Genomic DNA, 64563 nt, shown 5'->3' with positions numbered 1-64563 from the left:
TCCATTTAAAGGTGTGATATCAGAGTCCTGGTACTGTGCAGGTTACAGCTGCAGGGAACAATTGAGTCTCCACAATATAAGGCTTCATTATCAATTTATATCTCTAAAAGACAACGTTAACCTGCTTTTTATATGTACATATATTTATATATATATATATATATATATATATATAAATACGTACACACATATATATATATATATATATACATACTTCTGTATTGCTGCTTTTTATGCCTTGTTTTTCTATTATGTCTGTTTATCTTTACTGCTTTATGTTCCTTATATCTGCTACTTACTGTTCATTTTTCCTATTAATTATATTTTTCTTTAATGGATCCACAAACTTTTCAGACGTATGTACAAGTATAACCGGAGTGACAATAAACATCTTGAATCTTGAAATTGAAACCATCAGCTCATTAGGAAAGTGTTTACTGAGGTCATAAATGTGAGAAGTAGCGTCACTTTTTTTGTAACCAGTCGAGTCGCCCCCTCCTGACCAGTAGGGAAAAAAAATGCAGATTAAAAGCCCGTCCGCGTTGCCTTCCCTTTTCAGTCTCGGAGGTTGCTGCTTGGTTACAGGGCATTTGGTGACCTCACGTAAATCTCAGCCTGACTCCGCCCAACTTCAAACTGAGTGATGTCTACTCGGGCAAAATAAAAGGAAACACCTGTGAGGCTGTGCCAGTGGAGTGTAGCTTTACCCCCCACAGAACAAAATACAAAATCCCCACGAACTAACAAAAAAATAGGCATGCATCAAATGGGACACTTTACTTTGAAGCAAAGGGAAATGAGGCCACTATGCTTTGGCTCGTCATGCAGAAGTTAGAAGTCTGCATTTGGCAGTAAGTTTAGCTGTTCAATGACTCCAACACATATTTACAAAGCCCTCTTCATAGTCCAGCTCTGATGCTTTGAAACAGCAATGAATATGGGTACAATAACTAATCCGCTATAAATGTTGTGTCCACACTGCAGTGCCTCATTAAGATAGAAAATCTATGTACGCTTGCCTGAAGCAAGAACTGAGAGCTGTCCATCTCCCATGTTTAAACAGCATTTACCCTCCATATTGAAAGAGTGTTAGAGAAGTAAGAGATCCTGGATCTATTGACAGTCATATCCCGAGGACAAAATAACAATGTTTTACGAGCAGGAGCTTTGGTTCTTTGGAGATATCTCTGCTGGAGAAATCACAGCTGGGTTGATTCAGATCACGTTATGTTGGTGTTTGTTAATTTGAGGGTAAGAAAGACAAAACCCTCTGTACCCACAATCCACTGGGAGGGAGCCAAAGACTTTTAATGGTTCAGAAGAAAATAAACATTTTCTCTCTAATTCTCCTTTAACCGTTGACTGGGCTTTTTCATTCTTGCAAAATGTAATGGTTGATTTGAATTACAAATGCACATGCACATTGCAAATATGTACTTTACTCAAAGCTCCCCATGGCATCGCTTCTTACAGATTCAGAAAGCATTTTCAAAGCCCATCTTCCCCACGTTTAAGCACTGTAACTCCCAATAGAGATGGTAATTTATTGTTCCAAATATTCTCATCGCAAGCTTGTTAGGGAGTTAAAATTACAATCGTTGAGGCATAAAGGCATTTTACATTTAGTCTTTTCAATCTGAGGCCTCTGCGAAAAAATAAAAAATAAAATCGCAAACAACTAAGGCTCTGAAAATTCTGAATGTTGCCAGCTCATGTAAGTCCAGTGAAGCACAAGAGCAGCCATGAATTGCAGTAAAGATAAAGCCAGCATGCTGAAAGGCTCTTCAGAGGTCTTCATTTTGTCTTTGGTACACAGCTGGATCATCCTTTTGGACCCCCGTTGTTGCTTTACAGACACTGATCCACATGTACACACACATGCAGTTAAGAGTATGGCTGATCCAACATGGTGACCCTTTGTTATCTGCTTCTCCACAGCTTTGTTTGCATTGATAATCTGGAAACTCCATTTGTTGTTGCTGTTTTGGAGACGCACTAAAGGGGCGAGTCAACAAACTTCAAATACACAGCCTGACCTGCTGATGCTCACCAAACCAAAAGAGATTCCAAACCATAAAATGAACAGATGGTGCGAAAGTTGAATTCTTAACACCGAAGAATCAATAACTGTCTGTTTCACAACAGTGAACAGCTCTGAAAATGGAGCTGTGCAGCTCTGGCAGTCAGTAGTGACCAAGAAGTGGATCCACCTCTCTGCAGGGGGCAAGCATTGCTGCTTTTGTAGGCAGCAAAATAAAAAGCATTTTACAGATGAGGATGCAAGAATCTACTTTTTATAGAAAATGTATTTGGAAACATTTGCCTACACCAGAGCATGCTCATCCTGTGTTGAACAAAGGCTTGCATTGAAGACCTATCTTCACAGTACTATATAAAAGTATGGCTGCTGAGTTAGCCTTCTGGGATATAAAAAAAAGACCTTCTTGCTTGTTTGTGTTTGTTTAACCAATCACAATAGTCCTGTGCAACGCTTAACACCAGATGCAGCAAAGGTGCCCATGCAAAATAGAAAAGCGGAGATAGTGGAAGGAGAAAAGAATGCCGGCTGATATAGGCAGTCAATTGCAGGCTTTATCCCAACAGTCTACATCCAGGGAGGTGTGCTGCAGTATTAGTTATGATGGCATTGTAGCCCCGGACGAAGTGTAGCGCCGTACACAGAAGTCCTTCTTGGTAGTACTGGCCTCTGCTGAGAGTAATCAGGTGGCTCACCACCTAAAGGTATCTGATTTGGGAAGGAATCTACGTACATGAAAGGTCTGCCTGTCTGTTTGTATTTCATTGTATAACCAATTAGAGGTAAGCTGTCAACATGAATTCGGACTATGAGTTCTCAAATTTTGTGCACATGGAAACCAAAAATGAAAGACATTTCTGGTTGAGAGTGCCTTTTACTGATATAAATCTTTTGTTTGATTTTCTGGGAGAACTGAAAGACCTCTATGAGCAAAAAGTCACCACTTTTAGAGAAGATATAGGCTAAGCATCGGCCATGTCCTCAGTCAAAATATTGACGTTTCACAACAAAGGCATACAGAATAATTACATAAATTATACCAGATTGGACCAGAAAGTGCACTCTACAAAATAAACATGCATCCTAACTTCAGTTCAAACTGCCAACTCACTTTCCTTTATAAGCTCTTCCTGCCTTTTTATGAACTCTCCACCACAAATACTCATACTTTATATTATATAAGCAAACTGAACTGAATGAACTGACCCGATTGAACAAAGGCAGACCAGTACAAAACCTTAATTTAAAACAGTATAGAAGTAAGGTATAAAGTAAAAGCCATCTAAATAGCACACTGAGTAATATGTATGTATATATATATATATATATATATATATATATATATATATATATATATATATATATATATATATATATATATATATATATATATATATATATATTAGATAACAATACATAATCAATTTATAATTTTACATCATAAAAAATACCAAAAAGCAGGGAAAGAACACGAAACACTCCCACAGCCACAGTATGAGTCCCTGTTGTAACATTAAAACGTTTCTTTTGTTGCTGAATTAACCTTATGTCATACTTTATTGACGCCACAGAGGCTCTGACCGTGTAACCAGGACCTTTCCTGCACACACACGGTTCTCTCTCTCTCCCTCCCTCTCGGCAGTGGTTCTTCCCGGGAGCAGTCAGCATCTCTCCAGCAGCGGACTCAAGGACTTGTGCGACCACCTCGACGCGCAACAGAAGGCTCTCTCTCTCACACACACAATACCGGACCATACAGCGCACAGGACAACTTTCCCTAGCATTATTACGCATGGCTCTGGCTTTGCGCAAAGCGCGACTGCAACACCGTCTTTGGAGAAACTGATGGGATTCTAGGAAACAGAGCAACAAGAAGCTTAAAATACGATTCAAGGATTGTTCAAGCGATTAATCCGTTTGTGCCAATAATGATCTTCACACGCACACCAGGATACCCTCTTCTTGCCGTGTGATCATTCAACTGAACGAGTAGATTCGACGCGTTTTCTGAAATTCTCATTTCATATAAAGATGGATCTGTGGGGAGTTTATCTGTTTCATCTCATAACTTTGGGTAAGTAAAGACGTGTCTTTTAAATAAAAAAGAAAGAAATAGATGCAGCAAATGTTGGAATTGTTTGTTTTCAGCAGGGGGAGAAATTAATCCAACCTGCAGCAAATGAATATGATCAAATGAATCAAATAGAAGGAGTTTTTCGGTCTTTCCGTTCTTTTATCTTTTGGGCACCAATAATAATATAAAAAACGTGCATTTTGTATAATTTAATTACTTAATAACAATCTAAAAACATGATTTTCCAATCTTAGATCAGCAGTTGCACAGCATCATATGTGTTGGACAAAAAAGAGAGTTACGTATACGTGCACGTACAGCGCCGTGTGTGTGTGTGTGTGTGTGTGTGTGTGTGTGTGTGTGTGTGTGTGTGTGTGTGTGTGTGTGTGTGTGTGTGTGTGTGTGTGCGTGCGTGTGCGTGTGTGTTGCGCGAATATAAAACCTGCACAAGAACGCTCCATTTTTCCATTGGTCGGTGTGTGGACCATATTTTTGTTTCCCTGGTTTCCTGTTACTCTGCAGAATCCAAGTGTTAAACCCAGCTCCACATTTAAGTTATATTATCAATGTATCACACAATATTTATCATACTAATATTGAACAGCTTTTCACCTTCACACCAAATAATATCTGTCACATTTAACTACTACATGCATACAACGTTTGATCTAAAACCTATTGTGTAACCCTTATTAAAGTGACCATCCTCAGCAGTTCATCAGTCATTGTAATGTCACCTACTTGCTCTTCATCTAATTGAGCAAAGCTGAAATATTGATTTTTGTGGCAACAATCCACAGTATTGAGAGAGGAGAGCTGTGACGATACATAAATCTGTCAGTCTCAACTGTGGTGCCACAGTTAAAACTGTAACTATATAATTATACCCACTCATGGCCATGCCACCAGACATAATCACTCTGCTTTTAATTGGCCCCAGTGTTCCTACTTAACAAAGGCAGGAATATGCATTATGCCTCATGTCTTTATTCATTCATTATTAATATCCGTTGGAGGTCTTTATTAAAGAACTTAATGGGGATGCCAGTAAGAAAGGCTGAATTGAAATGAATAGAGTTTGCTTTTTGAATCAGTGTTTCTGTCTGGAATGAAATTTGACAGTCATATTATTATATTATTATAATTATTATTTATTATTAGCTGGTAATGTCTGATAAGAAACAGCTGTGTACCAGACATATGCATGAAAACAACCCAAGCACTTTTCGCTGCATATTTAAATGTATGTAATAAATAGAGTGGCAGAGCTGTAGTCAAAACCAACTTAATCAAGGTCATGTCAAGTCCAAGTCCAGGTCCAGTCGAGTCTAAGTCAAGTGCAGATCCAAAGTCAGTAGGGACCACATCCTGTTCAGTAATGTATTTCCAATGCTAGTGATTAAGGAGTTGTGATGGATCTGTAAGCAAGATTGACCTATCTTCTAACATCAAACTAATCAATGCAGATAATTTCGGCAAAGTTCTGTACAACTGATCCCGAATCAGCGACCAGTAACAACTCGACCAGTTCTCAATATCTGTGTCCAACAAGGCACAAAACAAGTACAAGCCTTCAAAAGTGGACGAGTAGTACAGCCCTGTACAGCAACGTTGGTTTTGAGGCAACTCAAGATGAAATGTTACAAAAAACAGTGTGTGTCCAGCACACACAAACATATAAACTCTTGCTGCTCACAAATGCTTTTTTCTCTTGGATCCTTCTGTCAGAATATGGACCAGGTACCTGATGTGTGCTTTTTATCTGTAAATTAACGTTACACAAACGGCAAATGTCCTTTACCAATGTTTACTTTGCCTCGACGCTCTATTAGTACGTCATATGCTTCATCGATCTGATTAGTGGATTTGGCCCGTCTATCACAAACATAGGTGGTGATAGACAGATGATTTATCCAGTCATCAACCGGTACAGTATTTCCGCCTCTTTCCGAAAGACCTCCATCCGCGTGTTCCCAGATGCATATGCAGAGCAAATGCAAATTATGCAAATCAATATGGTCGAGTCCAGTTAGCTGATTCCAGCCAGTTTAGCCAACTGCTCAAATCAATTGGCCAACACCAAACTTCAAAAGATCAGACACTGTTTGAATGAATCGTGCTATTTATGTGGCATTCTGGGCAGCTTCTGTGACTTCCAAGGCTGAATATGGACTTTAAACCAAGCTCACATCGTATCCAGCTCCCCTAACTGCTCCAGAGGGAACAGAGGGATCTCAAAATCACCGCAATCTTCTAGATCACAAGACTCCTAATAACTTATACCGAAACGATTACTTGATTAATTGATTGGCAGAAAAAATGTTGTAGTAATTTTTTATGAAAAAATGGAGAAAATTCACAATTTCAAGTTTTCAAAATGCTGTTTGCTGCTTGACTAATGATCAGACAAGCGGGACGACTTCATCTCTGAATCCTGGAAATTGTAAATGTAAACGATTAATTGATTGCTTGCAAAAACAAGTGACAGATTAATCAATGATGAAAACAATCTTTAGTTGCAGCTCTAGAATACTTATGAAGTTATTATCATGTTCCATCAGGGTAAATCAACCGATATATCTACACCAAGCTTGGTTTATTAAGGCTTGCTCATATCTGATTGATGATGGTCTGAGCTGAGGCGTGAACCTTGAGCAGTGATGATGTTCAGATCCTGAGGAAGACATTAATCCATAGTAGCAGAGGGTCAGTTTGTGCATTCAAACTGAAGCACTGTTGCCTCCACTGTTATGAGAAATAAAAGAGAATCCCAGGCAAGTAGTTGACTGTCCACACTTTGATCTTATCTGCATGATAAATGCACACCAGGTCTCACTTGGACACATCCACACGGAGGCATGACATACTATAGAATTAAGCACAATTGTGCAGTGTAAGTCTTTTTTTGTAGGTTAGATAGACATTTTTTTAACCTGAGATGGTAAAGGGGGCACCACAATCAAAATAGGATTGTAGAACAAGGTGATTGCATTTAATATTAACGGGTGAAAGTGGGGATGTCTAATGGCAATAGAGTGGCTGCAGTGAAAAACCAGTAGCAGCTGACAAGAATATGCAAATTGTTCACAACTCTTCTAATAATTTAAAATGTTGATTAAGGTTGGTCACAGCTTCTTCAGATTTTTTTTGTACTTTAACCTCCGTCCTTAATCAGAGCTGCTTTTTCACCTCACCAGCAACCAGCTTCCGCCTACCGTCACGCCAGATTTTTTTATTTAATGGTTTTGACATTGTGGGATATGACCTGCGTCTTTAATGGAGACAGATAAGTACTGCCAAGCATGCTATTACCTGGCGTACTGGCTGGCCTCTTGTCGAGGATTTGTCATGAATCTCATTTGAAGCAGGCAGTACACACGGCAGACATACAGCCACATCACATGCGGTCTTCTTGTCATTCCCAGTAAAATGTGGCATTATAGGTGAGAGGAGATAGAGTAGCCTTGATTATAGGAGATTCACCAAGATGTTAATGCCAATTTAACCCCATGTATGAAACATTATTAGTATTTGAACATCCATACACTCACTGTCAGGGTTAAATACTTGGTCATCACTGTTCAGTTCCTTTCACACCACAACTACACCAGATGAAGATACAGCTCCTCATATAAATGTGTGTGCTTAAGAGTGGCAATCACTGCAATGTTTCCACTGGAAGTTCAATATACTTGGTGCTGTCATTTCTAGGTATCTTTGTGATTGATGAGAGCTAATGCTTATGTCTGTGAGGGCTATAAATCATGGTTTCAGAGCACTTTTGTCTTATGGGTCCTTTAGTTTCCAGATAAGTCCCAAGAGAGAAACTGATACAGTATTTAACTTAATTTATTTCTACAAAACCTGGGACATACATCATTTGGTATTGATTGTAGGGAAAATGTATTATGGTTTAAGACCTCATCACTACCCACATTATTGCTGTGCTCAGGGATTAAACCAACAAACTAGGACAAAATGGCAACACAGTCTGATTATCATTCTTAGTAAAATGCAGTTCTCACTTGGTACTCTCTGCACATTCTCCAATGTATTCCGAGCATATCGTCGAGTGTTTTGCAGTACTCTGTGGTAAATTGCAGTGTATAAATTAATATATACTAGGAATTTTATTTGTTCAGTAATGCAAGTATGAAATGATTAGGAAACTGGTGAAGTCATAAAAAATAATAGTTAGAGGACAGAAATGAAACCTAAAAGTTGACATTTGAGGCCAATCAAGACATTTTTACAGTCTTTTTTTTCTACAAACACAATATTATTTTTGATTAGGGCATCTTTGACAGTTCTCTACTGATATTTCTTGTAACACCTCGACTGTAACATATATGCAGATACCGAACTAAATCTTTACTATTCTTAACTTACATACTGTAGTAAAGACCCAAATGGAAAATGCATCTGTCCTTTACTGAACGTTTGAAATAACTGAGTATAAGTCAGTGTTGCATCTCATGAGTCTCAAGGTCTAGAGGAAATAAAACTCTATGAAGGGTATGAGTTTTCCATCCAAACATTATCAATATACCCAAGGAACATTTATTTGCTGGCAGAGCTCGGGGTTAAAAGCTTTAGAGACTGAATGGCTGTTACATTTTTCCTGTGGGCTTCTTCTGTTCTCCAGCCATTGTCAGAACCCTTAAAAATGTCTTTGTGTTTAATTAGTGAGGTTTTAAAAATCTGCTGTCGAGCTGGCACATTACAATTCATATCATGTCAGTCAGTCTGATGGTGCTGGCCTTTAATGGTAACACTATTCAATTCCTCATATAATCATCTGCCGATAATATAAAACTATGATATAATAACTTTAAACTGAATGTACAGTTTGGTCACAGTCTAGACTGAGGAAACAAAGACATGGTCGGGGCCTGCTGGGCGAGGGTTGAAGCCAAAGACGTACCATTGATTAGGCTTGATGAATGTGGTTGAAAAATAAATGAGTTTGAGTTTAAAGCCCTCATCCATTATTGTAGTTGAGTGCCTCCAGTTATATCACTGTTAACTCATTACTGAATGTGTTTACATTTTGAGATTTATGTGATTGAAGGCGCTCTGTTTGGACAAAATGACCAACAACAAGTAATGGGGAGACACAGAACACAACTCCTGTCTATCTTACATTTATATCTCATGTAGTAAGAGGCTTAGTGGCTTAGCTTGCCAATAAAAATAGGACAGACACTAATTTGGAGTTACAGTAGATTCTAGAAGCTGTAAAAAACGTATTGTCTATCCATTCATAGTATTACATTTACATCCTCATGTCGAACTGTCTTCATGTTGGCAAATATTTAAAAAAATATAACAAAATCTGGCCCTAAGATTCTACAGTTTAAGCTATTTTGTTCTCATATTTTCTGTTATGTATCATATTTTTCAGATTCAGTTTCAGATTTTATTACAAGAACATTTTTCCCAACTATACTGATGTTTATCAGGTACCTAAACCTGCTGCAAACAATGACTTTTATCAACAGTGGATCAAATTACTACTGGCATGTGAAAGGTCTTGATTGTAGTGATAGACCCAAAGACACCACTGCAGTTCCCCTCAGCTGTACAGAGCATTTTGGTGTAATTCAGCTTTTCAGATAGATAATTTAATATCTTGATAATGAAAAAATCACATCACATCTTTTCTGGTAATTCAAAAAATAAAGAGTCTATGTGAAACAACTACATTGTAAAGCCTATTTTTGTAAAACTGTATGTGAATTAAATACTTGACAAATAAAAAAAGTTAAGAACTTAAGTGCCAAATTAACATACATATTGTGTATAACAGAATTTTTAAATCATTTTGACATTACTTTCAGCTCATTGAATTTCTTTTCTTTTCTTTTTTTACAACAGGCAGCGTTGATGTTTTGGTTCACTCTAACCACCCATATCAGCGTTGTTTCTAGACACATCAGGCAGCCCTTTTCTGATGAAAAACCTTTAAAAACGTACACAACCTGGTCAACCCCAAACCGCAGGCTGACAAAGTTAGCCACGGGATGGTTATCCTAAACTATGGCTATATCCTGAGCTATCAAGCTGCCAAATATCAACAGCACTAAATTGACTATAAAAAAGTACTGCAACTATTTAGCAGAGATATATATTTTTTCATTCTGTGCAGTCTTCTTCCTTGTTGAATCTCACTGCCTACATTACCCACAACGCAACTCGACTGCCAATAGTTAAGACCAATATTTAGGTGTGTTAAGCTAATGGCACCATACACTTTGCTATAGTACTTCCAAATACCTGTAAGCAGTAGCTGGTGTGTAAGGTGGGTGCTAATGGGTGTGTAAGAAAATCTAAGCCCCTGTGGATATATTTAATTGCAATTCAGGTTTTACAAAAACATGTACACGGTGTACTAAAATATAAATATTATTACGTATAAGCAACACCCTACAGTGCCCCAAAGGGCAATCTTCCTTTATCTTTCCCTTTCCTTTAAATGTGTTTAAAACATGAGTGAACACACAGACTGTGGCTGGATTAAAGCAAAACGCTTCTTGTAACTTTGTTAGATTAAGTCTGGGCCATGCAACAGCAACCGCTGACAAAGGTCTTGGCAAGAAAAATCCCACTGTGGTTAAAACTGGAGGAACAATCAAGCTCCTGGTGAGATGTTTTCAGAGAAAAACCTTTTCAGAGAAAGGCATTTTGCGGTTGTAAATCAATCTTCCCAACAGTACATTTTGTTTTATTTGATTTAATTTTTTTTCTGTGAAATGCTGAGCAAGCAGTTAGTTTCCCTTGGTGTACTAGTTGCATTATTGGATAAAAAGTTGTGGGTTAAGTGAAATAAAACACACTGAAAACGGTTATACTGTAGAAAGATGATGCTGTTCAGTTACTTGGAGATGCCTCAGCATTAAGTCAATTCAACATCTGGGATCGACATGCTGTACTTTATAATCTCAATTACATGCAGCATCCGTTTTCACCCAAACACCCCCCGGTCCTTTGGCTCAGTTATCATGTTTCTGGTCAGATCTCAGGTCTGATTCTCTGCTAAATATATGATAATGCGTTCTATTATACTAGTCGGTTATATTCAGTGAGACAGGGCTGAACTACAAACTAGGGATTGGATTTTTTATTGCTTTGTAACTGTCAATACCTTAGTATGATTGTTTTGGATTGCCATTGCACTGTCCCACAATTGAACTTTCCACAGCTGTATGGGTAAAACAACTCATCTAACTGTAGGTTGGCAAGTAAACATCACTTTCGGCCATTTCATTAGAATGAAATGACAAAATGTAAACGTGTGAATAAACGTAAAGTGAAAATTTGAGTACATGAACTCGTCCATGAACATTATTTCTGCCGGATGAATTAGTTTCTTACCTTATACTTTTTAAGAATAATAATTCAATGCAAGTACTCAAATCGGAAAATTAATTAAAATGCCCTTCCCAATTTCAAACCGACTGTATAGCTGTCACTGTCACAAAGACAAATGCACCAGCGGTCATTATCTTAACTCAAACGACAGTGATATATTCACTGGATGAGTTTCCTTTAATCTGCATAACACACTGGTTTCAAAACTGCCACTGATCACCAAGTTCAGAGCTAGAAGGTGAAAATGACACAGTACTTGCATAAATAGACTAAAAGCAGCCTCTCCCTCTCCATTAGACCTGTTAGGAAATTCAGAAAATGGTTCTGAGGTTATAGATGTACAGTGGCCTCTAAGGGCCAAACAGAGGCTCATTAACTCAGAGTCTGTCAGTGGTTATCCAGAGAGCAAGACTGTTCCAGACAAGCAGGCACAGCCCCATTGTGACACAATTTCAAATGGACGGCTTAAGCTCTACTTCTTGTTGCATTTCTGGGACACAACTAAATCTATTTGTGGTGAGTGAAGTCTCATGAAGATGGATGGAAGCGAATGTCGGAAGAGTACACGCAACAAAGGTCCAAGGACGTATTTTCTGGTCTCTCTCCTCTAGTTAGTTGAGTGTGAAATTAGTATTTTCATTGCACACAAGGCCTATAATATGGCCACCGACGAGGCTCAACTTATTTTACTAAGTTTTTATTTATTCGAGGGACAAACAACGGTGTGACACAAGCAATAAGCTGGAAACATCACTGCAGCTTTCTAGATGTAATCCTCTTAAAAATGATAAGAAGAGCAGATGTGGAGTTTTTTTTTTTTTATATGTAAATAACAGCACTCTCTCTTATTCCAAAGTAATAACCTTGGTCAATGTTGAACTTCTTTTTGATTAATATATAGTGAGTTTTCAGTTTCGTCTTTGACTTGCTGGCATTAATAACCACAGGCTGCAGACAGTGAAGTGACTTTTTACGCCTCCGCGCTGGCAACAGAAGTGGCCGGGAGTACTATGTTTTTGCATTGTCCGTCTGTCCGTCCCTCCATCCCTCCATCCCAATCTTGCAAACAAGAAAACTTAGGAACCCCTGGGGGTTTTCTGAAAAAGGCATTTTTGGCCATAACTCAATAAGTACCAAGCCTATTATGACAACATTTCACACAATGCCTAAAATAAAGGTCAACTTCACTGTGCAATCATAATGTTTCATAACTCAGGAACAGAAGGGGAGATATTTGTTCGGATACTGAATTGAATAATGTTGAAACTGCAGTGATTGTATAGATTTTCTGTGCTGCCGGGTTGAAGATGTGTGGGAAGCATCCACAGTTCACCAAATAATACACTTTAAATTCCTTCAAAGAAAACTGCAACTTGACTGTTTGAGCTATACAACTGCAATGTGGTAATTCTAGTTGTCGATGAACATTGAACATTTATCCTTTGTTATTTTCCCTTTTCCTCTTTCCAATTTTCCTACAATAAAGAGTTACTGTATCATAGAGTGGTAAGCTTTTAGGGGAGCCTTTGTCTAGCAGTATACTTAAATAGTGGTAGTAAAAGATTAAAACTATGAGAAGTTCTTGTATAATTCCCCCAGTCCCATGATGGATGCAGCAACCTTGTATCATTTTGGTCCCAACACAGGTTTTATGACAGGTAGGACGAATGAGCTCACTAACTGAGTTTTTTGATATCTGTAGCTGTGCATATGTACTATATGCTGTATTATTGCTATTATTTGATTTAAATAAGTGCCGCCTCAAACTTTATAGTATTTAATTACTGTTTCATTGTTTGTTTACATGCACAGGCAAGTGAATTATACTACAGTTCATCCAGTAAATGGAATAGCTTCTTATCAGCGTTCCCAGACTAGACCATATACCAGCAGCACTATGACACGAGTAGTTTTTCACTGAAATTAATTCAGCATCTTTATGCCTAGGAGGAGCTCTACAGTTAATCAAATCAGTGAAATCAGTTTGTGGCCTTGTCCTAGTCACAATAAAAAGGAATGACTGGAAATCCTTGTTTGCACGATATAAATTGAATTATTGTCTACACTGAGAATAGGATTAGAAACAGAAATAGTATAACCTTGCAGCATTCCACGGACCCTCTCCAGCCGTGTGTCTTTACTCTCATCTTTCCCAAAGTTTGGGTCATTTTTAGGTAAATGCCAATCAGCTGCTTGAAATGCATAACAATGCTTTAATATGTGAATAAATTTTCGCAATAAAAATGTAAGAAGAGTGATTTTTGTGATGCTGTTCTGTTTAGCTCAGACACTGTTTGTGTGACTGATTACAACTCTTTCTATCTCTCCTCAAAAACTTAGAGCTGAAAAAACGTGTTCACACTCTAGCTGAAGTGTGATTCCATCACTCTTAATCTTGTAAATTCATGATGTTATTTATAGGTTTGGGTCCCTGGTAGACACCATCTCTTTTGGGACTTGAGCTGAAAAAGCTTGGGAACCCGTGCTCTAAACCATCTGTCCTGAGTAGTATTGTTGTTATACTGCATAGGCTGCCAAGAGAAGAGACATCACATCTCATCTCAGTGGAAATTATGTTGAGAATCCCTGAGGTGACAAATATATACCAAAATACAAGTATATTTTATTGTTCCGAAGGAAAAATCAAGTGTTTGTGCTATTTTTTTTTTCAATACTGATAAGAGCAATATGTTTTTACATTGCCTCATCATCTGTGGTTACAAGCATAAACACATTGTGGCTGATTTTCTGACATACTCATTTTGCGGTTGCCAACACTGTCAGCTCTGCAGTGCAAGCTTTTCTATTTGTCATATATTTTACTTTTTATTATATCTATTCATTGTTCCAGATATGTGGTACACAGGTCCTGGGTTCAAATCCGAGTCTCTGAGTTTGCATGAGTTATGCACGAGCCCAGTGAGGAGTGCTGATTAGTTTTGTCTTTGTGCATCACCATCCTAAATAAGATTAGAAGGAGTATATGTAGATTGACATGAAAAGGAGAGGAATCCTTCCTCTACCTGTCTTGAATATATTGGAAGTTATGAGTGAAGCTGCCCACAAGCGAATGAACACACTTTAAGTGCTCACTTTAAAAGGCGTAAGTCTTAAAGTGAAAAACTCAAACACCTATCCATGTAAGCCTTCAACATTTATGTAGCTGATATAAAGCAGTATGATGTGTGTTTCTGTTGAAAAAGTTGGCTTTAGATAGAATTTATGTTCTTCTTACAGTCAGTGTCTGAATGCACAATTTTATATTTGTGGTAATTTATATATCAAGTATCAAAATCTGGCCTAGTTTACTTTATCTACTTTATGACGGGAATGGCTAAACAAATCAAGTGCAGAATATGAATAAATGTACTGTATATATAATGCAGGACACATGATGATTCTATTATTTCTTCTGTTGGAATATGGATAATCACGATTTTTTTTTAAATTTCCGATCAAAACCAAAACTGGATTACGTGATCTAATCCGATATTCAGAATCTTTTTTTTCTTTAGAACAACTTATTTTTAAGATTTGATCCAATCCAATAGATACAATTCGAAAATAATGAAAGTATGTTTTGACTTTAGGATATCTGTTATTGCAGCTTATTCCTCTGATCAGTGAAAAACACTACATAACATTTGGGATCTGTTTGCTTTGGTCTCGGTATTCAATACATATTTGTGTCATGTACATCTTGTTCCACCAAGCATCTTCCTGAGGTGAATAGTCAACTTGCTCTGCAGTATAACCTTGTAATGTGGAGATGATTGAGGTTGGACTGAGCGATGCTCAATTCCTCCAGTGTTCAAGGAAATGAAACATGCCATTACCAAGGCAGCAGACAGGAACCGGCTGGAGGGCACCTGTCTGTGTGAGCTGCAGTGGATTTACAACATCTGCTCAATGCAGCAGAGGATGCCACCTCCGTTCACAAATACTTGCTGAAAGATTTCAGACACAGGGAATAACGCAGCCAAAAAATTGCAAATTGTGTTCACAGAAGATTCCCGTCTCACTTTGAGCTAAAGAGACTCATACAGAATCTCAGGAAGATAAGTTATTGAGAAGTTGTTCAGTAACCGAGGTTGTTTGGTTTACTCAACATCTAGTTGTTGTACTATTGTAGTTGGAGATTAGCATGCTTGACTACATGTTTATATGTGGTATTTATTTGACAGAGCAGTGCTTCACATGTCTTATTAATGGCCAGTGTGTGATGAGATGTTGGCCTTGCTTTTAGAGGCCTATGACTATCATCACCCGGTAGATCTGAATCCCTTTCCTTTCCATGCCTTGTTAGGCCCTAATTAATTGGATCAAGAGAATGCCACTAAGCATTTGACAGCTCTCTGTGAGTGATAACTGTGAAACCAGAGCCACATTCCCATGGATGTGCCCCCAGAGAAGAATCACTCCATATTAGGTCCATTGACTCTCTGCCACACACATCCTGAGGGATTCAACACTGCTGCTGTGATAAGGAGCAGGAAGACCCTGCTTTGAAAGCTGCAGGATTTTGAAGTTATTTTCTCTAGTACTGTGTTATGATAAATATATCCACATAATGGTTAGCATCATAGAAAAACTTAGCAACATTAAGAGTATGTGTTCAAAAGATTTTCATGAAATCCAACCCATTTTACATTTCTGCAATACCCATTTAATGTATTTATAGTCAGTGGTCTTTATATGCTGTAGCAGTTTTCATTGTTTAGTGGCAGAATCTGCCATTGTCAAGCTGCACTCAAACTGCTTTCACACCATAAGCTGTAATAAATAATGGACGTAGCCACCGTTGTGGACTACCCTTTTGATGCAAGTAGTTAGGCAATTGGCCGTCGGGATCTTGGTATTTTGGAACCACTAGTGACCATACTTGGACAACAGGGCGGTGCTGGGGAGGAGCGCTAAGTTACTGTCGTGTCAATGGCACTGCGCTAAGCTAAACACAAAATTTTAAACTGGCCAACAATCATCTGGTGGACCCCTTGTGAGCAGGGAGCTCCCATAGGTCTGAGGAGTAATGTAGTGCTAGGCAGAGTCGCTTTATGCGTAGTAATAGGTTGAGAAAATGTAGTGCCAAAGGAGAGGGCTGTCTGATGGAAAGGTAAAGCAGAGAGAGAAAGATAGAAAGACAAAGACAGACAAAAGACAGAGAGACAGACACACTTCCAGAGATGCAAGCAACCAAAGAGTAACAGTAACTATAATAATATCTATATTAATGTGAATATGACTCATATGTTATGGCAGTTAATGCAGCAGGATAGTAGAAACAAGCACAGCTAAGGTGTTAGAATATGACAATGATAATAATTATGGTGGCAAACATGATCAATGATGAGTAGCGGCAATAGCAGCTGCGATACAGCGAGACATACCACTGATGGTGTTTTTATGGCTATGGTGTTTTATAGTTTATTAGACTAATGACAGTATAAATGACTAATAGTTATAGTAGTAGCAGGAAGCGCCATGCAGGACCACGGCAGCAGGCAACACCACGATCAGCAGAGACCTGCGAGACTACAAAGCACAAACAAATCCGAGGAAGAAATTTAATTAGTAACATGCATTGATGAGACATGAATGATACAGACAGAGAGGAGAGAAGGTCAGAGTATCAGGAAAAGTGTTATCCCCCAGCAGACTAGGCCTATAGCAGCATCATTAAGCAGAACACAATCATTTTAAAAATAACAACATTGTTAAGGGATTGTAAGCCCTAGCTGTAAGCTTTATCCAAAAGTAGGGATGTCCGATAATATCGGCCCACCGATATTATCGGCCGATATTGAGTTAAAAATGTAATATCGGGAATTATCGGTATCGGGTTTTTACAACCGATGTTAGTTCTGTAGGCTTCAGCATTTCCGAGTGTACCTGAATGCAACACGGGCCGTAGGCTTCAGCATTTCCGAGTGTACCTGAATGCAACACGGGCCGTTTACAGGCGCGTGCTTGATGACGTATAACAACAACACGCTTCACTCGTAGGTTGCTAACCGTGGCTAACAAGCTTCAGCTCTCCCGGTGCATGAGATGTCCGTGGTTTGGAAGTATTTCCAAGTGTCATCTACTAACAGTAAATGTGCGCTTTGCAATGACTGCAAGGCGTTGGTTATGAGAGGAGGAAACAAGGCGTCTTCCTTTAATACATCACATTTGATCACCCACCTGAAGAAGAATAATGCGGAGTTAAACGCTACATCTGTGCAGCACAGTGATGAAAAGAAGCAACAGCCGACACCGAGAAACAGACTTTTTCTATCGTTCAGGATGCCGGATTCACCAAACGTGTGGAGTTCCTCGAGCCACGTTATGTCTGTATAACGCCCAGTCACAAGTATTTCTCAGACCGGTGCTGACCCGAACTGTACAGCATTGTTTACAGTCACGTCGAGAAGCTAATTTCTGGTGCTGTATCCGTTAGATCCAATACAGGTTAGCATGTTGAGCTTAACTGCTGATTTATTGATTGTATTATTTGTCAAGTTACGGCCGGTTACTCAGTCTGGGAAAAGAAAACTAAGTTTGTTTACTACTCTGGACTGAAGATATGCATCTTCCTTGTTGTGATGTTGTCTGTAGTGTTGTTTGAGGCAAAATATTCTCTCTAAAAACACAAACAATTAAATGAATGGCACTTTTTTGGCACTTTTTTCAATAACTTATTTTCTACAGACTGTGTTTACATTTGAAAAGCCGTGTTGCATTTATGTATGCATCCAGTGGGGCATCACAATAAAATTAGGCATAATGTGTTAATTCCATAATAGGTGATATGTGATGAATTTTGGTGTAAAAAGGCTGCATATATCGGTATCAGGTGATATCGGTATCGGGTGACATCGGTATCGGGTGATATCGGTATCGGAAATTAAGGGTTGGACAATATCGGATATCGGATATCGGCAGAAAAGCCAATATCGAGCATCCCTATCCAAAAGGAAAGTTTTAAGTTTACTCTTAAATATGGGGACGGTGTCTACCTCTGAATAACACTTGGGAGTTGGTTCCACAGGAGAGGAGCTTGGTAGCTGAAGGCTCTGCCTCCTTTTCCACTTTTGGAGACTTTAGGAACGACAAGTAGCCCTGCATTTTCAGAGCGCAGCGATCTAGTCGGGTCACTTGATATGTCTTACAGCTTCACAGGTTCAGCTTGAAAAAAAAGGTTATGTAAAAGCTGATGTTGCGCTCTTCAAGTTACTACTAGGCCAAAAGACTATTCAAGCCTGGTCTTAGAAAACCGGTCATTTCTGGATTAATGTCCCGCTCTCATGCATCTCTTGAATGCTGTTGGAAAGGTTATACAGAGGGATGAGACAATTACTATTACTAACAATTACTAATTGTAATAAGTATGTTATCCACATAACAGTACATGACTGTTCTATATTGATTAAACTAACTTAGACATATTATTTTATGGTATTTCCTTTAGTGAAATTATATCAGAGAAAGGTTTTGGGAAATATCGCCACTGAAGTCCGCTTGACATTTTCAAGAGTGAGTATTGTATATTTAGAAAAGCTCCTAATTACTATTCTCAGGTCATCTTAGAGGTTTAATTCCCTCTGTGGATACATTTTTATCTTCCGACATTAGCCTAGCCTTCTTCACAGTGAGGAAGCCTGTTTTTATCATTTTATCATTTTATCATCATTACATTAATGTTCTAACACTGTATACATTCATTGAAAAACGGATTAACACACCAAGAATCCTTGAACAGGCAGCTGGGGGAGAGACATACATTGCATTTGTTATGAGCTAGCCTCCACAGTTTTGGTATTCAGGGACAAAGGAAAGTAAGGAAAGCAATCTATGTGATTTTCATACAAATGACAATGCAGCACACAATAAAATCTAACCATGTAACCTACTGCTTGTGAATTGGCCCACAGGCTTTACCCAGATACAAATGAAATGCACTGTAACAACAGATACTACCATTCTTCTTCTTCTGTGTTTTCCATCATTGTTCCTTACAGTCATTCACGATTGAAATAGGAGATGCACATATAATGTGAGTCTACTCAATGTCTGTCATGAGACAGCTGCCACAAGTTAATCTCTGGTTGTCAATCCGCAGTGTCGTCCTATACTGCTAAACCATGAATTAAACTGAAAAACTGAATAATTACCAAAGTTAAGTTTCTGATTCATCTCATTTTCCCCCATATGCATGCTCCCTCTCTCTTTCGCTCACACCAGTATGTTTTCTCCCTTTGTCTCTCTTGCTCCTTCTTTCTATCTCTTTTTCCTAGCAGTTGGTAAAATGACATTTAAAAGTTGATGTCATTAAATCAATTTCCTTCCCTGACAGAAAGCCATTTCACCAAAGCAGCACCCAACTTACAACCAATCTCGGTCAGCAAGTTCCTGATGTATCTATCCCCACTCTGAAATTCAATTTCCAAATTTTCTGATAATAATAGCTACTCAACACAGCAGCACAGGCATCTGTGGCATAATATAACCTTACTATAGGCTTGTGCTGTGGTCATCAGCTATTTCAGCTTTGCTTCTGAGAAATCACGTTTTGTTGTGGATTTGGACGTAGGACGGTTCTACAGTAAATACCCATGACGCCTGACTGCTGTTATTATGAAGGAGAAGCAAGTCAGAGGTGAAAATCAAGAAGTGTACAATGAAATCAAAATGTTTCTTTGTTGCGGTTGTAAACATAAGTTTGATGTTCCCCTATCCCCTAGCACAGATAATAAGTAACTTTAAAGATATCTCCTACCATTATTAAGCTGACTATATTCAGTCATACATTTCATTTTAAGCCTCAAAAAATGTTGCAAAACTTTCTCTATTACAAAATTGCCGAAACTCCATAAAAACTGAATGGCAGATAATTTTCTACAGTTGAATAATGGCGAAATGAGAAGTTTTATTTCTGCCTGAAATCACTTCTCAACCTTGCAACTCTATTGAGATAGATCACTGATGTGTTGGTCTTAATAGGGTAAGAAAGAAGGAAAGAAAGAAAGAAAGAAAGAAAGAAAGAAAGAAAAACTCCACAAAAACACAGCCAAAAACACTGTATAAACAGCATCATGTGTTGTGTTAAAAAATCAATTGAACGTAGACATTTCTGAATGTATTTCAGAGCAGTTCTGGCAAATTACAAATGCATAAAAGCAGCAACAGTTAAATCTGGATGACAGTCAAGAGTTATGATGGAAAAAACCTGAAAAAAAGATAAAAGCGACTCAAACGATCCTGGGATTACAGCGCTCGTCATGTGCTCGTCATGCGCCCGTCATGTATATTTTTGGTTTGTGCAGATCTCGTCCTATTCATTTTGGCATTTTAGAAATACCCAGCTTGTTAGTATGTCTCTGAGAAGTTATGATTCTTTGGTATTACCTTCATAGAAACAAACAAACTTGGTTAATGAAGTCTCTTATTTAATTATACTGAAGCTTCAGTCGTGTTTGGCCCTGCAAGCTATGGTCCAGGCAATCTGTCTGACTGGGTAACTATGAATTTCAGAGCTGAAATTAATTAGGACATAGTAATGGTTTATTGCCAGTGGAAGTTAAATAGAAGTGACTGAAAAAGAAAATTGTAATCATTTCATGCGCAGCATTGCTGTTGTTCTACAAACTGTGACAGAAATGTCTAATGAGTTTTTGTCTGAATAACGGATAGCTGTTTCAGTGGGGCTTTCTGTTTACAGCAAACAGTGAACAGAGGATGAAGCTGTAGAAGTTAGTGTCACAATCAATGTTCACCAGAGCCTGTGAATATTCTCATTTGTCCAGGTCATCGTTATCCCCGAAGCAATTTCAGTCAAAAGCAACTGGACTTGGTTATTTGTCTAGGAAGACGTTTCACCCCTCATCCAAGAGGCTTCATCAGTTCATGTATGCACCAGGCTGGGACTGGACAGAGGCAATGAACAGATCATTTCTTATTTACAGTTTATATTTGGACGGTTTTGAATGGTAGAACAGAACATGTAATAATACTGAACCATTTTAACACATTGTGCAATTAATATGCACATACATAATGAAATAATTATCACATAGATAGCAGAGCTTCAACAACCTTGCAAGGCCACATGCCATGTTATGAGTCACTCCTGTGAAATGCTAATGAGGAGAAACCTCACTGTGGGCCTATCCTATGTGTATTCCTAGTATTTCATTAAGGTTAGTCAATACTTAAGCATCTCACAAGTTTCATCTCTCTCACAAACAGTGTTGTAAGCATGACTGACTACATCAACACTAGTGCGTTATTGTTTTTTAAAGCAACGGACCATTGACATACAGTACACTGGGCATGCATGTGCTGGTGTAAACACGGCGTTGGGGTGATAAAGGCTTATGTATGCTCCCGTAACATCCAGATTTCATTTCAAACAATGTTACTACATACATACTTTCATGTATCCCTTACGTTGGCACAGATGTGAAGCAGAACATCCACCACAGGGCCGCTCATCCCAAGAAGGCAAAAAGTTTTTGACAATATCAAACATGGCGATGGTGAAGGAGAATGTGATAATGTACGCAAAAGCGGAGGCAGCGTTATACACGGACAGAAGACTCTGTCTGTATCTCTATCAAATGTTATGATAAATAAGCGTGGCTGGACACAGGAATTGTTGTGAATTTCTCAAATAATAGCTTGCCTCTTGCACATGAAGGCACTAGCAGCATTATAAAATGCACATCAGCTGTAAGCATTGTCAAAAATCAGGAAGCGAGCACGGGTGTCTATGTCCTTATTTTCAAAGGTCTCTGTTCCAGCCTGTCCAGAGTAAATCTTGACCCTGTAGTTTTCAAATTAAAACCAGACTCAGCTGCTTTTTCAAACATCTCCATTTAAGGAGATAGTGTGGACGCCAGGCTTACACGTAGTATTAGTATTATATAGTGGTATTATTAAATGTATTAATGTGGATGAAGCCTTATTCAGAAGTCCCACTATGATGAACACATTGAAGACAAGTTTACAAGAAATTGCTAGTTTAGCAGCAGCCAGTGTCAGATTTACTGTGAATTTATATTTAAGCCTGGGTTGACTGAGGACTTATGCCATTTCTTCTCCAGGCCAGGCCTTTTGGCGTCTCTTATCCCTTCACAACCTTTCATCTGAGGCTTTAAAACAGAAGCTGTGTAACTGAGCTACTGCAGATCACTGCTGTAGTCCCAAGGGTCGTACATGATTGACAGAGTCTTGTTCTCTGGCGTCTACCTTAATAGGTTAACATCTGGTCATGCTGACCCACATTTCACTTTGTGTCATTTTAATGTTGGCTCTGGGTGAAAGATAATTCCTCTGCACTGTTATTCTTGTATAAAGTGGTTGCAGTGTATTTATGAAGAAACCATTTTCTGATCATGGAAGCAAATGGAGACACTGGAATTCAGAATTAAGCGGTGCTGCCTTTCACAGTTTGATCATTTACAGATAAAACAGAATGCACAATTGTTTCACATCACCGGTGTAGTGTGCATCTGGACCCATAAAACTGAAAAACACAGCAAAAGCCCTCAGATTTATTACCTTAAAAAAGACACGCTATGGAGATTGCCATGTTGCAACTCTTTATCGCAGTGAAGGCAAGTGGAGGCAATCAGCTGAAAAGCCCTATCTCAAGATTCATGTGTGAGCTCTTCTCATCGCAGCTGCTTCTGCTGTATTACAACACGACAGACGGGTCTCAAGGACTGGAGGCCTGCTTGGAGTCTGAGCAACACAGAGACTCTGCTGTTAAAGAGTCTCATCAGTAAAAGTGCCCATCAATCATCATATTGGAATGTGTGGCCCCTCCTCACTCCTGTAATGACTCTTGAGTGACAGCCACAGCTGGCAGGTGTTAACATCCTGCTACACACCCGACAGAAGGTTAACACTTAATCACTTTGTTAAGGCAGCACTGCTACTGTCCTGTAGACATGTTCCTCCAGGCTACTTGGTACTATAGTGTTCTTCTGTGCAGCCATTTTGTTCCCATCGTCGAGATCATTTAAACTTGTGTTTTTTCAGTATTTTATGTATTTTATTCCTATGAGAGGGATGATTCAACCCCATTTAAGTTCAAGCACATAAAACAACTTGACCCAGAAAGGAGGTCTCGATCCCTAAAATGCATCACAAGGAGCTCCTTTCCCGAGGATGCATAGGTGTGTCCTTTGCTGAAGTTTTTTTGGCACAGACACAAAATATTTAATGAGTGTTGATTTAAAATGGCAATTTTTTTAATTTTATTTAGTTAAATGCACACTCCTTCGTGTTTCTTCCTGGCATTTTCTGCTCAGATCTCAGGTGGGAGGGGCTAAAACATGAGAAGAGGAGGTAAGGATGTACAAACTGAGGAGGAAGCTGACAGTGAGGATCTAGTCACTGTGAGATTAATAGCCATGTTGACAAGGTTGGTTTCTGTTTATAAGGCATTCTAATCTTATTCCATAAGCAAGATTAGACTGGCAACCATCTTGCAGTGCGACAGACACATTTTTCGAATGACTCAGGTTCATGATTTGCACCATGTTCTTTTTGAGAAACACATCATTTGTATATTCCATTTGGCTTACACGAGACCTGCTCAGTGCTGCAGACAGCCAGCACATACTGAGAGACAGCCGCAATGTGTCACATCTCCCCATCTGCAGGCAAAGGGCTGTACGCTGATAAGTTGATTTCAACATTACACACCAACAGTCGATGCACTCATGTCATAGTTCCAGAGGGGAGATAAATTAGTCTTTGTTGAGTGACATTGTGACTGAACTTGCCACGTTTTTTTCCATGAAAAAACACAAGGTAAACACAAGATTTGAAGTGGTGCTTTTGCGTGATTCTGAGAAACTCAGTTTTACAGATCTGTCTATTAAACCAACGTATTGTCAACAAAATTTGTGTTATTTGACTAAGATTATCTCTAATGAAGGACAGCCCTATGCATCTCCTCCTTCCATATGTTAGACCCCTGTAGATATCTCCATTACTATATCCTTCACCAAGACATAATTACACCTTATTTTCATATCCACAGCCGGATATGCAGGATGCCTCCTCCCTTATTTTAATAGCCAATAAAAATGTTCATCTGTATTTACGTAAGATAACACTGCCATCAGTAAATAGTGATGTTGTCTCAGAGCTGAAATTAAGTTGGCTGAATAAAAAAAATGAATCAATTGGTTACAGATTCTAAAATGTGCAAATACTATCTTCTCGATAGTAAATTGAATATATTTGGACTTTGAACTGGATCAAAAAAAGACCTTGACTTGGGCTCTAATAAATTGTCATTTTTATTATTTCTGACATTTTATAGGCTAAACAACTTATTGATTAATCAAAGCTGGGGGGGGGGGGTATTTTTTCCGATGTTGAGAAAAGAAATCCATAATAATAATAATTCTTCATGTTGTAATTCAAGTGTTCTGAGAGAAAACTTAATCAGGCTTTAGAAAAACCAGCCTGTGATGGGACAGGCCACGAGAGAGCGAGAGAGAGAGAGAGAGCGAGAGAGAGAGAGAGAGAGAGAGAGAGAGAGAGAGAGAGAGAGAGAGAGAGAGAGAGAGAGAGTTCTGATAAAGAGGACGAGGTTTCACTCTACTTTGAATTCTGCTTTTAACAATGGCTTTAGATTTGTCGGTAACAAAATGAGGAGGTTGCAGTCATAGGGCCCATCCACACGGAGACGCATTTTGCTGTAACCACAAATGTTTGTTAAGGTTTTGGCCGATCATTCACCCGGATGTCATGTGGACAGCTAAACCGCATATCTTCTGCCACCCCTATTGAGCGGTCTGTGCAGTGCTACTGCATGAGGGGAGAAGGGGGGACGAGACTGAATTAGACAGTAACTGCAGTGATACGTGCTTTCATGTGAGAGTCTCAAAAACACCACAAAAGTCTCCAATAACACCAGAAAAAGTCACTAGACTAGTTGCTATTGACAAAAAAAAGTTGGCAAGGGGATTTGGAAAGTCGCCATTAGCAAAAAAGTTGCCGGTGTTTGTATACAGCGGCTTTCTGTCTCTTCTTCTCTGTTGTTGGTGTATTTCTGTGGCAGAGTTACAGCACCACATATAGGCCTAGCATGCGTTTTAAGTCGGTTTTCAATCGTTTTGTGTGGACACAGATATTCTTGAGACAAGGCCGTGTAGCTGGAAAACATTTTAAGAACGAGTGAGGAAAAAATTTTGGTTTTCGATCGTGTGGATGTACCTTTACTCTCTGTATAGAAGAACTGAAATTACTGGTTCATAAAATGGGCAAATTAAGTTAATATGAAATAAGTAAAAGAAGTCAGAAGAGAGTTGTCTGTTTTCTAGCTGTTTTGATATCTTTACAAAAATAACTCAACAGGCATTTTCAGATTCAGCCATCTGTAGACGTATTCTTAGATAAGGAGGAAGGCCTGAGTGCTGATACTGTTGGTTATCTACTCACCCGAACCTTAAGAGATGTTCTGAACTGTTGCTACTTGATATTAATGTAACTGCTTTGTCCTGATGTATCTGTGTGTTTACCTCAGTTGGGAGGAATATTTTTTCTTTGTATTGTCAGTCAAGATTTGCTACCTGGAATGGTAATTACTCTGCCACTAATTATGCATTACCAGTGGAGTGAGTCTCTTTCAACAGTGTATTTGTGCTGTCTTTGTTATGGCTCAACGGGAATAACTCAAGCTGTGGATTTGTTGTCTGCTCATATATGTTTTTATGTGTCAGCAGGTGGGTCGTGCTGTGCTGGACTGAATTTTGGCACTTGGCCCAGGGCTTTAAGATTATTTTAGCCTGCCAGTGATATAAGCCTTGGGTTGTTCAGAAAGCTTTTAGAAACCACCTGAGGAGGAACGGTTAAGACATTTGCAGAACACACACATCGAAGGAGAATGTCACTTTTGTTTCACTTCAGTAACAATAACAGAGAAAGGAAAACAATGGAGTGACTGTGGCTGAGATTTTAAGGCGGCCTCTTCTCAGGTTAGGTTAAATGTCAGTGTTAAGGCCAGTGCAACATCTGTTCTTCAGGTATCTATCAATGAAACAATATCCAGATACATCAAACACCGTCTAGGTTAAAGACTACAGCTGCCCAAAGGCAAACATATACTTGTTTTCAATGATATCATCTTTGTGCGTACATACATCTGTATTCTCTAAAGAATTTAGATCATTCAATGGAAAGAAAGAAGCAAAAAAAGAAAAAGTGTAATCATACATGCAAATGTATGTACATCATCAGAGAGTGATCATCATCACACGTTTAACAGAATGATGATGATTTAGTTTAAATAGCATTCCTGTTGAAATGAGTTTACATCGTGCTTCACATCACTGGGAAATGAAATGACGTAACTATGAAAGCAATACAACTATGCAAACAAAAGCAGCTTAAAGTTAAAAGAAATATGCCTCTGTATATTAGATTCCATCTCTGAGTTTATTAATTTCAACTTTTCTTGATCCCAGTGCGTCAGCGTGCTATAAAGAATTATGTAGGTACTGTATATGTGCAGGCAAGAGCTTTGTTTATTTGACGTATAAGATTTGTTTATTGACACTTAAAAAAATAATGCCTTTAATAAAACCGAAAGACACTTATTGCAGTACAGTGTTTATATTTCAGCTCCATGTGAGAGTCTTTACTGTGTTATGTTACCATTTACAGTCACTTTTCTCTCCTTTCTTATTTTCTCTTCTCTCCTCACGGTGAGGCTGGGTGAGCAGCAGGGAGCGGCGAGGAGCAAAGCAGCAATCCACTAACTTGTTGTTCTCGCTTCCAATATTAGCTGCTGCTTCAACAATGTTGGGATAAAAAAATGTAGTCTGATACGTGTAGAGGTCTGTGTGGTTGTACGGTTTCAGCCTGGTGTCATTTTCAGGCAATTGAATAAAGATAAACACAGTGTCCGTCAATGCTGCTCACTGAACACTCTTACCAAGATGAGATAAAAAACGAAAGAAAAGAATTTTAGGGACAAGAGCACATAAATATCATATAACTATATTCAGATGATTTAATATTTTAGATTATGATATTTATACATTAGAGTAATTACTGTTTTAGAATTGTTTGTTAATGATTTAATAATATGTGTTTTTAATTTTCCTGTAACAGCAGTACTGATGTCAATATCACGACTGCTGAAGTTCTACTCTTTCTTACAGCCTTTTCTTGGTGGCATCTCACCTATTTTGGCGCATATGCCAGAATATTTGCACATGATGCACCAACTGCCCTTATATTGTTTTTAAGGGGCGTTACCATATGCTACTGAACAATTTATGATCAAGTGGGATTCATCAATTAGCATACCTAGGTAAAAGCAGATTTGGAGGGTTAAGAACATTTGGTACAGCTGGAATTGACTGCTCTTATATTCTCTCTTAAATTTAAATGTATTTATTTGAATGTTGCTCTAATTAATGAGCTAGTTTTTTATTTTATTTCCAACATGAGAAGGTAAAAGAGAATAGAGATAGAAAATAAAGCAACAAATTATTTGACAATTTAACATGTTTCGAAAAGGAGTAGTAAGAAGTAGTTTCTACTGCTACTGCTCTACACTTAACAATCAATTTTGAATTGTTTATATAATGAAATGTTTATACCTCTTGCCCATTTGCTGCCTATTCATGAACATGTTATTTCCTGCATTTTCCCATACATACCACTACATCCAAGTGTGTACACTCCAATTGACCATTATGATCCCATAATACAACGTAGAACAAAATAGCTGTTACTGTGTCCAAGAACTGCAGCGGCCTTTAGTCAATGATTTAAAAAAGCAAATTGAGGAGAGAGGGAGTGGGGGTGGGGGGTGGTTGGAGGTAGAGACAATGAGAGGTTCTGACTCACACACCGCTGATGATGAAAGTGCAGGCAGGGTGAGACCGACTGAGCCAGTGAAGAAGAAAAAATATCACATTCAACCACAATAACGCAGTACTCGTGGTTGCAGTAGGGTGTGAAGGGCCACGCTGAGTCAATTCATGTATTTAAGGCACTGTTCTTTAAGCCAACGGTATTCTGTTGAGAGAAAGTATCTTGACTAAATGTCTCTTTCATTCTAATTATTACCCTGTGGCAAAAAGAGCACTTGATCCTGGCAGTGATACGATCTCCTGTGACTTTAACTGAACACCATTGCCTGAGTGCTGACAAGGCTGTTGCTCATAGAGGTTGAAAATGTCATAAATTGATGCTTAATGCTCCTTTAAATCCCCAACTCCTCAACCTCCCCTCTCATTTACGGAGTAAAGTTCTTAAAATGATAGTACAACAAGAAGGATACACACACACACACACACACACACACACACACACACACACACACACACACACACACACACACACACACACACACACACACACACACACACACACACACACACACACACATTCTGGCTGTTACCAGTCAGCTCGTACTTCAACAGCCAAACAAACTTTAATGCTTTGCCAGTTAGTCTTAAAGCAACTAGCCCTTGGATCAAACTGACAAAGGTGCTTACTCGAAGCAGCGATTCGAGTCATGAATAACAACCACCATCTTCTGTGCTTTCAGATGTAATCTTTTGTTTACAGCTCGCTCCCTTCACACAGCAGTCCTTGCATTACGGGATCAATTTGTGCGTTTGTGGGGGGGTTTTCAAACTGCACAGTGAGAATGTGAAATTCAAGCATAAAAAAAAAAAAGATAGAGATTCACTTGAAAAGAAAACATCCCTGTGTAAAAACTTGGTGAGAACATGGCAACATTATGCTCGGGCCTCTAGTTATGGAGAATGATTAATATTAAGCATATTTGTCAACATAATTAGAGGCAGCTGAGGGAGCTAAAGCTGTGACATTGTGTTTATTATCATTTCATTACAGTGGATTTAGAGTAGCAGACGTATGCAGTATTGTTTGTTTTTAGGATTTGAGTGCCTGATAATGTTGGTAGTGGCTGAGATTATGTATATTTGTTATTTACTAAAATGTCACTTATTCACTTATGCAGTGTTTGTTTCAGTGTTTAGACTCAGCTTCCAAGAAACTGGGGGACCATCTCCTCTCTGGCTGAAGCTCCTCTGAGAGCAACATTGATTGAAGACAGAGGTGGTGGTGTTGGTGGAGGAGGGGAGATGGTTATCAGGGAACTAAATGGTTTATATGGAGGAGCTGATACTATCTAGACTTGAGACGTAACTTAGGAATACAGGTTCCATTGACAGACCTCAGTTGAATTAAATATATGTGTGTGAATGTGATTCTTTGTTGCTCTCTGTATACTTTTTTACCTCCATTAAACTTCTGTTTTCATTCACTGTACATGTACATATAACTATGAAAAGTATATGTAGGAATTTGTGTTTAATCCATGCATTTATGTCTGTATAAATTATGTTTGGATCAAAGAAAAAGATCAGGTGACGTAGTATAAGAGCGCTAAACTCTGCATCGGGAGGCAGGTCATGGTGGTGGATTGGACCCAAAACACAGGACAACCCAGAGGACTGGTGTTCCTGTTTCCTGTGACAGCTTCACAATAACATTTATTTACATCCATGGCCATGACAAAGCCTGCCAACATGGAGGAAAAGCTGTTTATTATATAGATATTGAGTGTCTGAGTTCCCTTAACTGTACAACACAAGTTCACGGTCATATTGACAACTCGGACCCACATCCCCTTCTTCCTTGCTGCTCTTCTTCTTACTAGCAGGGCTAGTGCTACTGCATGTCTCTTAGTTAACAAGATGATGCACCTTTTTTGTTGACAACAACAAAATAGTCCCACTAGAGGTTCTGGAAACCCCACCCATTTGACTCTGTCCTCTGTTTTGGCGTCCAGATCTTCCTGGTAGTGGTAAGTGCAGTTCAAACCGTGTTTGGTCTGAAAGGCACTTTCCACCGCCTTTGCTTGGTCTATGTGAATGACCAAAAAGCCGGCTTTCTGGTGTAACTTCATGTGGCACTGTTGCAGAATCGCTAAGAAAAAAGACCTATGGATGAGCAGAGCATTTAGTTCCTGCATGTTGTGAGGTGATCACAATTAGCTGACTTCTACAACCATCAATCCGTCTTTATAACGCAAACTCTCTCGCTTCATGTCTCTGCTTCTTTGAGTTGTTTACTCCTGTTATTGGTCGTGCCTCCATCAGAGGAGAATCCTCCTTACTATGTGCTTTTGATGTTATTTCCGGCCTGTACTTTATATTGCAAACTTAAGTGATGTGTATAATGATCAAGTCTTTTTCTGACAACCAAGCTGCATATTCATTAATTGTTAACAAAATCCTTTTAACGTATACATCTCTGACAGGGCTGTTGTTCCTGAGGTTGTTTGCTAATGTGGCAATTGTTTTTGTCTGAAGTTCTGAGTAAAAGCTGAAAAAAGCTACTGTTGGAAACGGATCAACTAAAGGGATGATTTTTTTTGGTTGTTTTTTTTTTTTATATTTTTTTTGCGCAGTTTTCCAAGTCTTATTATCCAAGACAGACAGGAAATGGGGTGAGCGGGAGAGGGGGAGACATGCAGCAAAGGCCGCAGGTCAAAGTCAAATCCGTGGCCACTGCCTCGTGGACCTTCAGCCTCTTTACATGGGGCGACTGCTCTAACCACTCCCCAGGGATAATTGTTTTTGAAGAAACTAAAAAATGTTACATAATGTTATATATAAAGTTACAAAACATTTTGATGAAAATTGTGTTATTTAAATTTAATAATTTAAAGTTAAATTACTGCACTTTTTCATGTCTTCATGCACTACTTGTTTGATGTCCAACATGATGTATGAGTGGAGCTGACATTGCTTTATTCTGAATGTAGATGGCTATTGAGCAGTCTCATTTTGCCAAATTTAATCTACTCTGCTTTGATGTCTGAAATTGCTAATTTTGTCCCATAAAAGAAAACAATGTTGTCTTATGCTGAGCATCAGACAGCAACAATTTACAACATAAGAATACAGGCTTTATCTCTGCAAAGAGGGTTCATAAACTAATAGGAAAACTGATATTCACTTATGCCAGTAACGGAAATGTTCTGCTCAGGGAAGTCGTTACAGATAGAGCAAACATAATAACTCTACAATATGATGAAATACACTTTTCTCTCACAGGCAAAGTGTTAAACTTGAGAAGCTTAATGTGACAGCAGGAGATCAATAAAGAATAAGACTTAATGTAATATTCAGTTGGATTTTTTATTAAAGTGTCACTTCTAACCTTTTACATTTTAATGACTTTTGATCAGTGAATTAAAATGCTGAAGCACATTAAGTCTGAATGTGTTTCTCTTCTCAAAAATCTATTTTAGCCCAAGTAAATATTTCAAAAGGATACACATACAAAACATGTAGTTTTTGAAGTAAATAGCTTATTGATTAAAGCTTATTTTCCAGCTTCTATTGCTTGGTAAGCTGGGAAAGCAGGAGTGGCAAAAAGAGTAATTAACAAATCCATACAGTATGCTTAACACATAAAAATGTCAGCATTCATTTTGAACTTGCCAAGACCCGCTACCCAAAAGACAGTCACAGCTAAATGCAACTCCTGTTGCATTGACTTAGTTAGCGACTAGCTGGGGAACATATTTGTATACAGCACAAATTTTCCATCACATTAAATTAGATGTTATTGTCCTATAAAAAAAACTAAATTTTTTGAGACAGCTTTCTACAGTAACACAACAAATGAAAGGTAAACTACCTTGACTAATAGATCAACAGATATATAATCACCAACTATTTTAGTAATCTGTTAAAGTCTTTTTTCATGCAAAAATGTCAGAAAATGCTGTTTTTTTAGTCTTCCAAATATGGAGATCTTCTTTTCTCTGGTATATATCATATATGCCTCACATATTACATAAATTTAAAGCAGTTTAAAGCACTTTCCAAATCTTGAAAACACCACACTAAAATTCAAGTGTTTTCAAGGATTTCCAGCACCTGTACAAACCCTGTACTTGATGAGAGTAGGAGATACCCATACAATAGTTTTTTAGCTCTGTCTATCAATAGCCACTGCAACCAAGTAGAAAAACATCTGCTATACAGCACATTTAAAGTCAAACAGGTTGGTTATTTTATTTCAAATAAGAAAAGTTATGAACGAAAAAGCTGTTACTATAATGTATTAAATGATCTCAACATTCAAATGTTTGAGTGTGCAATAGTATCTGTCAAAAACATACACAATGGCTTGTGCCATGTTACTGAACACCCTTTGTAAGGCAGCCACCGCCGTTATGGCTGCTCACTTTAAAGTGAGGCTGTTAGCTTTCTGAAACAAAGGTGATACTCATTAAGTACACCAATACATTCCACCAGTCTCACTGCTTTGTTGGTAAAGGAGCTAGTGTTACATTCCAGCTGACTTAATTAAGTTCATTTTTCCATTTTATCTCTCCTGAAGTGGACCATTAAGTCTGTGAGCAAGGGTAACTGATCAGCTAATCTCTCTGTGATTTATGTGGCAGGGAAACTGAGGACTTAACTGAGCCTCAGAACACATTGATTACTGACATGGTTAATTGGCTAAATCCACTGGTACATTGAGACGGGCTTATTGGAAATGTCAAATCAAGCGGCTCATTTGCATTCATGATGTATGGTGTCTATTCCAGCTTCTGCCCAGGCAGCACAAGCTTCCACACATAGCAGGAAGGGTCTGGGATCGCCCCCTTAAATTTGTCCATCTGGCCTTGGTCGGATTTTTGCGTTGGTTAGTTTTTTTTTTCTTTTTTCCCCATTACCCACACGTCTGTATTAGATACTCTTTGCATACATGCTGACTAGAAGATGAGAGCTTCAATAACTCCTGATGTGAGTGAGAATCAATTCACTTGTGGGGTTTGAGTAAGTATTCACCGTTAAAAGGCACATGTAATTGATGGAACAGTGTTGACAATTCTACTTAAAGAAACTTTGTGTGCGTGTGTGTGTGTGTGTGACAGAGAGAGAGAGAGAGAGAGAGAGAGAGAGAGAGAGAGAGAGAGGGGGGGGGGCAATTTGGCCCCAGATAAAAGACATTATGACAAAATGATAAGAGGGGTAAAAGACATGACAGAAAACAGAGGTGGTGTAAATTTAAAGTGTTTATATAATAGGGTCTTGTTGGCTCATTGCGGGTCATGCTTAGGAATATGTTTTCGAATAACCCGAGAACACAAATCTAACATAAAACATACTTGTATAGCTTAAGAGATGACACTTGAGGGGCACCTGGTGGCTCAATGGTTGGAGCAGCTGCCACATATAGGCCATGTGTCCTCACCGCAGCGGCCCAGGTTCGATTCTGACCTCTAGCCCTTTGCTGCATGTCATCCTCTCTTCTCTCTCTCCCATATCCTGTGAATCTCTAGCTGCACCATCAAAATATAATGCCATGACAGGCCAAAAAAAAGAGATGAAACTTGAGCAGCACTACCATCATGTAGACACACATCATGTTTAAACAACACATACTGTATACCTGCCATGTAAATCAAACACTATTCAACAGAATGACTACATCTTTATTTTCGGTAACAGTGTAATAAAAAGAAAATGCAGAACGCAAGAGGCGTAACACTAAAAAGAAGAGTGGCAGCTCTTTTTAACCCCCCCCCCCCCCCCCCCCCCTCCGACTGCAATTATCAACATAAAATACAGACCCTTGCTGGAGTAATCAGCTCTATGAAAAAAACTTCTCCAATGAAAATATTACACTGCAAATTGTCTACATTTTTATATGTGGGTCAACATCTTTTGTGTATAATTATGTTTTTGTACGAGCTTATATTGCTGCATATAACTGTGTGTTCTGTAAAGGCCTGATTGCATTTTTTTTCATTCATCCATCAGACAGCTTCATGTTCTGCTTTATTACAGAGGAAGTCCGAGCAAATGGCTAGTGGCTAATATGCTTCTACGTTCAATATTTATGCAATATTACCCTAGCCTTAAAGTATAGGGGAAATACGTAACAAGTATTGGTTACTTACTAGAAACACACAACATTCACAGTCATCGCCTTCTCTCCTCCCTGGCTTGTGTCTTTGGAGGCAGAGAGAGACTGTCAGACCTGGGCCCTGGCATTAAACATCAAAAAAACAAAAACTATGATATTCGCAAAATGATCAAGACGTCTGGGAAACAAATACCACTTTGCATAGGAACACATAAAATAGAAAATTGTTTAGAATGCAATTATTTAGGCCTGAAAATAAGTTCCACTGGAAGTTTCAATCCAGTAGTCAATGAACTGAGGGAGAAAGCATGCAATCTTTCTACGCAATAAAAAGGCAAATTTGCACCCAAATCCCAATTCTAATTTGGCTTAAACTACTTCAAGCAATTATTGAACCTATTTTACTCTATGGAAACGAAGTGTGGGGCCCACAAATAAACTTTAATTATGACCAAAGGGAAAAACACCCAATCGAAATTGCATACACTGAATTTTGCAAAAGCTTTCTGCAGGTGCACAAGACAACGGCCAATATCTATTACTTATAAAACTCCAAAAACGATCAATTAAGTATTGGCTTCATCTAAAACAAAGTGACCCCCACTCCTTCCACCACAAAGCCCTGCAAAGCCAAGAGATGAGCAAGGAGCAGAGTCGCCTTACTCAGCTGGTCCTGACACTGAGCTCACAGACAGGTTGTACCTCGGTTCTGCCTCAGGACCAGTCTGAGAACACATCAAATAGAGTCAACCGAATTATAACCACTCAAAAACAAAAGTACCTCACCTCACCTATTGGAACACCAAATCACGCACACACAGCAAAATGCATTGCTATCTGGCCCTAAAGAGACAGTACACTGCGGCACCCTACCTTACCAAAGTGACTGATATTAGACATTGAGCTACTGTGGAGACAGAGAGACACTTCCTTTTCGCCAACGGTTCTTCCCCCTATCAAGCAAAAAACCCAACATTTTTATAACTTATCTGAAAAAGAAATTCGCAAATAGTTATTGGGGAAACAAAAGAGAGCTGCGTCATGGCAGGACAGTTTGTAGTTACCTATCTACACCAGGCCTCAACCCATCACTTTATTTAATTTGTTATTTTTGCTCTTAATCCATTTTAGGTCACATGATTTATTTATTGTCCTATTTAATTAAACTTTCTACGAATTTATATTTGATCTTATCAAAATTTGTAATGTATGTATTTGTATTCTTGGACGTTCATACTCATATTTCTTACTCGTTTAATGTAATTATCATAATTGTTCAATGTAATTATTATTTGTTCTGAATGCTTTGACAACACCATTGCAATAAAGTCATGCTAATAAAGCTCATTTAAATTTAATTGAAATGAGAGAGAGAGAGAGAGAGAGAGAGAGTGAGAGTGAGAGAGAGACGGACAGACAGAGACAGACAGACAGACAGACAGACACAGCCACCGGTACTCAAACCCTATTGGAAAAAGTGCATCTTGAATTTTGTAAAAACATTTCCACAGAAACTGCCCAAACCACGGCTGCAGAGCGGAGCTGGGCCAGTTCCCCCTCTTTGTAAAGATTAAAAAGAGAACCATCACATTTTGGAACCACTTGATAGAGTCTGATTTAGACTCATACCAGCACAGGGTATACTTGGAGCAGCAGGACCGTCTGAACCCAGAAAATAATACCTGGAACGGGATAAATGAGCAAATCAGAGAGAGAGAGAGTGAGAGAAAGAAAGAAAGAGAGAGAGAGAGAGAGAGAGAGAGATAGAGAGAGAGAGAGAGAGAGAGAGAGAGAGAGAGAGAGAGAGAGAGAGAGAGAGAGAGAGAGAGGACAAAGCAGTGAATCAAAGGCATAAAACGGCATTTTAAGATGGTTTCATTTTGGGCTTGCCATCTTGGGCTTTTGAAACGGCATGTGAACGTATTTGGACAAGAGGGCGGAGCTGGGTGCTAAGCAGCATCAGACTTAAACAAACTTGTGAAGATAATCAAAGCAGCAATAAAAGCACGACTGAGATTTAAGATACACAGCAGGATATAAAAGCCACAGCAGATCGTTGCATTTAAATTCCATATTAATATTCCTCCATTTGTCTTACCTTTTATTAACAACTCTCTACAACCTCTTCTGTTATTATAATACACAACTTCAAAAATGTCACTTTTTATGTTCATCCCATGTACTCAAATTATTTATCCTGCCATCCGAGCCCAGCGATGCAAAAGAAATACAACTCCCGTCTTACCAGCTGTTACTTTTGGCTACTGAGTTACAGCTACTCTGATAACGTGGCTAAACCCATAACAAACAAAGCTTACACTTCCTAGATTGTCCCTCAAATAAAGGATAAATAAATCTCAGGGTTTGAAGCAGCAGAGCAATGAGATGCATCAACTACATCAATTAAAATGTCACTGGTTAGTTATGTGCTGTAATGATTACATACTTGCAAGATAATGTCACCTGTGCATTCTCACATTTTCCGACTTAACTTTCCGACACAATAAGCCACCCAACAGATTTAACTTAATGTGCAATATCTCCTTAAAAGTCTTCACATATTTCCCCTAAAAACTGTTTTTACTTTTCTGTGGTCTTCCTTTCTGATTGTAGACATTTGTGTCTGACCTTACTTGGCCTCTCCTTAATTCTTTATTTTCCGTCTTACCCTATACACCTCCACTGCCATCTAAAACCCCCCTCTGTTCTCTGTTGTGCTCTGATTGTCTCTCTCACAGCTTTGTTAGAGGTTATACTGGCCGGCAGAGACTGCTTGGTGGCTGGGGACTCATGCTCGAGCGATGAGACTTGCAGTCCACGTCTGCGGACTTTACGTCAATGTGTGGCGGGAAATGGCAGCGTAAAACTGGGCCCCGGTGCCAGGAGCCAGTGTGCCAACGCAGTGTCCGCCCTGCTGTCCAGCCCTTTACATGGCTGTCAGTGTAAACGGGGGATGAAGAAGGAGAAGAACTGCCTGAGCATCTACTGGAGCCTTCATCAGTCCATCATACACGGTCAGTGCTTACTGGATTGCAGCTGTCTATATTGCTAAAAAACTAGGTTTATATAAATTTGACAAATCATAACATCATATTGACACGTGAAGTACTACAGGTCGTTGAAAATAATACAGATAATAATACAGATGACAAATGAACAAAAGCCAGAATTGAATCAGTGTATTAATTATGATTTAGTCTATTGGAGCTCCAGTGACTAAATGAAAAGTAATACCATGAGAGACTGATTCATATTTGATACAGATTAAATGAATTGTGATTACTACATTAAATTAAATGTTTCCACCTGTGTCTATTATTCTTTCAGGACTCAACCTGGTGGAGAGTTATCCCTATGAAACAGTGCATAGGGATTACGACTTCGTCCGCTTGGCCTCTATCACAGCCGGCAAGTTCACTAACTTTCATTAAGTTCCATATTATTTGGCAAATTTTACGCTCTGAAGATGTTTTGTTCTAGCATAAATCCATGAGTTCACTGGATTTCCACTGGAAGCAAGGCAAAACCGAGGCAAACAGAGGTCCCTTCTGTTGCTAAGACACAGTTACACAAGTATTACCATTCATGTGAACACAACACCAAGTTGCAATCAAATCTTTAAGGTTCGATAAAGGCAAATTATTATTAACTGCACTATTTCACATGATACATGACACTGCGTAACCATAAAATAACAAATGGAGAACTAGCCATAGTAACATAGTACTGACACATATTATACATATTCACGAGGATGAAAGAGACATATTTTAAATAGACATTGGACAGACGTCACTCAGCTGGTAACCACAATGCAGTAGGGCTGTGTTTTGGCAAGAATTTGGCAATACAACAATGGATGTATTATTAGAACTGGAGGCAAAATAAAAAATGGCGCTTAATTCGATGAGAAGTGCTCGTCTCGCGCATATGCAGAAAACTTTTCTGGGCTTCCGTATTTAGTCCATGTGTCAGAAATTCACAAACTAACCATCATCTACTTTGTTTGCAGTTCAGAGTTTTAGAGAGGTAGTTTTTATTTTCAATGTAGAAAATGCCTTATAGACCGCAGTGGCCACTGAAAAAAACTGGCTTCAAAACTGAGCAGTGTTGCGCTATTCAGTTCTAATAATTCTAATTAGATATATTGTGATACTATAATCAAGGCAATATACTGGGATTTTTAACAACTAATATATATGAAAATTGCCACAGTGGGAAGAAAACACCACAATAATAATATTACTGGAGTGGAGGAGTGAAAATGGCTTAAGATACATTACAACCCATTTATACTGCCAAAAGATTATCATGAAATGGGCATGTCTGTAAAGGGGAGACTCGTGGGTAAACATAGAACCCCTTTTCCTTCAGATAACTTGAGGTGAGAGGTAACAGGCCCCTCTGATTAGGGCATGCCATTTTTCCCCTTGCCAAAAGTTAGCCTAACTGTAGAGTGTTATTTTGCAAACTTCCTGAAAATCTAGCATGACATGGTTGGTTTCCTGAGGTCATCTAGTTTCATGCAATACTCAAGTGTATCAATATTTTATTACACCCCTACAATGCAGTCTGTATTTTGAAAAAGAGTCTGGCAGTGCAACATACTAGTTATGATAATTTGAATTAGTAGGATGGAGAAACATGGACCTGGTTCTTGTGCTAGCATTACAATAATGCAAAAAAGCCCATTTCGTTATATGTATGTCCTTATTTCCAGAATAACAGAATGAGTATTATAAGAGTAGGCTGGTCTCTTTTCGTAGAATAGAAAAAGAGACAGGACTGCTCTCCTATTACTCATTTTGTTTTTCTGGTCCTCAGGAAATTAGCTTCTATTGTTTGTTTCCACCTTGAACCTGATCTTTGCAAACTACCCATCTAAATGTTTGAACCTCTAACAAGTTGAGATTACATCTCAGCATGTTAGATAAATAAACTCAGTATAAACCACTGGTCACATACGCTCTTATTCTTATGAACATAAAACCCTTTCGCTCTGTTGGCATTATTTTTCCACGGATATCTGCGCTTGTCTTTGACCTTTCTTCTATCCACAGACTTGGATGTTGGCATGACAACTGTGAATCGCTGCCTGGATGCGGCCAAGGCTTGCAATGTGGATGACTTGTGCCAGAGGCTCCGCACAGGATATGTCTCAGCTTGTATCAAACCCACTGCCAAGTCCGGCCTGTGCAATCGGCCTAAATGCAATAAGGCTCTGCGCAGGTTCTTTGACCGTGTCCCCGCCGACTACACACACGAACTGCTCTTCTGCCCCTGTACGGACATAGCATGCGCAGAGCGTCGAAGGCAGACTATTGTCCCCAGTTGCTCTTTTGAAAGCGTGGAAAAACCCAACTGCATTACACAGATGAGGATCTGCAACGCTGACTATGTGTGCAGGTTAGAACAGAGCTAAATGGAGGCTTTTAATTGGATCCTATTTTTTCAATGTCAGTCTTTCTATCATGTGTATAACAACAGCAAGTTATTTCTCATCTAGCCAAGGTCTCGTATGGATAGTCTAAACATATTGCTGTAATATGGTCATAATGCTCAGTTGTGTTTTGCTTAATGAACTAACTTTCTGTTCTCAAGGTTTCCTAATTCAGAGAATCCAATGTTTCACCATTACCAGTTTATTCAAGTACTCCTTAGATATAGATTTTAAATAAACGTATACATATTTGGCCCAGTGCTGTTCATTATTCTGGCTCTTTGAAACCAAATAAACAGTCATTCAATCAACAAAATGGCATGCTGTTTTACCCTAAAGCTTTCTACCACCATTGGTTAGAACACCCCAGAGAGCCTGTTGGAATAACACATTAAATATTTAGCACAGATAAAGAGCCAGATGGATCAGAGTTATCGCTCATTGCTATCTCTGGTCATGCCCATTATTTTTCACAGCCCTATTACACTCAGAGGGCTTTACTAATGATCCCAGGTCTGGGGGATGAAATATATTACTCTTTCTATCACTTTCACATTACAGTCCAATGCTTTCAGTCTTTACCACGTCCAACAATATTTCTTCATGTCAGGGGGACAAAATCTTAATTAAATGGAAGTTATAGTAGACATTTTTACATAATACAATACAGGGAGCTATCGTGTTCTTGCTAACCAGTGCCAGTTGCTTCTCTAGGTCTCGTCTGGCACAGTTCCAGTATGACTGTGAACCCTCTGAAACGTCTGCCAATGGCTGCAAGCAAGGGAACCATGGAGCCTGTCTCCTCGCCTACACAGGACTCATAGGTAGGGGCTCACCTGAGAGGTAACACACAGAAGGGAAACACAGAAAGGAAAGTGAAAACATGAAATTAAATGAACAGGTGGAGGAATAAAGACATGTGAAGGAAGATTTGTGCCATATGCTGTGTTAGAGAGGGAAAGTGAAGCAACAAGGAGGCAGCAATGGAAGCTAGCTAGAGAGACAATTAATAAATACAGATAAGAGTGAGTGGGAGAATACAATGAAACTTCTAACTCTAAGTTCAAGATAGTTTAAGAACAAAAATATCTCATTGCAGAAAAACAAAGGCTCTTTATACAATGTGAGGTGTTTTATTTGTTTTATAACAGTCAATAAAAGAAAAAAGAACACACACACTGGAGCCAACCTAATGCATTTCAAGAACATCAAATGGTGCCCCTAAGCACAAACACACACTTGGCATTTCCATTCTGGTCTTGAATTTATTAAAACATTTGAGATCACACTCAAGAAACAGTTATGTGTAAACAAAAACAAAAATCTCGCTTTATGACACATAAAAGGGAAATTTGTATTCATCAGAATTTCTCTATTATATCATAAGAGTCAGTGCACAGCCAGGCTAACCAACAATACTATATCAACAGCCCTGTGCACCAGGTCAGCGTATAGGAAATGCTGTATCCATTAATGTTTCAGATAATAAACCAATATGAATACAGTGTAACAACTCAAGGAAAATGAATATTTAATACTGATTGAGGCCTGGTGCGGTTTCTCTGCAGGAAGCACAATAACTCCCAACTATGTCGACAACTCCACATCCAGCGTGGCTCCGTGGTGCTCCTGCTCGACCAGTGGGAGCCAGAGAGAAGACTGTGATCATTTCCTGGGATACTTCACCGACAACGTCTGTCTCCGTGAGTGTAACTCTATCCACATTGTATTGGAATGTACCAAAACACGTTTATGGGGTAGGTTAAAACCATGGAAATTAAATTGGAAAGAAAGGACATTCCCATTGAAACCAATGTTGCAGAATATGTAGCGTTGCCAACAACACACTAACTTATAAACCGACTTTTGCAGTAAGGATACATTTATTTCTAATTCTGGTCACTGTCAATTTAAAAACATCTTGACAGGAAAACTAGGTCAACAGCAGTGAGATACTAAATGTTTCAAAGTGTACTATAAAATACAGGTAATGTTAAGCTCCATGGAGACAAACTGGTCATCATCAGATAAAGCAAGTTATAATACGCTTATTTACTTTCTTGCTGAAAGCTATGAGAAGATCAATTACACTTTCATATCTGTTCAATAAACGTAAGGCTACTGAAAAGAGGGAAACCGTTTAATCCATACAAAACAGAAGTTAAAAAAAAAATAGGATAAGTTGCATTTCATGTGGGGGTGATGTGACCAGTTTTTGGCCAGGAGCTGTAAAAAATTAGACATTAAGCAGCTTTTTTGTGTTGATGCTGCACAGGAAGCCCTTAGATCTACATCACCTGAGATTAAGAAGTAAGCGTATATACACTTTCAGTCTCAGTGTAAATATTGGAGACATTGCAGTATAAACAGGAACATAAAGGAAACCCCATCACTGTAGAGCTGAAACAAATACTGTTCTAGCTATACATCAGGTGCTTGGATTTCTACACTTTAGTATAATTTCCCTTGGCTGGTAGAGCCAGACTAATTTCTTTTTGATATGAACTACAAATACAGAATTCCCTAATCAGAATCATATGCACTTACAACCTGCAACAGGGGACATGAAAATAGACATGATAATGAAAAGCAAAGTAAATGCATTATGTGATGGAAGAAAGTGACAGAGTCATTGGGATTCAGTGAGACAGATGTTTCCCAGCATGCATACAGATTCTGTCTGGTCTTTTTTTGTAGATTTAACAGTATGCTTTCTCTGTTTCTCACCCATTTACTCACTCACTTGACCTTCTTCTTATAAATCCTCCCATCCATGCTGTTTCCTTGGTAATTACACCTGGGTGTTCAGACTAGGGCTGTACAGTTTGGTCTAAAAATGATATCAGTATAATCTAAAGCATAGACGTAACAGTATTATATCACAGTATATTTGTATACTATATAAATGCTTCAAATACTGTACTGAAGTACAAGTTTGAGGCTCTTGTTTTGTACTTAAGTCTTTTCTTTTGATGCTACTTTTTACTTCTACTCCACTACACTTTAGTGGGAAATATTCTACTTTTTACTCCACTACATTTATGTGATAACTTCAGTTACTTGTTACTTAACCAATTTAGATTTTTGCTTCACACCAATATACAATTGTTGCAGAGTAAACACACAGGCTTCACAGTGACAGTTATAAACAAATACTTCTCTATCCATTTGCTGTTTAATTGTTGGTTTTCTGTGTCAACCATTAGTTTTTAGTAGAAAGAAACCATTGTGGTGGTGATTTAACCATGGGTTTAACCAGACTGAAACGATTGCAAGAACAACAGGTGCAAAGCGGAGTTGGAGAGGGGCAATGCAGAAATAGTTGAGCACGAAGAGCATCCTCCCACTAAGGTTATGAATTATATTTTCACATAGGCTTCGACTCAAAGGGCCAGTTAATATTACCGGGCCGGATCCGTATTTGGATTTTGCCTGCATGTGGCTATGTCAGAGCTGCTCTGCTGGTTACACTTGAAGAGTCAAAATCCGTCCTACGGTCTATACCATTTATACCTTCTTTACCGTTTATACATTTGATGGAAAAAAGTCAGAGAGCAAACTCTTTCTTCAGAAGATGATTATGATTATTAGGGGTAGTAATGACTCTGTTTTATCCCTTAAATGCATGGGTGTTTTCATTAAAATCAGTAGAAATCATCCTCTAGGAACTATGGTTTTCTCAGACTGGACCAACCAACCAAAAACCAACAGATTGACATTGCCTTTTCGTAAATGCCGAACCAATAAAATACACTAAGGTGTTGAGGGAAAAATTGAATACAATGAGTGTAAACAGGATCTCATATGTTTCCAGTTCTGTAAAGACCTGAGATATTAATTTAAGGGTTAAAAGTGATGCTTGACTTTCAAACCTATCCAAGTATTCAGCTGCTACAGCCACTAAGGAAATGTTTTGACACCTCAATGATGGGGTCTTCTGCAAAGATGAGACTAAAGACTAAAAAAAAGTTTCTACTTAAATCACCATATGTATCAAAAGAGGACCATAGAATAATTCAAGTAACACGTTCAAAGCTGCATGTCAGGCAGTATGGATCAGAGTATGAATTATGCTTACAAATTCATACAGTAAGCGGTTTTAGATAAATTTATAATTAATGAAAACAATAACATGGATTAAAGGTCAGCACATGAGATCATCTACAGTACATCAGCCTCAATCCAGGAGCCCTAGGTGTCTTGTAATTTATTTGTCTTGTGTTATTCTGTTTCCTAATGGTCATTCTCTTCTTTCCATTTCTATCTGTGACCTTTGCTCTGGAGTGTTAATAATTAATGGTCCTTGTTATTGACCTCAGCAAGCTTATATCTATCAGAGAATCTGTACAATGAATATCTTTACTTGGTGTGTGCAGCGAGGTGAATCTTTGGCCAGTCATTCCTCGGGCTCCCGGCCTAGAAAAGATACAGAGAGAGGTCTCAGAGTTGTTTGGCCAGTGCAAACGGTCTAAGAGTTAATGAGGTCGATGTGGAGAGGCAGGTGCAGTTTGGATACTTGAAGAGAATACTGAGCATTTTCTGTTTTCTTTTTTTTCCCTCTTGCCTCTGCTGAAAAAATCCAAACCAGCTGTAGCCCAGCAAAACCTCATGAAAAATATATGATTCAGAACGAGAGGCATCAGACGTTATGGAATAAGACATGAGTAGAACTCGATGAAAACATACCAAGACGATGTTGCTAAAGTCTGACATCATTTTTTTTTTAATTGCTATGTCTGTTTCAGGGAATGCTCTTATGACATTTGGAAGCGAATCAGACCAGCAGCCAACTATCCACCAGTCCACTGCACCAAGCACCAGCCACAGCAGCAGAGAAAACAGGAGCACCACTTCTCCACCAGACACCACAGAAACTATGAGGAACATCCTGGATACAAATATACCAACACAGGTGTGCAGTTAACACAGTAAAAAAAAGTGAATTACTATAAATTTTCTTTCTTCTGCCACTCATTCTCTTCGTTCCTGAATGAATCCACAGAGTGCTAATAGTGGCATGCACTGTTACTACCACTGGGGGCATCCATTTACAAATTCTGTCTTTTTTCCTTTCTGTGACATACAAAAGAGGTTAATCATCAATAGCCCAGCTGATTGTGATGTTTTTCAGGCAACGGTTTAATTTTTAACGAACCACATTAACATAAGCCACGCTGAGATCAGACTACACAATCAGCCAGTTAATAGCTGGAACCAACATGCCGCATCTGGAACAAAAATGAGTGTTGGAGGCGAATGTCTCTCAACGTCCTAACAAAAAGATGCATGCCAAAATGTTTGCCTTCTTTGCTTAGTTTGACAAGTCCCATTACGTGTTGGATCACATAACATTTTCCATGCACTACTGCAACATGGCAAATCAAATAAAGAATGATGTTTTACTCCCTTTCAGAAAACCTGTTACCCTCAGAACAGGAATATTAAATGAAATGAATCATACGTGTGAGTGCAACATTAACCTCTGCTAACATATGCACCCACACACCCTCTTTATATGGACTGGGAAGGAAAAACCCATCTTTATTGCCAAGTGACGATGATTAGTTCCTCGGTTCACTTTTATTCATAAAACTTAATTACATACTTCATTCATTTTCATGTCCGCTCCATGTGATGCCACTGCAGTACGTGCAAATTAACGGCTCCAGGAGGTTCCTGTTCACCCGAAGTCAAAAACACACCGGAGAATTTGTGTCAGACGGTTGAAAATTTGTAAAAGGTTTCTCTCTTTAGCGTTTTAGCAGCACCATTGAAACGTCACTTGCATAGCGGTCTTCTCCAGCGATCTCAAATGTCCCAAATATGGTCAGTTCTGGCTCCAAAATAAAATCTCCTGGCTTAAAAACAGCAGACCACAAACCAATGGGTGACGTCACAATGGCTACATCCATTATTATTTTTTTGTAACACACTATAATATTAGCAGATAAGCAGGTTTGGACTATCAAAAAAAGTGGCCACAAACTTATCTCTTTGTCTCCTCTCAGGCCCTGGGAAACGAACTACTAGTGGGCCAGTCCACCTTGTCATCCAAAAGCCTCCCAAACTCTGCTTCACCCCACAGCGTAGTGCTTCAAGCTGCCTTCAGCCTTCTGTTGTTGCTTCTTCATCTGCTCAACAATGGACACTAAAGACTGCAGGGGAGTGAGCTGAGGACCATCCTTGTATTGAGCAGATGGGAGAACCAGTGCAGTTCAGAGGAAAATGGACTGTGTGTTACTCCTACCTTTAAATATGTACAGCGATTCTGTTTTTCTATTTTTGTGTCAGTGGTGTCAGACTGTGGCGGACCTCTGAGGAACCGAAACCAGTCTGTACATTTGTACATTGTCGTTCAAATTAAGCCGAAAATGAAGTCAGAGTATTGCTTTTGTGGACTAATTGCCAGCTATGAACTGTATCCATTCTCAAGAGTTATTATGAAAATATACTGCAGATATATATGCTACAAACACATGCTGTATGTCTGTACATGTGAAGATTTGTATTATCAACAGAAGCTCTTATTTGAAATATTGTTATTATGGAAAAAATATTGGAATAAACCAGTAAACATTGTGTTTGCACTCAGCAAACACAGTGAACTCAAAGCTGATGGCATATATGGGGCTTTAATACCTCCCTCCTCGAGTGACTGAAAGAGAATTATTTCTGATCAATACTGGAAAGTGGAGAGACACTAGAGCTCCAATTTTCTCAGACATCCAGGACAATGCCATTATTCTTACCAGTCCAGCAGCACTATCTAGAAAACATGCGACAAACCAGAGTAATAAGATCAACTTCGACATGTAATCATCCTCTCCATCAAGACTGCCCTTTGTCAAACTATCTCACATCACTTCAACTTTCACTTCAAAAGCTACAGTCACTCTTCGTGGAAGCAGTACTGGGTCTCTATCAGCAAAGACAAGCTCTTGGACTTAAAGGAAATAATCAGAAAAGCAGGAACTCTGTAGTATGTGTCAACGTGATATCCATTTATTTCTCATTGTGTCCGTGAACATTGCTAAAGAGGGGTCTGAGTGTTGTTGCCGGAAAGGGAAGTGAATGGTTTGACTTATATGCTTTGGCAATTCCAGTACGGAGCCTGTTTGAGATTAGACAGTCATGAATGATTCAATATTTTCTGTTCTGGAAACATGCCAGTGAATTCTGAACAAGACCAGAGGTGCTTCAAATAAAAAAAGTTCTCAGATCGTTTTGTTTACCCATAAGCATTATTCAGCCTTTTTTAAATGATTGATGCTGTTGAAGTACCCACTTCCCCATTTCCACCCTGATTTTCTGCTTGTCGACAACTTTTGGAGCACCCTGTCAAAAACCCAGGGGCAAATTGAGGTCGGCTCAGTGATCTCCACTCAGAGCTCAAGCGTGATGGTTGAACTTTGACGCCTCAGACACACTCAAGATACATATCTACCAGGGTAAATATCTGGAACTGCCGGGGACTCCAAGCCAATGAGCGCGCAAGACAAGGGCTGAGGGGAAACCAGGAAGAGGGATTGCTTGTAACAATAGGAACTTTACTGTATGTGCAGCCGCAGACATACCCTGCTGCCCCAAGGACTGGTGAAGCAGTGAGGTGAAGCTCAGCTCCTGGGCAGAGGAGCAACCGCTGCTGCTGGCTGCGTTGTCATCACCCTCTGTGTTTGATATTGATGCACAATGAACCCTTTAATGTCAGTTTCAAACACGCTAGGTTTACAATTGTAAACCCACCAGTCAATGCAAGTAGTGTGAAAGCCACAACAACTTCAAGACTCCCATCACAAGACACCAAGTTATTGGTTTTAAAAGTCCAGCAAACTGATGACTTTAAAAGTCTTGTAGGGGGAACTTTGCATAAGTCGTCCAGGGAGACAGAAGCAACATAACTGGATACATGTTATTCTAAACTAACACTCACATCACTTTCACAAGTACTCTGGATTGCATTATTTGAAGTAGGAATATAACCGGTTTTACAGCATAATCCTGTCATTTGTGAACGAAGATCTTCTCTCAAACTGATCCATCTCACTAAATGCTCACTAGCTGCTTAACTTCAGAGCCACTTTACTTATGTTCTGCTTTTCTGGACCTCAAATGATGTTGTTTAAAGACCAACTGAAACAAATTCCAACCCTTAAGGCCTTTCAGCATACTAAAGTAATGTGTGTCTAAAGAAAATTAATGTATCCCTTATCTGACAACTTTAAAACGTTTTAGCATTACTTCACTCTGCAGCACAGACAGACAGGCAGCAAAGGCTAAATGAGGAATTCCTGAAATCAATGGACAAAAGAAGCTCCATGAGTGTGCAAGAAAGAGCTGTCAGCCTCAATGCATATACTCAGAAGAAATCACTCTTAACCCTCCACTGTTTTATGGTTTATTTCTTGCCTTTCGTTGTCTGGAATCAGACAATCAACAGTATTCAAGTCACCACATTAGTCTTTACAATTAAATCCGTATTGTAACACAGGATGATGTAATTATCTTTTTGATGCTGTCGTTAAATGTGAGGTTGAAACATCTGCAGCGTCAAGGATCGTAACTTTGTCAGATGAGTAAAGGAAAAAATTAAACCAATAAAAAATGAGAACAATGGCAACTGAAATACAAACCACTGTTAAATAACAACAGAGGTTAAAAGGCCAAAACAAGTGTGCTTTTTTACTGCACCCCCCCCTTAAGTTTGACTAAATGTACTTTTTGTGTGTACTGATTAAAAGAGCTTTTCAGCAAATGGTACATTATGAACGACAAATCTGTGTTGAAATCGGCATAAGGGGAGTTAGTTAGCTGCTAGCATCTGGTTGGAACAGCATTGTCCTCCAATGTGTTTGGCTATGGAGCTAACAGCTGTTTCTAGCAGGTGCAACTGCAACTGGTTTTCCGTCCTCCACGTCATACTACACTGCAAATGTTTCAAAAGTGGAGCATTTACCTGACTGATCGTGTTGACTTGCATATTTTGTTGATGAGTCATTTTTCCTAATGCTAATAGAGCTAACAGCTAACCCAGCTAGGGAACGTGAAGCGTTAAACAGTGAACTGTACGATTATTTAATGTAATGTAAATAAATGTACTTAAGTACTTCAGCTAAATACAGTTTGGAGGTAAAAGTACTTTGAGTTTGGAGTGACAGAGTACTTCTGTCAGAAAGATGAAAGTAAACAGAAACATTTACTCCAGTTCTGTTCTGAAATATGCTGCTATTTATTGTACATAAACAAAAAGTGCAGTGCTGTAATTTTGTGATTTTCAATATAAAACTTGGTGAAATGATTTCAGTGTGTGTATCAATACTTTTAGTATATTTTCCGCACATTTTAACAACACCATGATCATTTTGGTCACTTTATATCTTGAAATGAAATTTTCATACAGTTTCATCTTTTCAATTCTAACTATTGTAAACCATTTGACAAAAAATTAATTTACCAATTATACGCTTGTTCTCTTCTACAGAAGAAGGAGACAGGATCCAACATGAGTAAGAGAGTGTACCATAGACACTGTATGGCTCTATCATACACAATGCTATTTCTAGAATGCTGATGTTAAGCAGGTGTGATTTTCCTCATCCGAGTTGAACGCTTCCTAATTTACATTAGACACAAATTAGCGCTGGAGCTGACAGGAATGTTAATGTCAGTGAAGATGTCTCCAAAACATAAATATCTTTTCTATAGGAATTAAATTGGATAAATTAGAGTCACATTTAACAACTCATTCACACACTCCTCCCGTCATGTAGGAAAGCATGAGGAGCCAACACTGCTACAAAGGTTTGTCACATTACACAACTTCTATCTTTATATGCCTGATGTCTGTTGGATATTTTCAATGTTTGACCAAGGGTACTCTTTGGTGATGGACAGCAGTTTGCCAATTTGTTTTAGGCATATGTTGTCATGGTTTTCAAATGTTTCCCTTGACGCATAAAATTTTTTTTCAGTTATTAAACTGAAAAAGTAATTAACATCACAATGTAAGTCCCTCTCACTGTTATGGTACAATTCATCTATACCTTGATTTTTTTTTTCATTATTTAAAAGAAAAATGTATGCATAGATGCTGATGTCATTTCAATGGTTACCTGTTTTTGATAAAAGCAGAGAAAGCAATTTAGGAGAAGACTGATACAAAAGTTATCAGGTTCAGCCCGGGAAGAAAGAATTAGCTGCTGTAGGTGAATCCAACTTGTCTGAGGCTCAGAGTGATGACTCCAGAACAGAGTCCTTACTCAGCATGTGTGGAAAAGGACGGGTGTGTACAAAACTCTCAAGAATGCAAGACCTTGTTTGAATTGTGGTGATATTACTCCAAGGGCACTGAAGCTGAAATCAGACGGAGCAGTGACTTCCAAAATAAGAGCACCACAGGGCAGAACTCTGCACATTATACTACCAGTTAAATTTAGAAACAGATTTCTGTGATGAATCTGATGAGAGTGCAGAATATGATCTGCTCAGATGATTTATCTCAGACCGATCACTCCATGAGTGATGCATTTTCATTTTCAGTGTGCAGCGTTCTGGAAAAAACAAACATGGTTTAGTATCATCTCTTATCTCTGATGACCCATGATCCGATTTGTCAGAGTGGAGGAAGAGGTAGAGGTTCTGTCCCTTAAAATCTTGACACTCTTATTATAACCAAAGTATGCATTGATTTAAAAAACATCCCCCAAAGGAAATGTTATGGATGCCATAAAGGTATGCAAACAAGACAGAATTTGATTAAAACAATAGTATTCCTAACCTCATTCAGTACATGACACCATGTCCAGTTGTCCTGTATTTGCCAAATCCCATCTTTGCACTTTGCCCTTCTATAGTATGGGAGTTGCACAACTTGTTGGCGGTAATTACGTTTGGCTACATCCTGAATCCCAAAACAACACCTTTTGTCCTGAGACCTATTTGAGTAACATAAGTATATATTTGTATGCACAAGATTGCTGGATGAATACTGTTATTATTAAAGATAACGTGACCTGTTGCTGCACATTGGGGAATTGTTAGCTTTCTCTAAATCATAAAGAATCAAAATGTGGTCTTGACCAACTCTATATGTAAAGTGTCTGGAGATAACTTTTGTTAGGATTTGACATTATAAATAAATCTGAATTTAATTGAATTTATGTTACTAAATGCAAATAGGGTTTAAAAAAAAACAACCTGAAAATTAGGCAAAAATGGATGAGAACATCAATTAATAATGACAGTTTGGTACTTGGACACAAATACAGAGTTCAGGACTTTCACTTTCACTTCCTTCACATTGTTGACTTTTAATCATTTAATCAAGAACATGATCCTATTAGGGATGCACGATTTAACTTTTAGTCCCAATACGGATACAAACACCAGTGTCTGATGAGTAAGCTGAATGTCTCACTAATGTAATAAATTAAATTCAATAATAATAATAATAAATAATGATAGTGATGAACTAAATTGAACAGATAGTAATATTGTCGCTGATACCCAGCTATTTGAGTCCCATCTCTGATCATTGCAAGTATTAATGCATCCCTAGATAGTTCCCTAACCTTAAAAGAGTGCTTTGTGTTGCCTAAACATAACCATACATTAGTGAATGTTTAATACATCCAATGAAAACATTTTGTGACTTGGCAGATACATTATCTAAAAAAATATCTGTCGATAAAAAAAACATGATGTTCCCTTTTATTCAAAACATATGTTCTGTTGCATAATGTGACAACACACTTTATTCTAGTCAAGCAGTCAGTAATGTATTACAGAAAAAGGACATAACATCTGAAAACAGAGAGACCAGAGGGATAAAATTGTCATTCTATGATTACCCTTATATTCGAGAAAAAAAAAATATTCTTTGACGGTTAAAGTACTAATAACAGCAGCCTTTAAAGATGTTGTATATTTTTATATTTCTAGTTTTTGTTAAACCATAATTTAACCAGAAGAGTCCCATTCAGACAAATAATCTATTTTTCAAGGGGGACCCAGGCATCAGCATAAATAAATAAAAGAAATAGTAAACAAACAGAAAACACCAAAGTAGACAAAATAAGATGGAACTATCAAGCATAGAGCTCACATATGAAATTACTGTTGTTAACATTTATTGTTCAGATGATGTAGTCCTTGTCAACACAAATATGTAAAACTGAAAGCAAAACCAGGTAATACTATTTCAGGAATGTAAGATCTTCAAAAATACATTCAGAGAAGAGCTTAGTGTATTTCACATTATTAACACAAAGGCAAGATGTTTACTGTACAAAGCTGACATACTGTATCCATCCTACTGTCTATGACTACAGCATCATGTTTTAAGCCACTGGGTATTTGAAAACTCGACATTCACTGGGTAATTCATGATATGATAATAGTATGGACTGATATTACCTCGGTGTAACTTCAAATATTCTTTGTTTCAGATTTAATATTTTGTGTTTAGGTCCATGACCTTGTTTGAGGCGAAACAACTGATGTAGCTTTGAAGCTTTGAAGCTGACTCACTGCTTATTTAGGTTAGCAGCATGAGATGGAAGAACTGGCTTATGCATTGGGCAGGTAAAAAATCCAGACACACAGAAAAATAAAAAACATTATACTGTCCACACTCTCTTTGTTTCATTCCCTTCTAATATACTTTGTATTTTTCTATAACTTCCATGTGTTAGGGACAATGGCTTGGATTCATTCACCCCCATCGCCCTTGCCCCTCCATTCAACACAGTTTCAACCAAATGATGGCTCTGAATCTAACACCGATCAATAGCAACAATCAAATGTTGCTCAGGGGTGCTGAAACCTCTTGCCATTTACCACTGGATCATTTTACCTGCAACATATCAACATACTTTCACCACTCGTATTTTCAGACTTTGCAGTTCCGTTTTGCAAGAAAGAATAGAAATTGATTCCTTCCTCTTATTGCTGGAAACAAAGCAACAAAGTACAGAGAGGGCTTGTGACATGCATCAACTTAATTGTCTCACTGGTGTCCTCTCCGGTGTAATGACTTGTTAGTAGCTGCCACATGATCTCACTTCCAATGAAAAGCGTGATTAAAACTCAATGCAATCACAAACAAAACCAATTCAGTGTTCCCTCTTAGAATGCTGTAGGAGCTGTAAATCAAAAATGTACTAGGGAAATGAGTAATGACAATCATTAAATAGTAGAGCAGCACTAGGGTTTGAATTGTTCACTCAAAGTGTTCTGCTGAAGCAAAACAAATTGATGTTGTTGCTATGAGATCTCTCATTAAAATGTCAATTTTAATAGTTTTAATGTAGAGGATGGATCGTGCCATGTTGTGTAAAAACTTTAAATACAGCATGACTGAATTCTACTTCAGAATCATGCAAATAACAGTCCCAGTAGATGGTAAATGGACTTGTACTTACATAGCGCCTTTCTAGGCAACTGACTACTCAAGGCCCTTTCACACTACTTGTCACATTCACCCATTCACAAAGACATTCACACTGATGGCAGTGGACATCTACATACCATCTAATCTAATCTAAACATTCCCACCACATTCTCACACACCCATGCGGTTCAGTGTCTTGCCCAAGGACATTTCGACATGCGGACGGGAGTAGCCGGGGATCGATCCGCCGATCTCTCGAATGGAGGACGACCGACTCTACCTCTGAGACACAGCCGCCCCCATGGGAGTTGCCATCTTGTCAGACTTTGACTCTGCCTCATTACCAAAAAAGGCACTGATGTCACATTGGGGGAGGGAGATACGTCCATCTGACTGACGTATACCTCCGAGCTAAAGTGAGAGCCAGCGGCTAGCTGCCACTCAGGAGGCAGCGCCCCTTATTATTCATAAATTTCAATCTCCAATAAAATAAAAACTAGCCTAGTACAAAGTGTTGTCATGGAGACGTGACCAGGCCTCAAATAGGTTTAATTATGCTGTGAAAATGGCCTGTTTAACATGGGGGTCAATGAGAAATTAGTCTATTATGAAACCTGCCACTAGTGGCCACTGGGAGAACTGCAGTTTTTGGCTTGGATTGGATCAACCAGGAAGTCGCTGTGGTTGGGACTTGGTTTAAACTCAAGAGGTAAAACAGTGTTTTGTATGTTTCTGTGTCAAATTCTCTTGGGGTAATTCTGTGGACTTTAAAAAGTGCAGTCTATTACTGCTCTGGCTTATTGGAGGAAATGCTTTGAGCATTTCCAACTATTGTTATCCTGTTCGGTCATTTTGTTTATTATTATTATTATTATTCAAACCATACATTTTCCAGTCGTCTCTAGCTTCTGCATACTTTCAGCTACAAAAACCATTCCACTATCAAAATGCTCAGCTTTTTCAGCTGCTTTCTTTTTCAAAGATTTTCAACCTTTTTTTCTGCCTCTCATACTTCTTCATATTTTTTAATAATGCAAACCAATGGAGATCAACTAAAAATGCTCTTAAACACGCTCTAAACATTTGATCCTCATGTAGTCCTACATACTTCAACCTACAGACTTCATTCTAACTAAACGATCACAGAAGACTTTCATCTACAAAAGTAATAAGACAGTTTTTGATATCTTTTACAGTTTTTGAATAATCATGGTTTATGTTCTATGGTTTGTTGAGACCTGATCTCAGAGAGAGTGTGAGTGAATCCCTTTCATCTTGCCTCACTGGCTCAGCTGTTCAGTTCGTTTGATACAACTTTTTAACTACATCTCCTCTAGCTTCCACCACCCCGCCCCCCAAGAAAAGAAAGCGCAGCCAAATTTCCACATACACAACAATGGGAAATTGTTGCGTACCAAGCTCAAAACTACCCGTCTTTAGAGCCACACTGACTCGCCATACTTTAACGCAGACAACTGATTAAAAGTTTAAACGGGTAAGGAGATTGGCAACTTCTTTGGGCTGAATGGGCAGTTAAGGATTTTATATTTGTTGTGTATGTGGTGGACTGTTCAGATCTATAGTGAGTGACATCACAGCTAAAGTGTGGAGGAGCTGAAAAATATTCTGAAAAGAATCTGAACAACTTGCTCTATTTCCCACAATTTTCACTCTTTTTACATCAATTTGTGCTGGTCACCGACATGTTACTATGGGATTAAACAGGCGTACACATTCAACCTTATGCATCTCCAAGCGTCAGAAGTGCCAACCAGTTGCCCATTGTGCTGCAATACAAACTGAGGCAAGAAATTGTCTGGATTACAGCAAACACATATTTGACCCCAAAAACATCAACATGATATGTGTTCAGCAGAGTCTCTCTGGTGATAATCATATTTTGGACATTGGTCTCATGTTTTTTTTTAAATTCAAAGATGTTGCTTGAGGGGTATAATCTCCATTAAATTAACTTTCTGACCTGTCTACATAAGCTGCTGTCAACCTGTCACTATGGATACAAGGGCTGCGACAGGTGATTTTGATTGATGGAGACAGTGACCCAATGACTTAACAGTTGCTTCGAAAACGGAAGACAGACCAAATCTAATTTAACATTTCCAATAGATCTCTGATCGGCCTTTTGTATTTTTGCTTGGACTTTATATTGTTTCCGGCTGATGTAAACATTAAAGTCAGCATCTTCAGTAAAGCCTCCTGTCAGGAGAAACTTTTGGATTTTGAGCCAAGAGCGTATTGTTGATGATGCCTAAGTGCCACAAATGCTACCACATCCTAGTCCGGGACAGATTTCTTAACTGTTGGTCTATTACAGGGGGTGTCCAATCCTGCTCCTGCATGTTTTAGGTTTCTCCCTGCTGTAACACACCCGAGTCTAATAATCTGCTTGTTAACAAGCTTCAGCTGCTTAATAACGAGTTGAGCATTAGACTCAGGTAAAATACGTTAAAATAAAATAGATACTATAATACAAATATAAAAACTATAAATATAAACTGTAAATGCTCTGCTCATTATCAAGCTTCAGCTGCTTAATAACAAGTTGAGCATTAGACTCAGGTAAAATAGGTTAAAATAAAAATAGATACTATAATATAAATATAAAAACTATAAATATAAACTGTAAATGCTCTGCTCGTTATCAAGCTTCAGCTGCTTGATAGCGAGCAGAGCATTAGACTAAGGTGTGTTAGAGCAGAGAGAAACCTAAAACATGCAGGACAGAAGCTCTCCAGGAGCAGGATTGGACACCTCTTGTCTATCATGTACTACTACAGCCTTTTTTTACTACTACTGCCACTACTATTACTACTACTACTACTACTATTATTACTACTTTTGACCATAACATCGGGATGTGCATCAAGTATCCGAACGGGTAAAAGTCAACCCAGAGTTAAGATTTCTTGAGGACTTTTATAGTGTTTATTTATGACTGGAGATTTTGTCTTTATAATCATAAAACCTCCTCGCCATCTCTCTGCTCCATTAATTAAGTCCTCTATTTGTACTTAAGCACTAGCACATATTTTTAGAACAAAAAAACTGCATTTCAATCTTTGATGGTGTGTGTGAAGTGTCTCCATGAGTCAAAAACAGCCTTGCATATGCTGTTGCAGATTACTCCTGCAGATTTACTTCTACAAATGTACGAGAAGGTTTACGTTTGTCTGCTCATATCTGTGTTTGTATGCAAGTCTGTGTGTTCATGCGTGTGTGTGAAGCATGTAGGCGTATGTCTGCAGACATCTGTTTTGGTGTCTGTAATCTGTGTGTGTCCATGCATAATATATGTGTCTTTGTATGTGTTTGCATGAATGCACATGCACAAATGAGTCTTGTAAAGATGAGTTTGATTTCTGACAAGAAGACGACTCAGTGATCATCCAGTAATATACGGTTCATGTGTGCATGCATGAATTTACAGGTGTACACTTGCATTATAGCATCTAGACTAAAGTCTCACTGCTTATAAATTCTTTTTGTAGCCAGCAGCTGTACAGTAGAAGATACATTCACGTCCCTGAGCAGGACAGCATGAGAGGGAGAGCCACTAGACCGTAATGACTGCCCACTATTCACCAATCCTTCCCTGGCCTTTGCCCACCTATGGATCTCAATTGGGGCCTCATGGGAGCTTTCTTGTTTGCGCCATAGTTGAGTTCTCCCTAGGGGGGCCATTTTCAGAGTAAACGATCACTCACGATTACTGCCACAATATTTCAAAGTGAGCTGGCTGACATTTTGTTTACAGTGCCATGACTTACAGTACAGTAATATGTAGAGGTAATACACTACCTAAAAGTAGAGAAATGTGGCAATATTCTAGCCCAGCACCAGAAGGAATTATGTACGTACTGGATGTGATTCAACATTAGAGCTTGTGTCCACATAGCGTTTTTTTTTTCCTGATCACTCTGCCTATTCTTGCGGCCGCTCCAATCTCTGAACTTTTCAGAAAAGCGCTGGTGTGATCACTGTTGCTCATGTTCAGGAAACTTTAACAACAAAGACAGAAAAGCCCATTTGTGGGAGCAGATCGACCAGATTGTTGCTGGTGAGTGTTGTGCTTTTGTCACTGTATGTGTTAAAAGCTTGTAATCAGCTTCTAGTTAGCTGTGTAGCCACCTAGCTAACATTAATGTCATTGCGCTTTGAGCTTTCTGCTGGAAAAACAAGTCTTTATAGTCATTTTGGAGGCTGCAGTCTGGTGCTGTTTAATTGTATTGTTACGTACAGGGGTCCGTTTCACAAAGCAGGTTTAGTGAAAACTCTGAGTCTGTTAATATATATATATATATATATATATATATATATATATATATATATATCCTGGTAACCCACGGCCAGAACACTGGTTACTTACAGTCTTTAAACTATTTTAAAGAGTTAAAAGTCACAAACTTGGATAATAGCGAAGACAAAACAACACCTTTTTGTATGTTCTGTGGAAATATACTGCAGCCATAATTACAAAATGAATTCAATGGATCTTTTGAGCAAGTTGAATGTATTTGACTCAGCGTTTCCTAAATATAATCCCAGCTTTTCTTGCAATTCATAGGTTCAAAAGTGTGTTTTTAATGTGGTTACATGTATATAAACTACTCCTATAGGTCGAAACAACAGCCTTCTGATCCAGAATATCACCTATAATGCGAGGGGGTGCATTTCACGGCAGGGGTGCTGAATACGGCACAACACCATTTCATGTTACAGTCCATCATTTACATACACAACCTCATCCGTCCTTACATTTCCAACATTAACAACCAAAGTCATGCTCTCACATCCCAGCAGATATTGTGTGTTGCGCTGCATTTTTTGCAAATGGGAGTTTTTTACAACATATAAAACAGCCACTTACGGTAATATTTACTTTACAATGTAAAACGTGCTCAAAATGAGGTATCACCATGAGATTGTGCCGATGTTTTACCTGTTTGAATAATGTTTTTATGTTTCATCTTAAGCTGCTGCCAAGTGCGCTTCTCCCCCACGGGGTTGCACCTAAAAGAAATAAATAAATAGACTACCACTCAAGCAGTTCCCCCTGTGATATTATTGTGATTGACCTCCTACTTCTGAATGCAAGTATGACTGGAACACTTGCTATACTTACCAATTAGTTCCGGAAGAGTCACAGCACCAAAACCTCTGGTGCCTCGGTGCCTCAAAAAAACAGGCATTGTCTGTGGTTTTTTTATTTTATAATCCGAAGGTATCGCAAGTATCAGTTCTTGTGACATCCCTAGTTATTATAATTAGATTGTTGTAACAACGTGATAACAACATTATATAATATATCGGCTACCAGCCGACCTGCTCTCTACATATTGTCATTGATAACATCTATCGCTCAACCATTACCCCGGTCCTTCAGTTATTCTGCCATACACTGAATAAAATACAGTGCTACTTTTTTTTTTTGAATGAGCAGTTACAGCTCAAACAAAGGCATGGCTTCTCTCTGACCCACCCTCCCCCAAGCACACACACACACCCAAAATGAAATGTATACCCCTGATAGAGTGATACTACAGTACAGGGACAAACCACGGATAAGCCAGCTGGCAGCTCTGCTCTTCTCACCCCTTTTGACATTTCAAAAATGCCATCCCCAATCATCCCTTGGCTTAAATCATGTCCCACCACCATCACCGCTGCCCGCTAATCTCCACAGGACAGCTGTTTTACATCAGGAAATTATTGTGTAAGAATTTAATTTTCATATACGTATGTGTAAAGATTGAATCGATAGTCACTTTACTCTGCATTTTAAAAAAAAACTCATGCATTATTAAAACTCGATAAAAATATAGCAACTGTTAAAGAAGTGAAGTGACTAAATCCAGTGCAAATTTATGAGATAGTGAATCAAAAGATGTAGATAAATAATCAAAAATCCATCACTGATGTATAGCAATATTAATGTTGTGTTGTGAATGGAGACTTTGAGGCTTAGTCAATAAACTGATACTTCTGTCTTCACCCACCGTGGCTTACAGTGAATCAGGGATGCACAGTGTGTATGAAGCTCATGACCTCAAGCAAAGAAATTCAGTGTATAAAATATTTCTCATTGACCGTCTATGAGTTATACACCATACAAAACACATCCCATGACTCAACAATACTGAGAAATAAAAACCTTTTTACTTTTTTTCTACTTGCTCACTGCAAATTGTTACCAGCTACAACTCGCCTCTCTGAGCACATCAACGCTAGCAAAGGTGCCGTTTTGGAAGTATTTAGCAACAAGGCTTAGAGAAAATGCTAAGGATCAAAACAAGCCACCAGCGGCTAGCACCTAATAATAAACAGTGACGTTAACATCTTAACTTAGCAGCTAACATTATCACTCCTGCCTGTCTAACATTAATTTAACAGGTTGACACTATTATGTGTGCCTTAAAAGTCAACTAGCAATGAGACAGAAACAGTGGCAGCCTGCTATACCAACTCTGCTTTATCAGCAACGATAATATAAAGCCAGAAACACAAGTAATTTTCTCCCTGTGCTATCAGGAAGTGGTATTGAGTATGGAGTATTTTCCTGGGTTTCCTGGGATCAGTATTGACAGTATTGTTACAACCTTATCGGTTAAAGCTCAATAGTCATGGATGGCCCAATGTACAGGTGGTTTTACATTATCTCACATCTAAACTGCAATGGAGAAAGGTCCTATAAATAGAAAACCAGAGTCAAGTTGAAGTGCAATAATTGAATGAAACTCTTCACCCATGTTTTTTTTCTATTCCTGTGGGATTTTATTGGAGTGTACTATGTTTTCAGTTTGAAAGGAAGGAAGAGGAAACAGAAGCATAGCCTCTGGTGAAATTAACTGGATGACCTGTCGGTTAAAATCAAAACAAAAATGAAAAGGACAATGTGCCAAATTACTCACATAGTTAAATAGATTCCTAGGCTAAAAGCACTTAATTTCAATGTGCCGTTTCAGAGGAACACATTATGCATAAGTCCACAGATGCAACGCAAGCATTCGAATTTGCCAAAAAAAAACACTCCGGCTATGATTCAAAGTCTTGAGACCTCGCACAGACTTGCTGACAGTAATCCTTCAGAGCATTTCGGTCTGGTTTCTGCTCTACTGCTAAATGAGACATTCTGAAGGCAACAGGCTGGTGGGTTGAGTGTATGGGGATGTCAGTTCACATCCACCTCGGATACCAGCCATACCCTCACTCAGTCACTATCACTGTAGAAAAGCCGTTCAGGCTAGAACAAGCAGCAATTTGCCCCGAAGAGAAGCCTCTGCATGAGCAAAGATACGGGCTAGAGGTTGGCGTGCTCTCTTTCTGTCGCGCCTTCTCCTGCAGACATCCACCGACACCTGGACAACTTTTCCACAGCTTTGGTTCCAGATGTAAGTCAAGCCAACACCTGCCTACTAGTAGCATATCACCTAATCCAGTCAGCCTTAATAAAAACACCTTTGCTTTTATACACAACATTTTGGAGATGCCTGCCCTTTAATTGTTAAACATTTTTCACATTATTACAATCAAAATGTGTAAAAACACGAGAGATATGACAAGGTTTCAATATGAAGGCTGCGTATTATCCAGTCCACCATTTTATTTCTGAAGAATCTTTTCAGAAAATATTATGTTTAATTATCATTCTAGGCTACAGAAAAGAAAACTGCTTCTATTGTTTGAAAGCAGGTACTCTTTGGTATTTTTTTCTTTTTTTTAAAAGAATTGACCACAGGTTAAGTGGAGGTATGCAAGAAAGGAAAACCAGTGTTAGGGGAGCAATTTGCAATCAAAACACAAAGCATGGCACAATGAACTGGACACAATGAACCTCACTTAATTACATGCTTAGCAAAATGTACTGTAACATTTATAGCCACAACCTTACATTTATCACTATAAAGGCAACAATCTAATGTTATTACAGCTACTTAACTCAGTTACTTGTTTTTGAGACGTTTGAGAAACTCTGAATGGGGTTATACTGCCCCCTAAAGCTTTGGACAAGCAGTACAGCACTTCTACAGAATATAAACATAAAGACCTCCTCACATTTTACAATCGTTGTTTTCAGTACAGCCACATCAGTGTTGCTGTCACCGAAATCAAACCATTGAAGAAGAAGAAGAATTACTTTATTTATCCCGCACGGGGAAATTGAATTTTTTTTTCACTCTTATTATTAAACATACATACACACACAGGCCCGAAATACACACATGCACAAACAGGGCCTATACATGCAATTAGGGAGAGATGTTAGAGCGAGGGGGCTGCCAGTGACCAGCGCCCCGAGCAGTTGGGGGTTCGGTGCCTTGCTCAACAGCACCTCAGCAGTGCCCAGGAGATGAACTGGCACCTCTCCAGCCACCAGTCCACGCTCCATACTTTGAACCAGCGACCCTTCGGTTCCCAGCCAAGTCACCTATGGACTGAGCTACTGCCGCGTGCACTGGGAAATATCCAACATGTCTTATATTCAGAGATTTTAAAGCAACCTGCAGTAACTCAGGGCTATCATGGTACCCCTTGGGGACAAATACTGAGAGTCTTAACATACATACAATGAAATCTCCAGTTGAATGGAGGAATGCCAAAAATGGAAAACATCAAGTTATCCTAGCACATTTGAATGAAATTTAAACCTAAATAACAAGCTTCTTTAATGATGAAAATATGGTGTCAAAGACAATAAACAGTGAACATTTTAGTGGCATTTTGGTGACACTGCATTGTTTTATACTTTGCAATTATGAAAGTGTGTTGTAATCTGTGTTTCTGTGTTTGTTTGTTTGTTTTGATAGCTGGTCATGCCGTGTCAGCATGTAAGTGCATGCGAGTGCCTAATGCAGTGGTATCAGACACCAAGGGCTGTGACAAAACATTGTTATTTGACAAGTTGGTGAGCAGTCCGTGAGAGCCATGTGCAGGCAATCTCAGCCCCCTTATTGTTTGGTATTTTGAGTACAGCACCTTTAAATCAAGAGCTTTGACATTCAGGATTCTTATTTTCCTTGTAAGCTGTGGTTGTCTGAAATTCCATAATGACATATTATGCTAAAAAGCTAAAACAGTATGTGCGATTTTTTTTTAAAGTATGTGTAATACTTTAGCATTAGAATTGCCTGTATGTGAATGTCATAATATTTTCAGTGAGATATTCACTATGCAAACACTTGAAATTATGCCAACACACAACAACCAATGCAGCACTCTAACGTCAATTTACATGTGATGTTTGGACTAGTTACTTAGCTTTTTTCCTGTAATTGATTGTTCTAAACCTTTTTGTGTCACAGACCCCTAAAGAAGGACCTCCATTTAAAAAGATTTTAAATAAGACCAGAATTCTATAGTTGAAACCTGTAATCAGAATAGTCATCCGTATGAATCTTTCTTACAATGAGCTCATTTCTTAAATAGTGACAATCAACTATTCCCCATTTTCTTCAGATACCCTGGAACTTCCTCAAGGACCCCAGGGGGTGGCTGGAAAAAAGGCTCTCAGGAAGTGATGTGGAAATTACAGTTCAGTGCGTTGAAAAGAAACCTTCTATTCAATCACACAAAAGTATGTTGAATAGTATGGTAGTGCATAGTATGTGATTTTGAACACAGCTTGTGTCTCTTTTGCTGCAAGAGAATTCTGACGGCAGATCAAGGCCTCAATGTAAAGCCATTAATAAAAACAAAAATAGAAGCAGATTATATTTTCCTTTGTACGTTATAGAAAACTTCCATGTTACAAAGCTGGCAGGAAATTATTTTCAACCTTTCTGTACCACAGAATAGTTTGTTGCAAAGCCAAACTACCGTGATCCAAGTTCTCTCTGTCACCTTATTAGTGCTACCTCGCTGCCTTAGGCCCACTCAACCAGAAAATATGTCACCAATCTGTGTCATTATGTCCCCATTCTTGTGAAGCTAACAGTTCACGACTCAGTCTTGCTGTGGTCTATTATCCTGTTCAAACTAGACTGCTGGAGACCAAGTGGTAACATCTCTGGCAGGGTCAATTGAATCCAGAGTAACTGATTACCTTATTGTTGCTCATTAACTCCAAAGCACTGATTACCTCTTTATAACATTCTTCCTCATCGGAAAGCCCAGATCCAGAATTAACAAAACAGCAAACTAAATGTATTTTTGGCTTAAATAGAAAAACTGCTCTTTCAAACCCCTGCTATGATTATATGATCAGCCTTGATTTGTCTTTATTATACAAGCTAGTGTCTGACAAAATAATATAGAATAAAACAATCTATTTTCTTTCTTGAGAGCCAAGTTTAAACTCTGAGTGATGTTTGTATTCAATCAACCCATCTAATTCATCTGAGGATCATGGGCCCATCGTTTTAACAGCCAACCAACGGGATTCTCAGCTCAAGTGGGTCGACATCACCATCAGAAACCCCACTGATCTAAATATAACCACAAACACACATGGAAAAGGCAAAAAGAGACTCCACTAATGTATGGCAATAAGAAAGGTAGAAAATTAGATTAATTATTATATTATTCAGACTATCCACATATACTGCAATTTTATAGTCACATTTGAGAGCAACAAGTCAACATGAGCGACAAGACATCATGTTAAGTTTTGCTGCAGATGAACACAGTTTGAACTCAATCTGTCCGCTGTGGTGCCCATAGAGGTGCTGTGTGCATGTGGCCAGTGATGAGAACAGTAGTAGGGCCAGTTGCTTCACTGCCAGCACAAATTGTTGGTTGTCTACTCAGTGAGGGCTTGTTGCACACTTTTAACAAATACTCTCTCTCAAATTTAAATAGACAATGTAACCTTGATGTGGCAATAAATCCAATTTAAATTGTAACATTATATTATTGCTATTAATGAGCTATGCTTGTCTCATCCTTCTGTCACTGCTGGCTCTACCGCTGACCTGGGAAGCGTGTAGAGATCCACGTGTCTCCTCTAATAAAGAAACATTTTATAGCAATATTTTCTTAAGACTTTCCAGCTTCACCTGGAAAGTGTTCAAGGTCCAAAAGATCTCCTCATCCATTTTTGCAGAGTGGACACACCACTGACATTCAGGTCAATCAGGTGCCATCAGAGTACTATAGATTCTAATGCTCCTTATACGTAATGATTTTACCATATTTGGAGTTACAGAAAAGATCAACTGGTTAGACTTAGCCTACTGAATGTATACTTGAGTACAATGGTTTAATATAGATTTGCTGCACAAAAGCCAGTGTAAATTGCAGACATCAGACACCCTTGAGTAAAAATTAATACTAGTCAAACCACAGGGCCAATGTTA

The 64563-nt window shown here is 38.7% G+C and overlaps 1 protein-coding gene across 1 annotated transcript; it reads left to right on the top strand.

Moving 5' to 3' along the window:
* Positions 1-3875: 3875 nt before the first annotated feature.
* On the top strand, positions 3876-46016 carry gfra4b (GDNF family receptor alpha 4b; the record flags this gene model as incomplete). Its single annotated transcript, XM_083914740.1, has 8 exons — positions 3876-4112; positions 37163-37438; positions 37752-37832; positions 39485-39830; positions 40579-40688; positions 41433-41567; positions 44610-44776; positions 45873-46016. The coding sequence occupies exons 1-8, from the start codon at positions 4070-4072 to the stop codon at positions 46014-46016; spliced, it is 1302 nt and encodes a 433-aa protein (XP_083770866.1). The 5' UTR covers positions 3876-4069.
* Positions 46017-64563: the final 18547 nt, after the last annotated feature.

This window comes from Echiichthys vipera, assembly GCF_963691815.1.
Source record: "Echiichthys vipera genome assembly, chromosome: 6".
NCBI lineage: Eukaryota > Metazoa > Chordata > Actinopteri > Perciformes > Trachinidae > Echiichthys > Echiichthys vipera.
Note: the sequence above shows the minus strand (reverse complement) of the source record. Positions and strands in the feature narration are given on the sequence as shown.